Source organism: Sorex fumeus, unplaced genomic scaffold (genome assembly GCF_029834395.1).
Source record: "Sorex fumeus unplaced genomic scaffold, SorFum_2.1 ptg000033l, whole genome shotgun sequence".
Classification (NCBI taxonomy): domain Eukaryota; kingdom Metazoa; phylum Chordata; class Mammalia; order Eulipotyphla; family Soricidae; genus Sorex; species Sorex fumeus.
Window position 1 is genome coordinate 13,266,582 of NW_026606090.1, and position 72,089 is coordinate 13,338,670.

Below are 72,089 nucleotides of genomic sequence, written 5' to 3' on the forward strand. Positions count from 1 at the left end.
ACCTGCATATTCAGCTGTCACACAGATGTTGTTCATAATGCAACAGCTGGAAACCCACCTTCTTGATATAATTACAGCAACTGCAGTCTCAAGGCTGAGTAGATGAGTGACAGCCAAGCCTGGGGAAGTCTGGCTTATAGATAGGTGGGGCAGTCACCAGTTCCTTCTCACTGAATCTCTGGGATTTAGTGTCTGCTGTCTGCTCATCAGGCAGGAGGTCTTCCCTCCCTCAAAAGTGACTGAACAGGAAATAGGAGATTTGCCTTGGCACTAAGGAAACCCATGGTCTTAGTGTAGCAAAGATGTACCAACATCCCTCATTCCTTGTCAGTCATGTCTCCTGAACATTCTCAAGTACAACAGAGTTTTCTCAGATTTGCACCATCCAGTTCGAACACATAAGGAAATGGGGTTACTACATTTGCTCTGTGAAATCTCTAGCTTTTCCTGGGATATATTTATTCCTGCCTGCCAGTACCTTTTCAATGATGACTCCAAGTTGAAACACAGGGATAGAATCAAGCAAAACATGAAATCCACCACTACTTTTAAAGGCAATGTGTGAGGTCGCAGTAGTTGACAATTTGCTTAGTGTGGCTTTGCATCTTCCAATATCTTTAACTGCTGTGCCAAAACATTTGCCATGGAAGTGCACAAGTCCCAGCCACTGAGAAGTATGGGAAGTCACATGTCTTCATTTCTGGGGTGAAGACAGAACCGGTTGTGTTCAGGACTAAGTTCTAGCTCTGTGTTAAGGCAGGGATCACATCTGAAGGTGCTCAGGACCATGTGTGGTGCTTGGATTGAACCGGGTTTGCCTAAATGCAAGGGAAGTGCACTGTACCCACTGTGTTATCTCTCTGGCCCCCACCGCATGCCTTCTTGAGTCTTGGAAAGCTTGGTCCTGCTTACATTTCACAAACAACCACTTCTGACACAGGATAAACTTTCTGGTCTTGAGTTATCGTTGTATTTTATTTATTTATTCGTGACCTGTTACTTCACGTTATGACTTGGTGTTGGCAAGGTGTTTCCACACGTGTGAATCTGGCAAGCACGTTTCCACAGCCTTTCCTCTTTGGTTTGCTTGTGGGCTAGGTTGAATAATGTATCCCCCAAACATACAGTACACACACACACACACACACACACACACACACACACACACACACCCTGATTGCCTACTTTGAATCCCTGACATCTGTGAGATGTTACAAGGCAAGGAGAATTAAAGTTGCAATTGGAATTAAGACTGCTAAAGAGCTGGCCTTAACAAAGCAAAAATCTTGGGTGTATGTGGAGATTCATCTAAAAGTGGAAAGGGGAGATAGAGGAGCAGGTCAGAGTGACTTGATGTACAATTGCAATCATTTCCTGTGTAAAGAAGCAGGAAGGGGCCAAGGATCCAGGAATACATGAGGCCTCTAGAAGCTGGGAAAGGTCAAGATACTGATCTCCCCTAGAGCCTCCAGAAGAGGACTGAGCACTATCACCTGGCTTTGTTTGGTGAGACCCATTTCAAACTTCAGTGATCTAGACCACTGTTGGTTGTCATTTGTCATGGCAGCCATAGTGTTGGGAGAGAAAAGGCCAAGACAGCTAGCTTCCAGCTTCTAGGTGCTGGGAAATAGCATTCGAAACACCAGATGTCTTCAGAGTCACAGCTCTTTGTTTATAATTCACAAGAGTTTGACAGTCGTCTCTGTCTGGGGGAAACCCCAGAACTTCTCTTCCAGTAATAATTTCTCTCCAATAGCATTTTTTGGAGACACTTGTTGCAACAGCTTCTTTCTTCTCCAGGACAGCCACCCCAGCAACTCTTGATTTGTGATCATATGCTTTATGTATGCCCACTCCTGTTATCTGATCGGTTAAGCCATTTGTAAAAGAGGGGCGGAAAACCTATCAGTCTAATTGGTTATGGGAAATAACCAGTCAGATTGGCTCTACAATGCCCAATGAGATCATACAGAGAGAAGTTGGCCTCCTTCATTTTCCCTGTAAGGGTAGGATGTGGGGCTGGAAAGGTGTACAGGGGTGTAGAGTCCTTGCCTTACATGCTGCAGATTGGGTTCAGTCTCTGGCAGCCCAAGTGGTCTTCTGAGCACTGTCAGGAGTGATTCCCGGGTGCAGAGCCAGAGTAACTCCTGAACATCACAGAAGTAATGAGCACGACTGGATGTGCCCCCGAAATCAAAATACAAAAACAAAAAAAAATAGGAAGTACTCACAGTATGTCTGCCACCTATTGTCACAATCCATATGTTAGCAGCTGGGTTGCTATGGCCAGTTCCAGAGGTAAATGCTGGACTCTCAGAACTGGGAAATGGGAGTGGGGAGGGGGAGGAGAAAGCCTCAGCAAATCATGCTGCTGCAGAGTCTGCTTGGAGGCCCTGAGCTGGTTCTCTCTGGGACCTTCTTCATCCTTCCCCACTCTCAGCTAATTCGGCCTGATGCTGGCCGGCTCACTTCCTGTTTGGTGTCTTGTATTTATCAGAAGGGTTTTGCTCTTTCTGGGAACGAGTCCACTTGACCGTGTAGAGAGGAAGCCTTTGAGGAAACACACACCAAGATTTCATTCTGTATATCTTCATGTGAGACTGAGGCTGGAAACCTCAAAGACCGCCCCCACCACACCGCACCGGCTAGGTTTAGAAAAATGGTTTGGAGAACTGCTAAGTGGGTGCTATCTCACAGTACACTCAGTTTTTGCAGTTGTTTCAAAAATTATTTTAAAATATCAGTCTCTTTTAAAAATATAGAGACTAAAAAAAGTATAGAGAGACTTGCTCCTAGATGGATGAGTAAATGCTGTCTTTTGCTTTTGCCTCATGAATGCCTAGGAACAGCCGGCACCAGGTCCAAACTATCCACCAGTCCTTTGATCATAGACTTCAAGTGTGTTGACACACTGAGCCATCTTTCCAAGAGTGAATCATTTTATTTATTTTTATTTATCTACTTTTAGCTTTATTTTTGGGCCACAACCAGTTGTGTTCAGGATTCTTCTCTCAGGGATCACTCCTGGGGCCTTGAGGAACCATACGTGGTGCCAGGGATTGAATCCTGGTCAGTTGTGTGGAAGGCGAGCTCCTTACTCACTGTTCTCTCTCACTGGCCCCGAGTAAATAATTTTTTAAAAGTTTCACTGTTGGGCCTGGAGCCTGCTAGTCACTCAAATGTTTCTCCTTGAGCTCACTTTCTTAGCACAGCACCTTTCTTTCTTTCTTTCTTTCTTTCTTTCTTTCTTTCTTTCTTTCTTCTTTAACAAGGTTGTGGGGATGATTTATTTATTTATTTTTAAGTTTTTATTAGTGAAACACCATGAGGCACAGTTGTAGACTTACAAATTTTTGTGCTTGGGTTTCAATTATACAATGTGCGAGTACCCATCCCTCCACCAGTGCCCATTCTCCACCACCACTGATCCCAGTATCCCTCCCACCCCCATCCCCCCATTCCACCCTGCCTCTTTGGCAGGGCATTCCCTTTCGTTCTCTCTCCTTTTGGGTGCTGTGGTTTGCAAAAGAGGCATTGAGTGGCAATCATGTTCGGTCTATAGTCTACTTTCAGCATGCATCTCCCATCCTGGGAGGATCCTCCCAACACCCTTTATTTGGTGCTCCCTTCTCTTTCTGAGCTGCCCTTTACCCTAGCATGTGCAGCTAGCCTTCAAGCCATGGAGTAAACCTCCTGGTACTTATCTCGGAGCACAGCACCTCTTTCTACCTAATATCTGGAGCTCCCCTGGGAGTACAATGCAATGCTCAAGGGGTCCAGAAGGGTGATGAGTCAGATGCTTGAGTCGGCTTTAAGTTATTAATTACAGGGTGGTGGTTCATGGTGCTACCAGGATTGAAGGAAAGTTGGCAGAGGGGATCTCCTTTTTCAAAGACAGATGGCCTGCCCATTTGTGGCTTGCCCTTGCCCAGTTCTCTCTGTCTGGTCCTCCCAGAAGCCCCCAGATACTCTTCTACAAGCACGGTCTGAGATTCCCTCCTTTTAGAGATTAGGAGCACCCTGAGTTGTGAAGACTGCCCTTGCAATAAAACTAATATATGAAAATCAAAGTGTACAAAAATGCTAGATCATGGGGTCCATATAGTGAGGGGAGGGAAAGTGTTCTACAAGCGATTATCTTACAATATGGTGAATGCCACAGTCTGAGAAACACGGGCTGCTCAGCCCCACCTCCAACCTCCACTTCTTCCTCGTTTTTCTTTTCTCTGCAGAGTCCAGAAGTTACTTGCCTTCCTCCCACCCCACTTCTGATCCACAGTCCCCTCCATCTTCCTCTCACCCACGTCTCACCTTTTAAATGTTCAGTTTACCTTTTTTTAAAAAGTCTTACTCTCAGTAGCCTTTTTTGATCTTTTGTATTTATATGTGGGCAGTCTGTGGGTGGGAGGAAGGCATGCATGAGGAGCAAACCCAGGGCTTCACATATGCAAGGCATATGCTCCATCACTTGAGTCCCATCCTTGACCTCTGTTTGAGTTTTAAAATATTTTAAGTTGTGGGGCTGGAGCAATAGCACAGCGGGTAGGGCATTTGCCTCGCATGCGGCTGACCCAGGTTCAATTCCCAGCATCCCATATCGTTCCCCGAGCACTGCCAGGAGTAATTCCTGAGTGCAGAGCCAGGAGTAATCCCTGAGCATCGCCGATGTGACCCCCCCAAAAAATACCAAAAAAAATTTTTAGGTTGACCAGAAATATGTCTCAGTGGTAGAGCACTTGTTTGCATGTGTGATGCTGTGTATCAATTCCAGAAAAGCAGGGGAATGGGGGGAGGAAGGAAGGAAGGAGGGATGGAGGAAGGAAGAATAAAAAGAAAAGGAAAGAGACGAGAAAAGAAAAAAATTAAAATAAAATATTTTTGGTTTTCTACTTTAGACTGTTTGTGGGGTGATTGATTTGGGTTCTCCCCAGTGGTGCTTACAAGGATATAACAGTTCAATGTGAGAATTGCAAGGTTCTGGGGACCATTCACTGCAGTGCTGCTCAGGACCTGCAATGCTGGGGTTCACCTTGGTCACCTTGACGCCCAGCAGGAGTTGGGGTGCCAAGTGGTATTGGAGATCAAACTTGTATTGATCACATGCTAGGTATGCACCCAAACTTCTGTCCTATCTCACTCAGTGATGTTTAAAAACTTATTTCATTCCCAGCTTTATTGAAACGCAATCCAAAAATCTGAATATATTTAAGTTGTACAATGCGATGAGATAATAAACTATAGATACATTGTGAAGTATTTATCACCATGAATTTAATAAACACATCCATCATCTCCCATAATTCCCTTTGGATGATTCTGTTGTAGAAAAACTCCTGGAAAATACTAGAACAAGCCTTTGACTGAGAACCATATGAAGTTCACCAGATGAAGGGCTAGTCTGGGAATCTCTTGAGACAGGACCTTAACCTGTTTACAAAACCTGCGAGAATAGTTCTCCAGGGTCTAAGAAGAATGAGTGTTCTGAAGAAAGCCCTTTCTGCAGTGCTTTATCTTTTCTTGCAAAAGCAGGAAGGCTCGGAAGTCGAGAAGTCTGTGGAAGTGGAAGACGTGCTTCTCCGAGCGTTGGGAATGGTAACAGGCATCGGCAGGCGGGCAGCGAACCTCCGGGAGCCTTTGGGATGAGGCAGGATGTAGGCATGCCAACTTCATGCAGGAAAGGAACAATGGCTGTTTAATTTGCTTTTTATAGCAGAGCCCATTTGGGAAGAACAAGACAGGAGGATCTCAGAACTTCCTTTCCCCGAGGGTTGGCCCATCTGCTTGGGGAGAGGAGCGTGCAATGCAGGAAACTGTGCCAGCCAGGCCCCTGCCGCTGCCCAGAGTGGGGTCCTAGCCAGGATATGGGCTGCCTGGCCAGAGCCAATGACAGTCCTGGGAGCAGGAGCTGACTTCTGTCCCTGGAGTATGGAGACATATGCTCCCTGAGACACAATAAGGCTCCGTTCTCTCCACAAAGCTTCTTTTGTCCAGCATTCGAGGTGGGTGGGGGTGGGGGTGGGGGTGGGTGGGGGTGGTGAGGACTGGTGAACGAGAACTACAGATGAGCAGGAAGCTCACTCCTGCAAGCTAATAAACATTTAAGAAGATGGCATCAAAAAATTTCTAGACATCTTATCTTTCTGCCTTTAAAGGCAGAAGACAGGGAAACACCGTGCATTCACACATGCCTTGAATCTTTCAAGTGAATATCAATTTCTAAATGAAGTGACAGTTTGCAGTTTCCCTTTGATTTGGGGGCTCGTGATGGCTTATCCTGAAACTGTGGAGGTCAACACAGAGGTCAGAGCAGCTCTCGGCTGCTTTTAGAATTTGAGAGTGTATTTTTTTTTTATCATCTTTTCCTTTCTTGCGGCTTTGACATATTTTTGGAGTCCGCCTGGAAGTATTTTCTACTTTATTTTTTTCTTCCCCCTCATTCCTGCTGAAACTAATAAATGGCTTTGATGTAGGCATATGTAAAGTCAGAACAAATAAGCTCTGGAATGGGTTTCCTATGAATGGAACTGATAGCCCAGACTGCTCCCAAGCCTGTTTGTATTTTTTTCTCCTATCAAAGTTCCTGTCTGTCCCTCAGTGACCTCCAGATAAGAAAAGTCTTGTAACTTCATGAGGGGCTGAGTCAGGGGTCTTTCTTGAAAGTGAGGTTGGAGGTTTAAAAGCACAGGCCAGCTCTGGGTCAGAAGAACTGTGGGGGTGGGGGTGGGAGAACTTAGGTCCAAAATCTCAATGACATTTGCCACATCAGATGCTGGTAGTGTCTTTCTATGTGGCCTTTTTCACCTCTAAAGTGAGACAAAATCCACTGAGAGGCTCTTTCCCTGTCTTAAACTTTCCCTTTGATGGTTTAAATATACCTAAAAATCAAATATATATATATTTGATTTTGGGGTTATATCTGGTGATGCTCAGGGTCTCTGCACTCAAGAACTACTTTTGGAGGTGCTCAGGGGACCATATGGTATGCAGGGGATGAAACCTGGGTCAGTTGCATGCAAGGCAAATGCCTCACCCACTGCGCTCCAGCTCCTGATGAGTATTTCTTAACCCTTTTCACACTGTGGTCCCCTTCTGACCTTGTCTCATTTATTTACTTACCTTTTCTGGGGGAGGAAGGTGTTTGGGCCATTCCAAGTGATGCTCAGTGGTTACTCTCTGCTCTGGCAGAGACTAAACCTGAATCAACCTCATGCAAGGCAAGCTCTTTAATGCCTTTACTATTTCTCTGCCTACCCAACCTTCCTGTGGCCCCTTGTCCTACAGGTGGGCCACTTAGTTGCTTGCCATGGCTCTCTACTGAAGTGCTATTCACCTGTGGCCCCCTTTAAAATATCCTGGGAACCTACATAGGGCCATATAGCCCCCCCTCCACCTCACCCCATTAAGAAACTCTGCCTAGATGACATCATTTGGAAATGAGTGAAGTGAGTAGACTGTGACTGATAGAGGAGATAAGCGTGCAAATGTACATCCCAGGAGACTTGCGTGTGTTCTTAGTCACACATGTTCCGATGTGGTAGCAAGCATGAAGAATGCTGTTATGACTCCTCCAGACCTCAGAAATAGAAACATCTTAGGTCATTCAGTTTACCCATCACAACTCACATAGGATTCTGACTTTCTCTTCACCCTTGGCTGACTTCCTCTCCAAAGGCTCCTGGCTTGGGTGGAATGGAATGATCACTGAAGAACTCAGTATCAGGAAGATGTTTTAAAGAACCATAGCTAATGCTGCCATTCATCTAAGGGGACTGTACTCCTTTCACGGCTGAGTTCTGTCCAGGCCGCCAGAGGGTGATCTTCTGACTCTCCACTGAACCTAGAACAGGGCAGATCAGTTCTTTATCATGGGAGACATGCTGCTGGGGATAAAACCCAAGGTCTTACATATGCATGATAGATACTTACTGAGGATACAGCCCCACATTGCTTCTGAAGGAGAAAATTGCATTTATTTTTCTTCTTTTGGTCATATTGAGGATCTAACTTGGGGCCATGTGTTCTACTACTGAGTCACCTCCCTGACACATTGAACAAGTGTATTGTGTAAGTATTTAGAAGCTGAATGGCTCTCTCCTCTAAAGTTTGACAGATACAGGTAGGGATACTTAGCGATGTTGAGAATAAATATGAAAGTATTTATTCCTTTCATAAGATGGAGATTCAGATACACTTCTAAAGACCCTTTGAGGAGCCATTGAGTTACAAGAGACCATGGAGTCAGTCCAAAGTTAGTTGAGGGCTCAGCTATGGGACAGGAAGTAATCCCATAGAATTAGTCAAACCAGCCTAGAAGGAGCATGTAAGACAATGAATATCTCATGAATAACCCATTCTGTTCTGAGAGATATTGTACAGATCACTCCAAAATATTTACCCTTGGGGTAATTAAGAAATTGTCTTAAAAGATGGTAGTTGAGCTGGTATTTAGAGATTGAGGGCTATTAAGAAAAATATGGAGAAAGGGTTTGTGCAACAAGTGCAAACAGGAACATCATGGCTTGCTTGGGAGTTGACAAATCTATTATCTTTCTAGTCTTGTCTAGCACAAAGGCTGCTGGGACCAGACAATGAGCGCTTTCCAGACAATGAGGCAGGACTTGTTAGCACGGAGACTTAGTGGAGAAATATTTCCCCTATGAATCTTCTGTCCTCTGTTCTGACTGTAAGGAACAAAGAGACCCTCATCAAACATCAGCATTTCTCAGCCTGGGGTCCATTAGCTCCTCTGTAGATCTCAAGGACGTTCCATGAAGGCCACAGGTATAAATCACATCAATGGTATGAGACTTGAAACAACAGGTAGGATGGCAGACCAGGGGAAGTAAACAAGGTCAGAAAGTGGCAAGGTTGGAGAAAGGTTGAGGAACATGCCTTTAAAGCACAGCTTAAGTTCCAGAAGCTGGAAGCCCAAGCCAGGGATCAGGCACTGCCAGTTTCTTTTGGTATCTCAGCTTGCAGACACTATTTTCTGGGCAACTGTGCTCCTGCTTTCTCTTCCTCTTACTAGCTCTGTGGCTTCACACTTCACTTTGATGGCTTCACTGGAACTCTGTTACCTCTTTAAAGACCCTTATTCCTACTTTCTTTCTTTCTTTTTTTTTCTTCGCTTTTTGGGTCATATCCAGCAATGCACAGGGGTTACTCCTGGCTCTGCACTCAGGAATTACTCCTGGCAGTGTTCGGGGGACCGTATGGGATGCTGGGAATTGAACCCGTGTCATCTGCATTGAAGGCAAACGCGCTACCCACTGTGCTATTGCTCCAGCTCCTGTTCCCTACTTGCTTACAGTATCTACTATCTGGCTTCTCTTAAGCAGTCCCATATCAGAAGTTCTCATATGAACACTGACGACCCCTCCTCTGTATGTGAGAAGTCTGCATGAGCTAAGCCTGAGGCTCTTGGTTTCCCCAATCAATTGTTCATGCATTTGAGTCCATGTAACAGTTTTTCATGGCAATGGGAAGTCACTGATACTTCTTGCCTCGGATCACTGAATTTGAACCTGTGTTGTGATGCTCCAACAGTCAGAGGATGCAATTTCCTTTACCTACCATTCTCCGGTTCTGAAAGTTGGGGGATGGTGCCTTCACCTCAATGTGAAGTTGAGTACTTGTTTGTAAAGTGCCTGGGGTGTTCCTGATGAGCAATAGGAAAATAGGTAACACTTTATCCCATCAGTGAGCAAAAATGGCCTTGAGACCGCAGGTGTGGAGGCCCTAGGTGGCAGTTTGAAGGAATAGCAACAGAGCTAGCTCCAGTCATGTTCATTCCCCCATACCTAAGTTTCTGCCATTTTACCTTGACTTTTTGAAATCTTCAGCTGCTGGGGCTCTGCCCAGGGTGGGGAGGGAAACTCAACCCACCTTCCTCCAAGGGGCCCTGGTGAGGCACGAAGGCAGGAGACTCTGTGCTGTTCTCTTCCAGGAGCTGGGTTTTATAGTCTCTGGGTCTTGGCCATTGATGGGATTACACAGAGCTTAGTGCAGTTGGTGGGTGTAATGCCTACATACTGGAAGATGGGGGATCTGGGTAGAGGAGGCCCAGTCCCAATCCTGGCAGGCTTGGAGATCTACGCCCCAGGTCCCACACACCTGGGTTCCTCTGCCGGTTCCTTCATGTGAGAGGCTCGTCCGAACGTGTGGAGAGTGGGAAGGACACTGACCACTGACCACAGGTGAGGACAACCATCAACGTGTAATCCCATCAATGGCCAAGACCCAGCTCCCGGAAGAGAACAGCACAGAGTCTCCTGCCTTCATGCCTGGCTGTCCTCACCAGGGCCCCTTGGAGGAGGGTGGGTTGAGTTTCTCTCCCCACCCCAAGCAGAGCCCCAGCACCTGAAGTTCTCTGGTTCCAGCAATAGCCATGCTTAAGGCCACTCTCCACACGTTCAGACGAGCCTCACGCATGAAGGAACCGGCAGAGGAACCCAGGCATGCGAGACTCGGGGTGTAGATCTCCAAGCTTGCTTGGATTGGGACTGGTCCTCCTCCACCCAGATCCCCCATCATCCAGTATGTGGGTTTTACACCCACCAACTGCCCTCTGCGCCGTGTAATCCCATTAATGGCCAAGACCCAGAGACTATAAAACCCAGCTCCTGGAAGCTGGGACATCTTATTATCTAGTTCTTACACTGGAGAACCTGGCAGGCTACCAAAAGTATCCTGCCCACATGGCAGAGTCTGGCAAACTCCCCGTGTTGTATTCAATATGCCCAAAACAAGTAACAATGATGGGTCTCATTCTCCTGACCCTGAAAGAGTCTCGAATGTGGCTCTTTCTAAATCTCAGGGCTAGGATGAAGGAGACATTACTGGTGCCTGCTTGAGGAAATCATTGAACAACAGGATGACAGTGATACAGTGGTTTTGGAATCTTTAAAAATTCAGAAAGAAAGAAAGAGATAGAAAGAGAGAAAGAAAGAGAAAGAAAGAGAACGAAAGAATAAAAGAGAGAGAACGAGAGAGAGCAAGAAAGCAAGCTATTCTCTCTGTTGGAAGGGAGAGTTGAATACATTTTCTAGAATGGGCCAGTGTTTATTCATTCATCAAGGATTTCATAAATCTCGAATGAGGTGAAGTGACATCTTGCTCCAACTCAAATCTCAGAAGGAAGACATGGGGAACTTGTTTGTAACAAGGGAGGTTTGGGGATTTGAGGAATTGCATTCCCCATTCCCACCCCTACACACACACACACACACACACACACACACACACACACACACACACATGCATGCGCCTCTACATATAGGGTGGCCTCAAGTGGTTGCATTCCTGCCTGGAAGGGCTTTCCACTGCTACTCCAGTCTTCCCCTCAGGCTTTCTTAGGGTGTTCTGGGAACCTGTTTTAACTAGATGGGTTGAAATCCAATTCTTTCCAGTGGGAGCAACCACTGCCTTCTTGGTTACATTAAGTAGTAAAAGAGAAGCGTGCTGGGGTCCTGAAAGAAGCAATTATGGCCAGAGCCAGGACCTGGGTACCGGCTGCATGAATAACCCAGGGCCCCAGCTGCTGTGAATGGTTTCCATTCCCTCCAGAACCCCTGCGCATCTGAGAAGTGCTTAGTGAGACTATAAAGTCTCAAGTATCTTGGGGTTGCAACTGACGTGGCTACCAGTAACTGGCTGAAGAGTTTCCACTCACACCCCTCAGTGCACAGGCTCTGAATATATTTCTTTCTAGGTCTCAAGTGAGTTAGGTAACAGAAAGAAGAAGCCTGCACCCAGCACCCAGCACCCAGCACCCAGCACCCCCAGCAGTCACACCTTCATTAGAAGCAGCACTTCGTGCCCAGGCTTCCCTACTGGGCCCAGCACAGATCTGGTCGCTGACATTTGTTGCCCAGGTTTTTTCCAGCAGCATCTGGATCAGACTCTGGGGAGGGTCTAAACCAACCACAGAGTGGGGGGGTGGGTGGAAAGAGCCTCAGGTCTCTCCGCTGTCAGCTGGAACAGCTCACTGTACCTGCCGCCAGTTAGTTGAATTCAGAGTTTGGGGCCCTTGTATGCTTCTCCTAAGCCAGAGGGAGTGCCGGAGGACGTAATGAGGTTCAGGAATGGGGGTGGTGTGTGTGTGTGTGTGTGTGTATGTGTGTGTGTGTGTGTGTGTGTGTGTGTGTGTGTTAATAACCCTAACCCCTTGTAACTATTAACCCATCAGTGGGACTTCAACTATCCTCTCCTCATGGCACTGTCCAATCAGCTCCGACTCTCTCGAAGCACCAAACCACAGGACAGCTGCTCCTAATACTGGAACACAGAAAGAACTCTGCCAGCCAGCTGTAGGTTGGGTGCGAGTATATGAAAAGGGCAGGAACGAGGGACAATGGATGGGGCCCTTTGGGTTTTGACTGGTGAGACTGAGTCACCTTGTCTTTGAGAACTTTCTTAATTCTGCCCTTTTTCCTTCCTGAAGGATGTGAAATGTTATAAACTTATGTTACGGTGGAAGTAGATGGGTGAGGCACCAGGTAATCTAGTTAATTTAATTGACCCTTTAACTATCACTGCAGAAAACGTAGTCAGTCAAAATGGATCATGGAACTGTCTGGGGGCTGGAAATAGTAAGATAGAAAAGAAGGCCAGGCCCCGTAACTTTCTCTTCAATGCCTCACCAGTGCCATGGACTGGCTGGAAAATAGCAGTTCTTAACCTTAAACTTGAAAACAAAACAAACAAACCAAAGCCAAAGGGACAGAGTTTCAAGGTTAAAGGCTGAGAGAGGTAGGCAGTGGAGCCCGGTGACAAACCTGAGACCAAGACAGAACTTGAGTGGTGGACCGAGCCAGAATTGTGAGCCAAGGACCACGTAGATAGGACCAGCATAAAACAGTAAGGATAGAACAGTGAGGATCCATAACCAACTTCTCAAAGCTGTTGTTTAAGGAACTAAAGAGACAATACAGTCTGCCTTGCACAAGGGTGACCTGGATTTGATTCCTGGTACCACAGTATGCACCCCTGAGTCCCGCTAGGAGTGATCCCTGAACACAGAGTGAGGAATAAGAAATGTGTATCTCCACCCTCACAGCCCCCCATAAAAAGAAAATCTTTGAATAAATAACTATAGCTTCATAAACATCTGGAGTTTTGAATGCAAATATTTCGTGCAATACTCAAGAACTCTTATACATAGGAACAAAACTAGTTTTGTGATGGAAATGAAGAGTTATCCACAAAGAGAATTTCAGTGATGGACATGAACTCCAGGCCTGGAGGCCCTGATTGTGGTATTGAGAGGTCATTATGGAGTGCAGGCAGGGCTGACCCCTGCCCTCACTAGCTTACAGAATCTCTAAGGAATTCAGGAATTAAATGAGGTCATAATGCCTGGGCTCTGATTGGGTGGGAGGTATTAGGGTTTCCAGGAGAAGAGACACAGACTCACCTCTCTGACTAGAGAGTGGACGGTGGTCATCTGCAACTCAAAGGGAGATCCTGCCCCACATGCCAGCCAAGCCACTTTAAGCCTGGACTTGAGCCTTCAGAACAGTAAGGTAGGAGGTGCGCTGAGCAGAACAACGGAGCAGGGCAGGGAGAGGAGTTGATTGGGTAATGGAGACATCCCTCCTTCCCCCACTAGATCCCCTACCTGCTCCTCCCTCCCCGCCCCCAGCTGCAGCTGCCACTTGCCAGACAATTTGTATAAACGTCACTTAAATTCCATCCTGGAAGTGGGCCCCTGGAGCAAGACACCTTGTTAACAAAAACAGCTGGAGCATATTCTACAAATTAGAGGGATGGTGGATCATAAGTCCCCTCCAGACCTCCCCACCCAGCACTAAATCCCAAGGAACAATCCCCTCCTCTCCCTGCCTTACTTCACCCAGCTTCAGGTAGTGCTGGATGGGAGCTCCAGAACGAAGAGCAAAAGAGGTGTTGCAGTGTGTGGCAGTGAGACTGAGTATGATGACAGTGTGGGGGCACTCACCTCTGTTGGCTTGGGCAAGAAAAGGCCAAGGGGTAACCTGCCCAAGGAATCAGTACAGTCTCCAAGTCTGGCTGTATGAACACTGATACACTGCCTATCCCTCAGAACCAGATGAAGCATCCTTGTCTCAACATCCCAAAGATGTGTGTCTCAACACACCTGTCTGCACTACAGGTCAGTAACTGACTCATCAACACTCCCTGAAGATTAACCTCAGACATGCTGAGAAAGGATGGCAGAGATCCAAAGCAGTTCACGTTTTTGTGAGGTGGGGCCAAGACTTCTAAAGCAAACTCTTAAGCTCTTTGTAGTCAGTAATGAGCATCAGAAACTTGATGTGTGCTCTAGAGGAGAGCTCATTTCATTCCTGTACACATAGACTCAGCCCGTGGAGGTGGAAGAGCATTGTCCCCTAAACCATTGTCACCATATCAATTCAGTTTGGGCACATACATGAGTGATCTGCCATAGCATTTGTGGCTACATTGTGAGAAAGATGTGCCTTTCTCTCCCTGACAGCCAATAGGTATAGGGCAGAACACAGAGATACAGCAGGTAGTAGCCAAGAATTTTACAGAGTCCTCCCTCAGGTATCTGAATGACACATGTACATTTGGACCAAGTACAGGTCTACAAAGTGGGCTTTTCAACACTCCTCATCCAACTCCACCAGACTTCAATCAAGATTTTAGTGGCTTTCAGTTTCTAGTGGATGTTGTCCTTAAATGGGCTGCAGAGATAAAGCTTCAGGCCAAACTTTACAGCTTAATCCTTTTTCAAGCAAAAACAGTTATCAAATATGATTTCCGGGGTGTTGGCAAGAGATGTTGCATCATTTTATATTTTTAATTAATATTTGCACATGTGATTGCTAAAGTGAAGCATCCTGTTATTACTGAAATGTCTTCAATGAAATACTCATTACAAAAAGCAATATATCTCAAAAGCTATTGTAGAAACAGGGTTTTCAATTTTTTAATGTTTCTTGATACATTATTCATAATGTGAGAAGGTTCCCAAGATCATGTGATCCCCACCCATTTTTGTTGGTGTTTTTTCAGACTGTGCAAAACCTATAGCATTTTCTTATTCCCATGTGGAACAGAATACCAGTGTCTAATAAATTTTCTTTTTTTTTTTAAAAAAACTCAACCAAGTATGAATCTTGTTGATTTGTGATGTCTTTTTGTGTAACATAATAAGGTATTTTCTTTAAATATTAAAAAAAGAACTGTGAACTACTGATTTCAGTTGTTTGCAGAGCCACTTGGTGGCATTTTGTCACAGAGACTACAGGGGACTAAGACAGGAAGTAGCCCCGCTCCCTGGGTCCTTCCGAGCCATTCCACACTCACTCTTTCCCTCACATTTGGTCAGTCCTGTTTGGTTCCTAATTGTCCCTGTCAGTTCACTTCTGACCCAGAGTCTCTCAGGCACTTGCTTCTCATACCATTATTGTCCCCTGTCCCCAGGCAGGGAGAGTAAAAGGCAAACCGTGTGGAGATGGATATTTCTGTGACATCTCAATCTGAAGCAATGATATCTACATCTGGGTTATTCTGTTGGTTTTCCCAAGATCTGACCTGTCCAGACAAAAGGGAGCATCTTCCCAACCAATCATCTATCTTTAACTGCAGTGAGGACCACAATTTTTCCCTCTTTATGTTAAAGAAGATTTTAGATACATACAATTGAAACGATGGTGGCACGAATGTCCACCTATCCTTTACCTAGACTGAAAAATTGCTAACATTTGTGATATGTGACTGGATCACTTAAAAAGTAAAGTGTACATGAGACTGGGGAGATGGCTCAAGTGGAAGAATGCACGCCTAGCACATGCAGGGTCTTGAGTTTGATTCCTGAGCACCACATGATCCCCTGAGCACTGCCAGGTATGGCTCCCATGGCCTCCAAGCACCGGTCAGCCAGAACCATGAATTTCAACCACTAGGCAAAAAATAAAATTGCATACCCCGCTGTAACTCTGGACCCTGCAATAACCATGCCAATAATATTTCAGCTTCCACCCTCAGAGACATTTTACAAATTACTCCATACACAAAATAACATGAACAGTATCTCTGTAATATTCATTGTTTTTCAAAACAGCCCTTTTTGCTGTTGTTTCTGTTATTTTGCCCTTCATTTTGGGACCATGAAATAATATTTTATTTGTCCTTAAGATAGGCAGTGGATGTCCAGTCTAAACTGGGAAATAGAGTTACCACATGTTCAGCCCTTTTGGAAAACAGTATGGATGATTCTCAAAAAATTAGAAATTGAGCTCCCAATTGACCCAGCAATACCACTCCTGGGAATATATCCCAGAGAGGCAAAAAAAAGTATAGTCAAAGTGACATCTACACTTGTTTGTTCATTGCAGCACTGTTTGCAATAGCCAGAATCTGGAAAAACCTGAGTGCCTGATAACAGATGATTGGTTAGAGAAACTTTGGTACATCTACACAATGAAGTACTATGTAGCTGTTAGAAAATATAGAGTCATGAAATTTACATACAAGTGGTACTACATGGAAAATATCATGCTAAGTGAAATGAGTCAGAAAGAGAGGGATAGACATAGAAAGATTGCATTCATCTGGGGAACATAAAGTAACAAAATAGGAGACTAACACCCAAGAATAGCCGAGATAAGTACCAGGAGGTTCACTCCATGGCTTTGAGGCCAGCTGCACATGCTAGGGGAAAAGGCAGCTCAGATAGAGAAGGGAGCACCAAGTAAAGGGTATTGTGGGGATCCTCCCAAGATGGGAGATGCATGCTGAAAGTAGACTATAGACTGAACATGATTGCCACTCAGTGCCTCTTTTGCAAACCACAGCACACAGAAGGAGAGAGAACAAAATGGAATGCTCTGCCAAAGAGGCAGGGTGGGATGGGGAGGATGGGGGGCAGGAGGGATACTGGGATCAGTGGTGATGGAAAATGGACACTGGTGGAGGGATGGGTACTCACACATTGTATAATTGAAACCCAAGCACAAAAATTTTTAAGTCTACAACTGTACCTCATGGTGTTTCACTAATAAAAATTTAAAAAGAAAAGTTACCACATCTTAAATATTGGATTCATGTGTGATCAGGATAGAGACAAGCTAGGCTGTTTAGAAAATGGAAAGGCTGTCAATCTCTAATACAAGCCCAAGTACAGATTAAATATATGGTTGCATCTAAAGAAAACCCTTTGAATTTGGGAAAGGGAGGGGGAGCTGAGACCCAGAACTATCGGGTCTGTTCATCAGGCACAGGGAAAATGTTTGTTTTCCTGGATTGGATCGCACACTGAGTCTATTAACTTTCTTATAGATTAACCCATATGTGTGTCTTTCAAAGGAAACCTGAGTACATATAGCATTGTCAGGAGGCTCAAAAGGGGCTCTGTGTGGCCTGATCCCTAGGAGGAGAGAAAGGACAGCATGGATATTTCAAGCGTGATGTTGCAAATAATTCTCCTAAGTCACCCAAGATAGAAGTGACGTTTTGATTGCAGGGCACAGTCTGTTTCTGCTGTGCTTTGTCTATCACAGTGTCAAAACAGGGGTCACCTAGGGGAAAAGAGTTGTACATCTGGTTGTTGGTGAGCCACATAAGTACAAATATTTTATATTTAATTATTTTTGTTTGCTTTGGCCATTACAAGTGTCACAATGGACATGTTACTGTGCTCGCTCGAGCAAATCAATGAACAACGGGATGACAGTGACAGTGACAGTGACAATTTTGGTCACCTGCTGGTGCTCAGCGCTTATTCCTGCCTCTGTGCTCAGGGATCACTCCTGGCATTTCTCAAGAAACCATGTGCTAACCAATATACAACTCATAAAAAATGTCTCCCAAATTGTTCTGTTTATTTGAGGGGGAGTAGTGGGGAGGGTGGCTGGCAGTACTCAGTGACTGCTCCTGGCTCAGTGCTCAGGGTCCACACCTGGTATAGAAGACCTGGTGATCCTTGGGGAGTCATATGGTGTTGGGGACCGGACCAAAATGGAGCATTCTGCATGCAAAAGAGTGGTCTCCAACCATTAACTTATATCTCTGGCCCTGATTGCCATGTTTGAAAGGGAACTACTTAGTTTATTAGTAGTTTATCGATTTCTAAAAGACTCTTTAAGATCCAGTGCATAAAATCTGTAGAAATGTAGTGCAGGAAGCTTTCCCTACAACGCTTGTCAATTTTAAGCACTCTCAGAATATACATTATATTTCCAAAAAGAGGGAAAGGAAAGATCACTGGGCAGCAAACTATTCACAGGAAGGATTGTACTAGATCCTACTTGACCTATTTGCTACTTAGAATTAAGGACATGTGCCTCTGGGATATCTATTAAGCATGAAATTTTACCCTAGCAGCCCCGCTTAATCCTGTATTTCCCAGGTACAAGCAACTGAGCAGGTCTTAGCTTAATGGGCTTCACTCAAATATTCCAGTTGCATTAAAAAGCCTTCACTCTCTAAAAGAAAGCTGAGCTGATCTCACAGCTTGGGTGCCTGTAAACACGGCAATTTCCTCAATTTCCTTCAGAGTCCAGACTGGGAAAGTAAGGGTTTTAGTTCTGTAGAACTGCCAAGTAGTACCACAGACTGGTGACTTACAGCCATAGGTGTCTGAATGGGAGAAAGAGCTAAAGGGGCTGGAGCACATGCTTCTGTGAGAAGCCCAGTCTCCATCCCTGGCACCACATGTTCCCCTCCAGCACCACACTGGAAATATTTTCTGAGAATTGCCCATTGGGAACACAAACCAAAAACAATAGACATTTATTTTTTTCACAGTTCTGAAGGTTAAGAGTCTGAAATCCAGATGTTTACAAAGCTATGTTTCCTCTGAATCATCCTTGGGATGATCATCCCTTGCTTCTTCTAGCTTCTGATGTTGGCAGACAATCTTTGGCATTCTTTGACTGGCAGACACATCTTTCTCTTAGACAGTGCATAGCTGTCATCTCTTCTTTATATATCAAAGGAGGGTTTGGGCCATACTTAGAAGTTCTTGGGAATTATTCTGGGCTTTGTGCTTAGAGATCACTCCTAGTTGTACTTGGGAGACCATTTGTGGTGCCAGGATTGAACTCTATTGGCCTTTCTTACATTTAGACAGTACCCAATAAGGGCTTTCAATTGGATCTGTACTCAGGGATCACTCCTACCAGTGTTAAAAGGACCATACACATTACCAGGACTATATCCTGGACTGAACATATACAAGGCAAATGCCTTACCAGCTGTGCTATCTCTGTGACCCTGTACATCTGCTCTTATAAGGACACCGGAGATATTGGACTACCCTCCCTCCTATGCCCAATGACTACATCTTAATGCCATTAGATTTGTAAGGTTATAGCCATGTGTGCAAGTCAAGGGGGTTAAGAGCTACATATTACTTTTGTGCAGACACAAGTAAGCCCACAACTGTAGCCCTTATATCCTTATATTGCTGTCCATAGAGGTTTCCTTATTAGAAAGGATGTCTTTTAAGAGTTCTGATTTCTGTGTTGGCAATTCCATATTGCAAAACAAATTAGAGGATTGTTTGGTTCTCCCTGGAGTCATACTCTAAGAAATTTCTCTCTAAGCTAATGAATTGGGTTTTTGGTTTGATTTCTGGGTCTCATGACCCATCTCGGCTCTGAGAGGACCAGCCTCCATCTCTCTGACCACAAAACCATGTTTCTGATCATCAAAGACTAAGAGACAGAGATTGTGATATTTACCAAGATAATGGCCATCATTAGAAGGAGTCTGTTAGAAGGGATAGCTGAATCTTCTGAGCATTCCCCAGACTCCCAGCCCAGAGTGACAGTCACAGGAACACATGCAAAGATTCTTACTTTTGTTATTTCACATTTTTCATTTACATTTTTGTTCTACATAGATATATATATATTCCAAAGAGAACTTGGAACCTTTGATAAAGCAAAATAAAACTCCTAACCACAGACAATTAAAGGAATTAAATTAAAACCAAGGACCCTTTAGATCTTCTCTCAAGATTTTAACTGAGTAAGAAAAGAGGATTTTAAAAAGAAAATTGGTAAGATTGTTGTCATAATGGATGACTCCAATATCTCTGTCAAGAGAATCCTGCTCATGCCAGTGTCTTGCATCCTTGAAGAGGAGATAGCATTGGAGTAGAGTCTCTCAAGAATGCAACAGAGGCATTTTATTGTGATTTAAACCAGTCATCCTTTAAGAAAAACAACACGACTTCCTTTTCATGGCAGTGAATCTGGTAGTTTCTGTATGAAGCACAGAAGGAACCCTTTGTTGAGGTGAGGTATAAGAAATCATGAAGTGACTGGTAGCTTTTTTTTTTTTTATCAAGGGGAGGACAAACAAGTGGTGGAGCTATTTCCTAGGGTGGGCTTCAGATAGGAGCTTATTGGAGAGGTTGGAGGAAAGGAACTCAATTAACTGGAGTTCAGCAAGCAGGCAGCATGGACTGAAGGCTAGTCCTGTAGGTTCAGCTGGGAAGAAAGGCAGCATTTGATCTTGGAAGAGTCTCCAGACAATGTCGCTCAAACTTCCCTATGCCCAAGTCATTGGGAGAGTTCATTCAAACACAGATTCTGATTGAGTAGGTGTGCTGTGGTCAGATGAGGTGCTTGCCATGTTCAGGGCACCATCCTCATTAGGTGTCTGTAGGAATAAGGTATTGTTCTAGGTTGTTTGTGGAATCCCAGCATAACATGTTAATATCTCTCAGCAGAGTGAATATAAGATTACAATTTTGAACCAAACCAGTACTTTCAATATTTAAATGACTATGCATTTATTATAGCATAAAAGGCAGTATTTTCTGTAAATTTTAAATGGTAACCAATTTTGAGTTTCCAAGGAACCGTGTTTGGTCTTGATTTTTATACCTCTATTTATAAATTCCTTTACTCTTCACTCTTTTGTTCCTCTTAGTGGTACTAGATGGTATTAGTGCTACTAGTGAACTTCACATGTTCAAAGCAAGGCCACTGGCAATTGTATGGGTCAAATGGTTTTGTGGCAATTCTTGGGCACATTCTTTTGGTCTGTTGCAGAATTCACCATGATTCCATGTATTGTGCTCTTAAAATTGGCATTTAGAGTAGGTGTTGGCCTCAAAATCATCTTTATGCCTTTCAATCTGTTAGGTTGACTTCTCTTGCCCAAACTATTAACTACTGGTAGTCATCCCACTATGTTTTTCCTATTTTTGATGTCATAGAGGTGTTCTGATTTCCAAGAATATTCTTTTAAAAGTAACTACTTCTTGGAGGAGACTTATTAATTATGAGATAATGTTCAGGGTCCCCTGAAGCAACAAGAATAAGCTAAGTAAGTCAGTGAGGAATTCTTGGGATACCCAGTATCTGTGTTGTGGGAGACTTCAGAGTCAACGAGTGGAATGAGAATTAATTCTCATTATTTGGGATGAGAACGTTAAGCTGAAGCAAAGAAAGAGAAATAGGCTCTATCACTTGCCAAATCTCTTCTTAGATCATTTTGTCTCCTTGCCAATGTGCCTAAACAACAACAACAACAACAATGTCTCTAAACAACATTATAATAGCAGCCTCAAGGTCGAGACTCTTTATGCCTCAATCACTATCCCACCTAATTGTCACTGGAAGAGTGAAAGTAGCCAATGTTTGGATTGAGCCAAAAGTCAGTGGCAAAAGGTCATTTTGAATAACAGCATGTTATAAATGTAACTGAGACAGAACTGGGTCATTTTGAGCAACGTTCTTCTATATATATATATATATATATATATATATATATATATATATAGCTCAGTCAAAGAACTTGAAAGAGTCAATATGGCTGGACACAGAGATGTATGTCATCTTTGGTCTCCCTGTGAAACCATAAGCTTCTAGACTTCCATTTGGGGATGTAATCTAAAGGAGTTAGGGTACCATGGGAATATGGAGACCCATAGGACCTATTAGAGAAGTATGACCCCAGGAAGGGAGTAAGACAGACAAATCCCAATCCTCATCGCTTGCCTCTTACTGTTGAACAAGCAGCACTTCCTGCTTCACTGACTGCCTAGAAGAAACTTTTCATCCTTTTGGTCAAAACTTAAATGCAGCATCCTCTTTAAAGTCTTTCTTAGGGTTTCCATAAGATTTCCTGCGTCTAACCATTCCCATTGTGTCACTAAAAGGACAGTATTGTAGTTGCTTGTGTGTTTAGGTGTGTCTCCTTACCAGAGTGGAAACCCCCTGAACTCAGAGACTGCTTTGCCATTGTTACATCCTTATGACTAAACAGAGGACTGGCCTGCACTTAGAACTCAATAAAGATGTTACCTGATACCAATTCAGGTAATCCTGGGAGACTGGAAGTGGAAAAGGAGGGTAAATCAGGTGATGCAGGTAAGCAAAACAACACAGGAAAGTGAACACATACTTGGGGGAGCTGGGAATTGAGGAACATAGCAGGTGGTGTGTTTCTGGAGTTACTGATGGTCAGTGGGTGTTGTTGGCAAGGTGATTCCAGATAGTAGAGCCCAATGGAAAATGATGAGAGCAGAGTGATGTGAGTTTAGAAAAAGGGAAATCATAGCCAAGGTGGCAATAGAGCCCCACATAAAACCAGCAACTGAGTCTCTAGAAATTGTTTTTATATATCATCTTACTTTCCTGAATCTGCAAGCTACCGAGAGTATTCGATAAGCCAGACACAGTAACAACCAAGTCTCCAATGGAGACGTTACTGGGCCCGCTCGAGCAAATCGACGATCAACGGGAGGGCCTTTACCTTTACCTTTACCTTTCCTGAATCTGTATGGGTAAGGTAGATTGTATTTTCCAGAGATGATGTATTTAATTTATCTAGCCATTTATCCAACCATCCATCCATCCATCCATCATCCCATCATCCATCCCTCTATGCATTCATCCTATCTCACATGCTCTTCTTACTATGTGAAGTTGATACTCTTGAAAAAATTGGGAGGGGGGGAAAGATTTCTGGGTCTCATCGGACAGTACTCTGGCAGGAGTCAAGACATCCTATGATCTCCTCCCTACACTACTCATCTTTTAAGAGAAGGATCCCGGAGCAGGTGCCCAACTGCACAGAAGTGGAATGGGTTTGGGAACCAGGAGGCAGAACAGGGAGTAGTTGTGTTCTGTATGTCTCAAGAGTAAGCAGCTCTTCTGAGGATCTGTAGGCCATTTTCTCCCCAAAATGGAATTAAGTTAAAAAAGGAAGTCTGCTTGAATTCACTTGAAATAAAGCTGCAGGAGTGAAGTCAATGTAAAAACAAGACTTGAGAAATGGTACCCGTGGAGGGAAAAGATCAATCTTGAGGAGAGGCTTGTGTTGCAACGTGGAAAAAGTGTTGTAATCGGAGGAACAATGGTGATCCTAACTAGATGTCAACATGCTCTGTGGAGACAGCACGAGACTGGGCTAGTCCCCAGTCGGGGGGGGGGGGGCTGCTGAAATACAGAGTGGTGGGCGGGAAAGTCTGTTGGCCAGGGAAAGCATTCCCCCAGGCAGGGCAGAGAGATGGTGTGGGAGGCATGTTTGTCCTGTGACTGGGCACTGGGGAAGACAGCCACTTGCATGAGACAGGTGAGCCTCCCCTTGGTGACCAACGGAGCTGAAATTCAGTCCCAGCAATCCAAAGACTTTACTCTTTTAAGTGGCCACATCTTAAAGTATGTTCAAATGTCAGAGGGCCAGGGTGTAGTTCAAGTATTGAGAGATGGACGGACCTGATGGAGGTGCTCAGCCTGGGCAAAGCAGGATGAAGTGAGGTGCACCCAACACCACCTTGGAGGTATACCAACACCACCTTGGAGGAACTTTTTTTTTAACCTCTGGTTTTCCCAGCTTTCAAATAAAGGGGGTGACCTCTGTAGCCCAAGTACTATTTTTAGCTCTAAAATGTCCTGACCTCATGCTGACATTTGGAGGTTTTCTGCTGTCATTTGGAGGCCATCGTATTTGGAGGGTATGCCTTGCATCTGGGAGGCCTTGAGTTCGATTTCCAGCATGATATTAAAATCAATCTAATCTATGAAGTCAAAACCTTAGAGGTAGCAAAAAAAATGAGACTGGAGCAATAGCACAGCGGATAGGGCGTTTGCCTTGCACGTAGCCAACATGGCCGACCAGCACTGTGGAGGCTCAATTCCCAGCATCCCATATGGTCCCCCGAGCACCGCCAGGAGAAATTCCTGAGTGCATGAGCCAGGAGTAACCCCTGAACATCGCCGGGTGTGACCCAAAAAGCAAAAAAAAAAAACCTTAGAGGTGTCCTCCCCCTCTGGTGCCATTTTCAGGTGCCCTTCTGGTGAAGACAGAGGCCAAAGAGGTTGCCTGGATGCTACTTACTCTTCCTGAGTCCCCTGGAGACACAGGAGACTATTTCAGCCAGGCTGGGACTGAATGTCAAGGGGCCATGCCCAGCTCCCAAAGGCACAGGACACTCCCCAGAGGGTAACAGGATGTGCGACTGTGACTTCAGGCAGTGTTGTGTGCCATGAGGTCAAGGGTGTTTGGTTTCAGGAAATCTAAGGCCTTGCTGATGGTCTTCTAAGTCAGCAAGTTTGCCTGGTCTGTTCAGGTTCCCTGACCCAGCTTTTAGGGAAACTGGAGTGGAACAGGAGTCAGTGTAGGAACCCACTTTGCAACCCTAACTGAAGCATAGAAGTAACTGGATCTCAGTGTCAATATAACACATTCCAAATCCTCCTGGGGTCACCCCGACCCCCTTTTCTGCTTTGCAGCCCAGGCACCATTGAGTACTGAAGGCTGTGAAGGTATGAGTTGGGTAGGGTAGGCACCTCCAACCACCTGTCAGGGGCTGTCTGCTCCAACCAAGTCAGACTCCTTTGGTTACCTAAGACTCATCGACAGGAGGAAACCTCCAAATGTCAGCATGAAGGGCAGAACATTTTCAAGCTTAAAAAAGCATTTGGGCCATAGAGGTCAGCGCTGCTATTTGATAGCTGGAAAAAACCCCACTAACAGTGAGGTGCAAGAACTCCTCCCAGGCTGTGGTGGTGGTACAGCTGTGAGGGTGCCTTTCTCTGTGCTGCTCTGTACTGCAGTCCCCACTCTGCAGGCAGAGCCCCTCTCTCAGTGCCCCACATCAGCTGTTGACAAGGGGCCTCCTCCTTGGAATGAAGAGGGTTTTCTACCCTCTTCACCCCTTTTGAATGTGATCAGCCATTGAGATTCTCTTAAGGGTTACCATGCAAAAGACCAAGGGGAAAAAAATAAAAGGTGATGCAGGCTGAATTGCAGGGGTAGAGGGTCCACATAAAAAACAGACTTAGTGCTAAACCCCAGTGCCAGAGAAGGTGACCAGATCTGTTTTTTGGAAATGTAATTATGATGGAAGTTAATAGGTCTGATGATGTATGTGGGGGATTTAATTCAATCTGCTGGGTGTTTTTTATTAGAAGAGTGATAGAGACCTTAGGGATGAACCTCATGCAGAGGGAAGCTGAGATGGGAATTGTTCTGGCACTAACCAAGCCTTCCCTGGGCCCCTCTAGTGCAGTTGCAGTGGCAGAGTAAGCCACTTCCTTGAGGCATGCCCTGCCTACCCAGCTTCCCTTCCTATCGCCCAGCACTGTGGAACTTGTTTGAATAGTAAGGATCAGTTCTTTTGTTGTGTTGCCTTTGGCCCTTTGTTGGTACCTTTCTGTGTATCTTTAAGTCCCACATATGAGAGAGGTCAATCGGTTTCTCCCCCTCTCCTTCTGACTGACATCATTCAGTGTAACACCATCTAGTTCCATCCCTATTGCAGCAAATTCCATGATTTTGTTGCACACAATTGAGTTGGTAGAGGGGTGGTGGCTTAAAGGGAGGGGGTCCTTGCCGGGGAAGGTGGGTAAACTGGTGATGGGTGTAGTGTTGGAATTATGTGCATGAGAAATCATGATTTGTAGCATTGTAAATCACAAAATCTCAATCAATAAAAGAGTTAAACCCATTGCCTTAAACTACTGGTTGGTGGCACTTGGTTGCAGTAGTTCTAGGAAAGGAACATGAGGACAAATGGAAACCAGAAGTCCAGGTGGACAGCAGTGATGTATGGGGACACAGAGAGAGTAGGCAGGAGGGAGGAGAAGCAGGAATAAGATCACTTGGGAGCCTGGAAGCTTACCTGGCTCGATCTACAGGAGAGCAGGGAGAATCGCCATGGTAGGTGAGGGATGTTTTGGAGAGAAGGGTCAGCTGAGCCCTTGGGCTTTCCCTGCGATGCATCCTGGAAGTGGGGCACAGAGTGAAAGCCAGAAATGACCGTTCCTGGTGGGTGGGGCCTCCTCCAGTGGCAGCTCCTCATTCATCAGATTGCCAGCCATCAGGAAGCGTCCCTCTCATTTCACTTACATAGAGACCCAAATCCCTAAAGAAATAGACCTTGGCTGCAGGGGACCTTTCCAGGTTTGGACAGTATGCTTGGTCTGCCCAGGTGTCTAACCATTTGGCATCCCAGAAGGAGCACCTTGGCTGGCTTTGGTTGGTTTAATTGTAAAAACTCATGGAAAATCTGTTTCCACCTCAGAAGCAGCTTTATACTCCAGGGTAACAGGTGAGTTGGGAGTCAAGCAGTTTGCACCTGTTCACTGTCCTTGCCTTGTGGGTAATGTGGTGCCTGAGTTGCAGAACCTTCAAGTATGGGGTTTCATCGGTACTTTCAAGGGGTTTCTGGTGCGACAAAAGGCTCTGTGGATTTATTCCTGAGCTTGTGGGTCCTTAAGAATTGCATGAAAGATTAGCATACAAAACTCAGAAGCTAAAGAAGTGACGGCTTATTGTACAGTTTAAGTAGATGGTCAGGCCTCTCCCCAATGCCTAGACCTCTTCTTTCACCCATGTACAACATTGTTCATTCTGTCCCTTGATGCCTGATCCAGATCACAATATCCTACACATGTCCCTTGTGTGCAAATGCTCGGTCTTGTCCCCATGTCATTCTCTGTCCAGTGTGCGCTTTCCTATTCTAAAATCGGGAGCTGAAATACTATCACTTGTGCTCCTTTATAGGGCCTTGCTGTTCAATAACTTGTTGCTGGGCCACTCTAGGACTATACCCCAGTGACTTGCTTTCCCCTTCCAGAAAGCTTGTGTCCTGGTAAACTAGTCATAAACACATGGAATAGGTGAATTTCACTATTAATGCCAATATATATGTGATTTTTTGTGGTGACAAAAAATTAAGGTGAAACATAGTATTTGCTGGCAAGACCCAGTGGCTCTGTTGAGGAAGTGCCCCTTAGTGGGATACGATGGGCAGTGATGGGAGGGCAACAAAGATCTGGAAAGGACTTGTCGGAAGGAGAATTGAAGGATGTGGAGTGAATGCAGAATCAAAATATCTGAAGCCTTAAAAACTTTCACATGACTCGGGAGTGAATTGGAAGAATTCCTGCCCTGCAGTTGTGAGGCTGCCAATTGGATCCCTGATGCCTCCCCACATGCTGAGTGAAATCTCCATGCACTGCAATTTGGGATTCCCCCTGTGCAGTGAAGAATGGGTTTTGTAGTGCATTGCAGCCAATTGTGTGATTCCCCAAGCCCTTGGTCACTGCAAGAACAGAGGGAAGGAAAAGGGAAGTGGAGGAAAAGGGAAGTTAGGGAGACAAACTCAAGTTGACTTAGAAAATTCATAGGTGAACAGGCATCCTGTCTAATGAACCATTTTACCAATTGCTGAATTTTCCCAAACCAAGATACTTATCTTGCAAGAATCTCCCCCAAATTAGCTGCAAGGCAAGAGGAGGAGTGCAGACCAGGATGCCACATACCCTCCAAAGATGTGATTGCAGAGAGCCCCATGGAGAGCCCATGTGGAGAGATGGAAGAGCTTTCAAGCACAGCAACAAGGAGCAGTGATGTGCAGGAACAGCATAAGCAGGAAGTTGCCCCCATGATGAGGGGGCCTGGAAGGGCTTGGAAGCAAGATCAGCCGGAGGGTATGCTGAGCATTGGGTCATGCCAAGCATCCCTTCCTCACTCTCCCTGGAGTCTCTGGTCACCTGCTTCATTCTGCCTACGGGTCCAAACCTACATGAAACCAGAGGTCACTGGAACCATGCGGGGATGGATTTGGAGGGACAGATAGAAAATATCCTTTTAAAACCTGTGCTGGGGAGAGGGGAGGCTTTTCTGAACAGTGCATCAAAGGAGCTATTCCAGGTGTCCTAGAATCTTGGGGTTTTCAGTTCACTCCCTTTTGTAATCCCCCAGCTTGCCTTGGATCTTATCAGCAGCTCTATAAACCAGGACCTTATTATTGTAGTATTATTGTGTCATTTCCTGCAGAACCCAGATACAAGTGCCAGCTGTTGAGCCCTTGGGAAGAGGCGGTAATGGGGCTATTCTTAGTGATCACATTGTGATGGGTTAGCGACTTGCAGTTCAAGGTAGTGGGTGCCGGGTGCCGGAGAACTCGGAATCATAGTGCAGCTTATTGGTTTGAAAGCAGTCCTCCTCATTAGCTCATTATCTTGCTGGAGAGGGAGTTACATTTTGGCTTCAGCTTTTAAATGATAGTGGCTCCATTTCCGATTTGCTTGGAAACTATTATTAACTATTATTCTAAACAATACTATTGCATATTTGACAATCCGGAAACCAAATTTAGCAGTGCAAATTATAGACAACTGCTCTCTTATAATGTCACTGTGATGTCCCAATTTTTAAGAAATGGAAGACGAACAAAGCCAGCTTTAAGTGTTTAAAACAATATTTTATGTAAGAAACCACTTTGCCCACAAAGATGCATGGCTCTCCATGATGTTCCCAAAGCTCTCTGGAAGATAACTAATGTTTCTTTCAAAGGAAAGGGAAGTTATAGAACATCAAATATATGCAAAAGCCCTGCAAAACTGGAAGTGCCATCAACTTACTGACGAATTATGTTAAAACTAAGGAAAACGTAAAAGGTAATTTTAATGATTTAAACACCAGCCTATCCTTTCTCCTTCTCAACCCCCAAGTGCTCATAATGTTGGACTGCCCTTTAGCCTGGGGGATTTTAATGAAAGGCAGGAAATTTTTCTGGTCCTGAATACATCTTAACCCATTCTTTAAAGTAATGATTTCTTGTCAAGTCACCTTCTTATAAAGAAGGGATATCTGACCTTTGAAAACTATGCCCCAACTCTAAACCATCGACTGTCATAGCTTTAATCTCACAGATAAACCAAGAACAGTGTGAAAAATTAAGAAATATGATAATAGAACTGGCTCTGAATGCCATTTTCTTACGATCCCACTGTGTTTTTAAGCAAGCTACTAAATCTCTCTGAACTTGTTTTATCTTTAGAATAGAAATAATACTACTATTCTTCATACTTTATTGTAAAGGTAAAAGGTAAAGGCCCTCCCGTTGATCGTCGATTTGCTCGAGCGGGCCCAGTAACGTCTCCATTGGAGACTATGTTGTTACTGTGTCTGGCATATCGAATACTCTCGGTAGCTTGCCGGGCTCTCCGAGAGGGGCGGAGGAATCGAACTCGGGTCGGCCATGTTGGCCGCTTGTAAGGCGAACGCCCTACCCGCTGTGCTATTGTAAAGGGTAAAAGAATTTTTTTGGTTTATTTTAAAGAGGCCTTCCCAGCAGTTCTGGTGGCCACCAGAACTATACCCTGGGGGATTTGGGAGGTCAGGTGGTGCCAGGTACAAGCTTGGGGTCCTGTGCATACATTTAAGACCCTTCGGCTAACTCCCTGACCCACACAAAGATGATTTTGTGTGTGAGCAGAGTTTGATATATGACCATAAGCATTTTTCTCCTATGGGTTCTAGTTAGGGCTGGAGTGATAGCACAGCGGGTAGGGCGTTTGCCTTGCATGTGGCCGACCCAGGTTCGATTTTTCATCCCTCTCGGAGAGCCCAGCAAGCTACCAAGAGTATCCCGCCCACACGGCAGAGCCTGGAAAGTTCCCCATGGCATATTTGATTTGCCAAAAACTAGCAGCAAGTCTCATGATGGAGATGTTACTAGCACCTGCTCAAGCAAATAGATGATCAAGGGGAGGGCAGTGCTACAGTGCTACAGTGGGTTCTAGTTAAAGCCTCCCAGACTTCAAGTTTCCTACCGGGAATGCAATGTTGGAAGATACCAGGGAGAGAAAAATGAACATTGTCATGCATCTATAGACTGAAAAATTGCTATGGTTACCAAGAAACCAAAGTAGAGCATGCCAACATGGAACTGCTGTGCACCTATTTAAAAAACTTATCTCTTGGGGTGCTGTAACCAGCCTATCTTACATGAAATGATCTAGCCAGGGAACTGAGGAGCCATGGTAATGGGGACAGTGAAGGCTTATATGACTTTTTATACTGAACAATTAGGATAAATGGGGGGAAGAGATACTCTTAGAAACAGGAAGGATATAGATAAGAAATTGTGATCTTGTTCTGGTGGGGATATTTCAAGATTTAAATAGCTTCAAACTTAAACAAATCCCAGAAGAAAAGAAGCTCTAGAAGAAACCCATGATTTCAAACTGTCTCAAACCTATTCCAGAAATCTGTTAAAGTTGAAACTTTGAGAGGAGTCACATGTTGTTTATAGTTTCTTGCTTTCTTTTTTTTTTTTTTGCAAAGTATATAAAACGGTCACGGTCACGGTCCTCCCATTGTTAATCAATTTGCTCGAGCGGGCCCAGTAACGTCTCCATCATGAGACTTGTTGTTACTGTGTTTGGCATACTGAATACGTCATGGGTAGCTTGCCAGGCTCTGCCGTGTGGGCGAGATACTCTCAGTAGCTTGCCGGGCTCTCCGAGAGGGACGGAGGAATCGAACTCGGGTCGGATTTATTTGTACAGCTTAGAGTTATCAGAAATTGCTTATTTTGGGGTTTGGGGGCCACACCAGGTGATGCTCAGGACTCTTTACTGGCTCTGCACTCAAAGATCACTCCTGGCAGGGCTCAGAGAACTGTATGTGGTGCCAGGGATTGAACCTGGGTCAATTGCATGCAAGACTAATGCTGGTTGTACTATTTAACTGCCCCACAAATGTTTAATTTTAATTTTTATAAATTTTGGGATAGTTTAAAAAAGTGTGATTCATTTTAATGTATTTCATGTTCATTGCTGGATCTAAGTAGAGTAAAAAACAGAAGGGATGGGAGGAGAGTTCTTAGCTTTCACTATTGTTCTGGCTCTCAGTCTTGCTCTAGAATATTCCTATGGTAACAGTTTGACCTCCGTCCTATTATTTTTAAAAAAAAAATTATTTCAAACTAATTTTATTTTTACCAGAAGTTAATATAAATAGTCAATAAAATTGTATTGAAAAGTTTCAGTATAAAACAATATTTCCATTTCTACAACTAGTCCATGATCCTGCTGTCTGAAGGTAGTCACTTCTATTCTTTTAGCTGATTATTTTAGTGTTTACTTCCTCAGTTCTAAAAAACATACGTGTATTTCTATTTCTTGAGTTGACATTTTTATAACTTATCTCTTTCTTTCTATTGTATCAGACAAGTTTTGCTTTGGCCTCCTCTCTGTTTTGGTTTCTTGAATTCAGTCCTGAAATTAGGATGAAATCATATTTGGTGTTTAGTCTTTTGTTTGTTGCATATATTGTTCCCCTCTGAGCCAAATGGCATTTTGTTTGTTTTAGAAATTTTCTATGTGGTGTTGGAAATCACACACTTGGTTGTAGTGTGCCCATAACGCTTGGGATTCTACTTGGCATGTGGGGTGGTTCCGGGAATCAAACTCAAGGTTTCACACATGCTAGGTAGGTGCTCTGCCACTGATCCACATTCCTGAGTCCCCTAGGAATTTTTGTTTTCATTGAAGATGATTAATTCTTAAGTTCTCATTTCCTTACATTTCTTTTAATTCTCCCCACTTCTGTCAAACGCCTCTTGCTTTATTCTCAAATATCTTTGACATCAGTCACTGCATTGTGCTTCAGAAGACATCCCTCCCTGAGCCCCTGATCCACCTCTTCAGGTTCTGAGTTAGTTGTAGTATAGGCCTATTAATTGCCTTATGTTTTTTCTCTGCTTCATGTCTTCATCTTGTTCCAATCCCTTAATTTTTGAAGCACATTTTCTAGAAGTTTACGAAGCAGAGTGCATTAAAGGTCAAAAAGTTAAAAAAAGGTAAAGGCCCTCCCGTTGTTCATCGATTTGCTCGAGCGGGCCCGGTAACGTCTCCATTGGAGACTTTGTTGTTACTGTGTCTGGCATATCGAATACGTCACGGGGAGCTTGCCAGGCTCTGCCGTGCAGGCGAGATACTCTCGGTAGCTTGCTGGGCTCTCCAGGAGGGCCGGAGGAATCGAACTCGGGTTGGCCATGTTGGCTGTGTGCAAGGCAAATGCCCTACCACTGTGCTCTAGCCCCATTAAAGGTCAAATTCTTGATTTTCTATGATTTTGAAAATATTTACTTTGTGTTCATACCTGATTGATAACTTAATAAGTAATAGAATTTTAAGTAGAAAATAATTTATTTAAAAAATTTGAAGAATGAGGGGTGGGAGGGATACTGGGCACTGGTGGAGGGATGGGTATTTGATAATTGTATAATTGAAAACCAAGTACAAAACTTGTAAGTCTACAACTGTAACTCATAGTGTCTCACTAATAAAAAAAAAGATAAAAAGAGATTAAAAAAATTTGAAGGTAGTGGCTGGAGAAACAATATAGAGGGTAAGGTGCTTGCCTTGCATATGCCTGACCTGGGTTTAATCCCCTGCACCCCATATTGTCACTTGAGCTCACCAGGAATGGTTCTTGAATGTAGAGTTGGTAGTAAGCCCTTAGTATAGCTGGCCCAAAACAAAAAAAAAATTGAAGCTCTCATGAGTTATTTATTTAGTTTATTGAATACACTTGACATGGCACATTGTATACATCTAAGCTGTAGAACATGTTACTTTGATCTATTTATATACCCTAGTTGATTGTTTTTATATTTTTAAATCATGGTATATTGTCGGAGAGCCCAGCAAGCTACCGAGAGTACCTCGCCTGCACGGCAAAGCCTGGCAATATGCCAAACACAGTAACAAGTCTCACAATGTTACTGAGCCCGCTCGAGCAAATCGATGAGCAACGGGAGGACAGTGACAGTGACAGTGACAGTATATTGTCATTATGCTATGAATTACTATACTGTATTTACTGCTTATGATAAGCTTACTTTCTTAAACACCATCTCTTTTATTCTCCATAAATTACTCTTTTACCACCATCTCATGGTAACCACCACATTACTCTGTGTTTCTACAGGATTAGTCTTTTTAGATAGATTTATATTTATTTAGATATAAATAAGATCATACAGTAGTTGTCTTTTTCTGTCTTAGTTGTCTCACTTAACATGGCCTCAAGGCCTGTCCTTGGTGGCATATATTCTCCTTTCTCAAAACTGAATAATATCCTATTATTTATCCACTCATCCACTGATAGCCATTTGGATTGTTTCCATATTTGACTAGTGAGAATAATGCTGTAATAAACGCAGAGTGAATATGACTCATTGTAATCCTCATTTCTTTTGGGTACATCCACAGGAGAAGTTTGTATTACATTCATGTCTGCTAGCTCCCCATGTAGCTGTTGAGCATGTGGATGCATTTTGATTTCATATGACTTTTTTTTTTCTAAATGCTATTTGTATCTTCCTTTTCGCTCTCAACATTAGTGCTTAGTCATTGCTTATTCATTGTGCTGAACACTGTGATTATGTTCAAGCTGTAGATATATATTCTTTAGTTCCAGGAAGTTTTTTGTTATTTCAACAATTCCTCTCTTTCATTTTCTTCATTGTTTTCCTAGAACCACTATTAGTGTTAGATTTTTGAATGAACTCTCCAAATTTCTTGCTTCTATTCTCTTTTCCTTTTGTTGTAATTTTGGGATATTTCCTCAAATTTATTTGCCAATTCCTTTACTCAGGACTTAAAACTTAATGTGTTTTTTTTTTCAGTAATATAGGCTTATGTCAAAAATCCAAAACTTAAGAAATAGGATGTGGATAGCAGTAAGCTCATTCTAACCAAAATTACTCAGCTATTATACCTACCTCCTTGGTACAGCTGAGTGTGAGAAGAGAATCTGGGGTTAAGAAACAGAGGTATTTCTTTGAAGTTTGCTTACTGAATAATGAGAATTCCAAGTCCTTTTCCTCTCTGTGCTCCTATAATGTAATCACTCAGGCATATCTGCTCCTAGATGCAAAGCAGTGAGCAAAGTTGCTGGAATATGGAACCTTGTTTGTTAGTATCTTTAGGTTACTGATTAGGTAGCATTCCCCAATGCAAAGCATTCCAATATCCTGTTTGGAGGATATAAATTTAACTGCTATCGGTTTAGAAAATTGTTGAGAGCTGGAAGTAAAGGTGTTGGGGAAAGTTACCTCCCTACTCAGTAAAAAATTTCTACTTGATCTTTCTGTTTTCAATATGAAAACTGGTAGTGTCCCTCAGCAAGCTTGATCTTCCAAGACAGATAGCTTTGTTTAAAACGGTGTTTAACCCTTTCTAGAGAATAAGCCTTTACTTAGTCTTCTGCTGGACTGAGGAAGGGGATGCCAGGTGGCTGAGTAGAATAAAGGAAGACATCTGTTGTTTCTGTTCTTTTGGTTAGTTAATTTTTCTTCATTTATTTACTTATTTACTGAGTCTTTTCTTTGTTTTTTTTTCCCATCCAGTTCTTATCTAGTTTAACTAGTGTGTACTTTATTTCAAATGTTCTAATTAGTTTCAGAATTTTTTTGCTATTTTCTTTAAAAATAAATTGTGTTTTAATTGAGCTTACTGCATTAGTATTATAATTTTCAATTGATGTGTGCATATATCACCACAATATGTCTAGTTAGTATATATCATCTTATGTATAGTCATAATCTATATTCACATAATGAAAACTTTACAATATATAGTGTACAATACAGCATTTCTAACTACAGTCACCTTGAAGCAAATTCTTTAATCCAGGACTTAGTTATCTTACAGCTGGAATCTTGTACCTTTTGTGTCTCTTCACCCATTTCACGCACTCTATCCCATTCCCACCTCTGGATAACCCATCTATTCTCCATGTCTCTGTCTTTTTTCCCTTTTTTTGGGTCACACCCGGCGATGCTCAGGGCTTACTCCTGGCTCATGCACTCAGGAATTACTCCTGGCGCTGCTCAGGGGACCATATGGGATGCTGGGAATCGAACCTGGGTCGGCCACGTGCAAGGCAAATGCCTTACCCTCTCTACTATTGCTCCAGTTCTTCTCCATATCTCTGAAATTGATTTCTTTGGGCGTTTTTTTTATCTGTGAGATCATTTGTTTTGCACTAACTTATTTAATTTAGCAATGCATTTAAGGTTTAATCATATTGTCACAAATAGCATTCTTTTCTTCTTTACTGCTGAATAATATTTCACTGTATATTTTAAAATCCATTCTTCTGCTGATGGAAATTTAGGTTATTTCCATGTGTTGACTCCTGAGAGATATGTTGCAATGAATAGGAGTGGTGAGGTGTGGATCTTTTTTTTTTTTTGCAGTATAAGAAATTTTTAAAAATTTAAAAATTTTATTTTCATAAAGTTGTTTACAATAATTGATTACATCCAATATTTTGACAGCTCCGCCTTTTTCCCCCCTGGCAGCAAGGTTGCCGCTGCCTCAGAGCTTATAGAAAAGCCAGGTATGAGCCGGCGGCAGGTGTGGATCTTTTCAAGAGTGATTTTATTTCCTTTTGATAAGGTAATAAATACTCAGAAGCCTTAGATTGAATTGTTCTAAAAAATAATTTCTATGTTTCTGCTGAAACTTTCTACCATTTTATTTATCATGTCTAAGTTTCCTTTACAGAACATAACTATAATGGTCACTTTCAGATCTTTATCTGCTCCTTTAACTATCCAGGTCATGTAAAGGTCAGTATCTTTTCTTTTGCAAGTGACTCATGTTTTCTTGTTTCTTCGTATGTTGAAATAATTTTGGATTATATTCTGGGCGGGTGCTCTGACTATTTTGTTGTGGATACTCTCTAAGAGCGTTGTGCCTTTTTTTCTTATTTGTTTAGTTTTTAATGACTTTGGTGGCATTCAAAACAAACATTCAGATTTAGGCTGACAGTTCATAGCTTTTAACTTGTGCATTTTTTGCAAGCTGAGTCTTTTACCTTCTTTACCATTCACAAGTAGCTGGAGAACAAAGAGAAACTTGGTTAGAGTTGATCCACACATCTAGACTATGACTGTGCTCTCCAGTGGCTCCTGTTGCTCTGGTGGCCCTGAACTCTTGTCCTCTGGTTTTTGAGCCAGAAAAGTGAAATATTTTGATTGAGTTTTCAGCCATGCTACCTGGTGATCTTGCTTCTGTCTAAAATCAAAAGAACATAAGGTGTGGGATCCTCAATCTGCCTCACTGTGCCATTTCCTTCTGTCAAAAATTGACTCTTCCCAGTGAATCTTCCTATACTTTTGTTCAATCTCAGGAGCCACCCTATAGTTTGTTTTCTGAGAGTTTTTGTTCTGAAATCACCGCCGTTGGTAGTAGGGGTAGGTTAGGAAGGAGCTGAAGTGTACTGTTTATATCCAAATGGCTTCTGAAATGATCCTTTGGGGAGCCAGAGAGGGAGACTATAGTGGGTAGGGCACTTGCCTCGCATGTAGCTAAGCAAGGGTTGATTCCCAGCCTCACACACATGGTCCTCTGAGGCCCTATCCCCATCCTTCTTGATAGGGTTAGGGAGTGATTCTGAGCTCAGAGTCAGAAGTAAGCCCTGAGGATAGCAACTATGCCCTCATACAACCCAAATAATAATAATAATCACTTCACTTGTATTGCTTGTCATCCCGTTGCTCATCGATTTGCTTAAGTGGGCACCAGTAACATCTCCATTTGTTCCTGTCGCATGCTAGCTTAACCCAATGGCATCTGCTCTCTCCAGGAACATGAAGAACATCAAAACGTTCATTCAGGGTCTAGATGAAGAAGTTCAACCATCTCGTAGATGGGTGGCCAGTCATTCTTTTGACGTCCCGTGGAGTCCAGTCAGTAACAGCTCTAGTAGAGTGGTCATCTCCAAATCTCATTACGTGTCCAGCCCATCTTATTTTCTATGCCTTGGCAAATGAGGCAGCATCCCTGATCCTCCATCATCGACAGAGGTCAGAACTCTAGATTCCTTCTCTCACTTGAGTGAAGCATGAAACTCCAAGCATAGCTCTTTCAATTTCTCTTTGGGAGAACTGAAGAGTGTTCTCATCCTGTTTTCGTAGGCCCAGGTCTCTGAGGTGTATGTTAGTGCAGGAAGAATGGTGGGGTCGAAAAGATGTGCCCTGAGCTGGAGGTTCTATGTACTCTTAACAACTTCTTCGAGGCTCTTGAAGACCTTCCACGCCACTCTCTTCCTCCTGTCAATTCTGGCGCCAAGTTGTTCATCAAGTTGAGTTCTAGACCCAAGTATACATAACTGCTGCATTCAGAGATGTTCATTCCATTGATAGCAAATGGAACGTCAGGAACTAGTTCATTTCTCATGAACATTGTTTTCATGAAATTCAGCTGCAGTCCGACCTTTCCACTCTCACGGTCAAAGTCGGCCAGCATTTATGCCGCTTGGCTGAAGTTTGGTGTTATTAGAACAATGTCATCAGTGAAGTGGAGGTGGTGAAGTTGCTCACCGTCTATCTTCATTCTCATTCCTTCACTTTCCAGTCGTCACATGACATTCTCGAGGGTGGCACTGAAGAGTTTCAGTGAAATGTTATCACTCTGCCGAACCCCTCTCTTTACATCTATGGTCACTTCCTTGTAGAACGGTGAGATCCTGGTGGTGAATCCATAATACAGCTTGTGGAGGATCCTGATGTACTGAGTTTGAATGCCCTGTCTGGCTAAGGCTTCAATGACCGCTTCAGTCTCAACAGAATCAAAGGCCTTCTTTAAATCGATGAACATTAGACAGAGCGGCATCTTGAACTCTTGTGAAACTTCAATGTGTTTGGTCACTGTGTGGATATGATCAATCGTGCCGAATCCTTTTCAGAACCCGGCTTGCTCACATGGTTGTCTTTCATCTAGTGTTTTGCCAATCCTATTCAGGATGACTCGAGTGAACAACTTGTAGATGACGGACAACAGGCAGATCAGGCAATAGTTGCCAATGTTGTGGATGTCTCCCTTCTTCTACAACAGGATAGTCCTGCTGGTTTTCCATTGGGACAGAAATTGCATTCAGACAGGTAGCATGTGAAGAGCCAAGCCAGTGTATTGAGGACTACTGGTGGTAGATTCTTTAGGTGTTCAGGTCTGACATTGTCTAGACCGGGTGCTGTTCGCTTCTTTACCGATGAAATGGTGTGTCAGATTTCAGAAGGGAGAATGCTGGAAATGACATATCCATCCTGCAGAATTTGGTATGTGGGCAGGTGGATGTGGCTATCGAAAAGATCTGAGTAGAAGTCATGGATAACCTTCTCCATTGCCCTTTTGGAAGATGTGATATATATCCATGAGGACCTTGGACAATAATAAAAGTAAAGTGACCTTTTTTAGAAATTCCTCTTTTCTTCTTCTTTTTTTTTATTTTGATGACTGAAGGCTTCACACTTGGGTTTACTCCTCGCATATACTGGGTGTTCTTGAAGAGCACTTTTTTTTAGGGGGAGGCATACCCAGAGGTGCTCAAAGTCTTACACTTGGCTCTATACTAAAGGATTCTCTCCTGGTGGACTTGGGGGGGCATATGGGATGCTGGGGATTGAACCTGAAGGTTGATACAAGACAAGCACCCTACCTACTGTACTACTGATTTGGCCCCCAAGAATTCACACTTTTTTGTGTGTAATGTTGCTTAGATAGTGTGTGAACATGGTGCAGGGATGTCAAAGCAGGGAGTTTGGACCACTGAGTCATCCCAGATCCCTAAGAAACCTTGTGGAGGAAGGGCTTGGCAACCACCCAATGTACTTGTGGATTACTTGTGATTCAGCACCTGGGGTTACTCCCAGTGGTGCTTGGAGGGGGGAGGGGGCATATGGCACTATAAATCAAAACAGGAGCCCCTGTGTGCAAGGCATGTGTTCTAGCTCTTTGAATCATCTCCTTTATTCCTAAATAAACTTTAAAAATTTTACTGTTATTAAGATAACATGGTTTGCAATAGAGTTAATGTTTATGCTTCTGATAAATGAAGTTACTTACCTCCACCACCACAAAGTTTCATAGGTCTTCCACCTTTGCCCTTATGCCAGTTGTAGTACACCCCATCCCTCCCCACTAAACAATCTTTAAACATTTCTATTTTCAGTCATTACCTCTACTTTTAAAGTAACTTGGTGGGCTCCATTTCTGAGTTTGGGGAAGATTCTGAACTACAAAGGACAAGGTACCACTGCTACTATAATCACCCTTAATACATTTTCTACCTTAATATTAAATAGTATATGAATGAAAGGGAAAGAATGAAAATTATGTTATTGGACATAGACAATTAAAAGAGTCGTTTCATTCTTCCAGTTAGTCCCAAGGTGGCCCTAATTAGGTTTTATCAACCTCAGGTGGACCCAAAGAAGGTATTTTAGAAATAGTGGCTAAGAACTACCAGCAGAATTGCCTGGGGTGTTGATCAAAAGGCAGATTTCTGGATCTTTACTCAGTCTTCCTGAAATGGAGTAAAGGCTTAAGAATTTGCAGCCTTGAACACTCTGAGGGGCCTATTGTTAGGTTGTCTGAGCTGGGTAATCAGCAAATGGGACTCTGCAGGGTGCACACAGCCTGGGACAGGCTGCAGGAAGACAAGTTGCTAACCAGACTTGGTCTGAAACTCCTATTGCCAGTCTTGCAGCACCTGCTTTTGAAGTCAGTAAACAGAGCTCAGCATGACAAATACAAAGAATCTGGAAGCATACAGTAGGAAAGGAATTGGCTTTGTTTCTTCCCCCAGGGTCAGTATAAAATAGGGGCTTTTGTTTAGTGCTGAAATTTGGAGGGGCCATGACCATCCAAATTCCTAGCAGAAGTCACTCCAATGAACAACAAAAAGGGGTCCCTTGTCTTGAAGGAGATGATCCTGTCACCATCCTCTCTGGATTTCACTCTTGCATTTCAGTGAAGCAAGATGGATAATCTTTCTCTGGATGATAAGAATCTCAGAGTCCTAGTCACTTCAGAGTCCTAGTCCAGTGTCCCACAGGTACACTGGAAAACTTTGAAAAGTTCCTCTCTATTTCTGGATTTTGTTTTGTTTTGTTTTGGGGCCACACAAGTGCTACTCCTGGCTCTGCACTCAGAAATTATTCATGGTGATGTTCTGGGGATCATATGGGATGTGGAGGATCGAACCAGGCTTGCCTGTGTAAAAGGAAGCTGCCCTACCCACTGTACTATCTCTTCTCCATCTCCCTCTCTATTTTTGGAAACTACATTTAAATATTGCATGGTCACGTGCTCTAGAGCACCAGGAGTTATCTTTGATCTGTTAGATCCATTGAATCAGGAATAACTTCATTTTTAACTCATGCCTCTTAGGTCCCAATATTTTTTTTTTCTGGACAAGTTAGTGTTCTTTGTAGAGGATCCTTTTAGCTATTAGAATACAAGGTTTTGGTAATAAACTCCCAACTGCTATGAGGCAAATGTCTACAGAAGATGTGGACATTGTTCAAACGTTTGGTTTCTAATGAAAAAGATTTGAATCTCCTTAGGGTTTGAGTCCAAACTTTGGCTTCATTCACTGGTCTGGCATTCAAAATAATTTGTCTCTTGTTTTGTTCTCTTCTCCAACAGATTATTGACTCTAAAGCAATTTAAATGGTGCTAATCTGATCTAGCTAAATTTTTGGAATTTATTAAATCCTCAAAGAGACTGAATTCATCTGGGACTCAGGAGAGGTCTTTTTGTGCAGCTTTTCTCAGTGTTCAAAGCATACATTCCCCTCCCCCAAACTCTGAATTGTTGCTCGGCCCTGAGGTATTTCACTTCTTTCTTTTCTCTCATTAAACATGAGTTAGTTCTGCTTTTCAGATGGGGTGCTGAAAATGAAAAGATGAAACTGGGTGCTAGTGTGTTCATCACACATACCTTTTGAAGGAAGATGAACTCTAATTCAGGATTATGCAGCTCCTGTTGCTGTTGGCTTCCACTCCTTGGAGTACCAGAACACTTAGTTGGTCTTTGTAGGGAGCAAGAGACATTTTTAGTTTTGTTTCTAATTTTTATTTAGACACTATAATTCAAAAGTTGTTGACAATTAGAGTTTTGAACATACAAAGCTTGAACTACAATCCAAACTTCATTGTCTATAGCAAGATAAATTTTTTAATTATTTTCATTATTCCCAAAGTCCAAGAAAAACTGTAAATTTCCCAAAATAAAATCTTGTGAATTAACCAGAATATCAAGGTATTTTTGCTTTTGACTAGAGTTAAATTAATTTGGATTTAACTAGAGTTAAATTTAATTTGGATAACATTGATTATCCTACCAGTATGAAGTTGAAATACATGTCTCAGATGATTAAAATGTGAAAATACATAATTATGTCTTAATACATGCAACCTGATAGCCAGAATCTTATAAAACCTAAGACTAATAAGAATAAAGTGACAAATTTATATATAGACCTGTAAAAATATATAAGACCTGAAAATATATTTAGAACAGGAGAGGGCTGAGGAAACAAAATCTCTGAAAGTATCTAGATCAAGATTTTTCAGGGATCAAAGAATCAATATATCTTTATCTTCTTAAGGGTCTTTCAATTGTCTTAAGGAGTAAAACATAAATTGCAGTTTATTTTATCCTTTACTTTTGACATAAATTTTGACTACGAGCCAATTACTAGTTAAATGTTCACCACCATTACTTAGTACAAACGATGATGTGTTCCCTTTTCTAATTCAATTAATGATTTTATTTCTGTGGACACTAGTAGACATTCAAAAGAAAGCATTTGAAAGCAACACCATCATCATACAGAGAGACAAAGAGGAATGATAAGTTTGATTTATCGGTCTGCGAAAACTCAGTAAATCTTTTCCCCAGGAACTAACAACACAATAAAGGCAGTTAAACTGGCTTAAAAAGTGTTGGTCGAAGAATAACTTCTTTTCTGCTCATTTATGAATCATGGATTGAAAGACACTTCTTTGAGGAAGTACTCCACTCACTTCCCAGTTGGGGTTTTTATAATTAAGTTCCAACCACTGTGACTTTGAGTTTCACTTTCAAACTCACTTGACTCCTGCTACTTTCTTTTTCCTTTTTTTTTTTATTATTATGTAGGAGTACTGCTATTTATTCAGCCACTGATTAGCTGATTGAATTGGGCATGAACACCACCTTACTTTTTTTTTTCATTTTTTCATAATTTTATTTATTGAATCACCGTGAGAGCAGTTACAAAGCTTTTGGATTTAAGTCTTGGTCATACAATGAAACACCCATACCTTCACCAGTGCCCATTCTCCACCCCCCAAAGCCCCAGGATACCCCCATTCCATACTCTCCCCCTACCTGTGGGGCAGATGATTTCCACATTTCTCTCTACTTTGATCACATTCAATATTTTGACACCAGACCCACCATTATTATTTGGGATTTTACCCCAACACTCAGATCTGCTGAAAAGGCAACAGTAGACAATTTGTTTTCTATTGCTGGTTATGAATAACCTATGATGTTGTGTGGTTGCAGTATTGGCTGCGCGATTTTGAAAATCTAAAAATTTAACAATTAAATCTGGAGGGATTTCTACCAAAACCTGCTGGGTTCTGAGATATGTTTCTGAGTCTCTGGTATCATGGCCATTAAGCAGCTTGATCAGGAGCCAGAAAGGCCGTTTGTGGGAGGCGACTCAGGGTCTCATTGGGATGGGGAAGAAAGGGCCAGCTCCACCCCTATCCCATAACGCCCCATGTGTCTCATCACTGAGGGCCCAAACCTGACTGTCCAATGGCTTCTGGTGAATGGCGGGCACCAAGCTGCCAAGGGGGAGCAGGCGGTGGGACAGCACCCTTTCCCCCCTGGGGTGGCCTGGCAACAGTAACCTACTGCATGGTATGGACACATTTCTGCCAAAAGCCACTGGGTTTCGAGATTTGTTTCTGAGTCTCTGGGATCATGGCCATTAAGCAGCTTGATCAGGAGCCAGAGAGGCCATTCGTGGGCGACAACTTGAGGTCTTGTTGGGACAAGGGGGTGGGGAGGACTGTCTCCACCCCCATTCCGTGAGGCCCCATGTGTCTCATCACTGTGGGCCCAAACTGACTGTCCAGTGGCCTCTGGAGGATGGCGGCCACTGGGCTGCCAGGGGGAACAGACCATGTCATGAAACACATTCCCACCTGGGGTGGCCCAGTGCAAGTAACAAACTGCAGGGACTGGGCACATTTCTGCCAAAAGCCATTGGGTTTTGAGATTTGTTTCTGATTCTCTGGGATCATGATTATCCTCCCATAATCATTAAGCAGTTTGATCAGGAACGAGAGAGGCCATGCCTCCAGGTATATAGCTGAGCCAGAGGTGGTTTGTGGGTGTGTCTCCCACATATCTAACTTTTGGCCATTTACTTTCTTGGTAAACTTTTCCCCAAGTTTTTGGGGTCTGCCCAAAGGCACAGCAGCAATTTTGGGTATCTGGAAGTCTGAAGGTGCCATGAGCCTGCTGATGTACTCTCCTCCCAGGTACAGATTCACTTGTTGGTGGCACCATATCCCCTTGCTTTCAATGTCAGCTGTACAGTTTGCATTGCTGAAGGTCAGTGACTGAGATGATTGTTTCCCTAGGGCATGGCCTTCTGTGGTTACCCAGTTGGGGGACTGGGACAGGGTCTCGGGGCTCAGAAAACTGTGACATGCTAAGTTTAGATCACATTCTTCTCAAGTCTATTCTGATTCCAGTGATCATTGTGGAATGGTTCTTCATACCACCTCTATCCCCCATGGGAAGGTAAGGCATCACCTTTGCACTGTTGTGTCTATGTTGTTGTCCTCATGGAGGTTGTCTATGAATGTCAAGGTAAGGTCAGATATACCGGCACTCAACGACAGGCTTTATTGGAATGACTGTGCATGTTCACTGGAGCCTGTGACAGAAAAACATATCCTCTTGCCAGGAGCTTAATTTGCTCCATTTCCTATTGTAAAGTCCCGGGAGGATAATATGGTCTCTAAGGCTCTTCCATGAGCTGCCCGCCTTTCTATCCCTCTGAACTTCCTGGAATAGTAAATCCCTGGATAAAGATTGCTCTGCTATCACACTCTTGACCAAGCTGATACCAGACAAGGGAGTATTCACTTTTGTGTGAGACTCAGACAGATTTAGGAGTAGAGGGGAACAAGAGAGGTTGAGATAAAACACATGCTTCGAAATACATTTTTTTCACTTAACAAAAGCAAAAGTTGATCCACAGCTACAGAAGGAGAATAGTTTTCTTTTTTATCTACTTGCATAGAAAAAACAACCAGTATGGTCACTTGTCATCGTCTGTTCTCTGGAACCTTTTCTCCCAAAGACTTAAAAGGTCAATGATTACAAGATTTTAATTGTGCAACTTCCCATGTTCTCATGTGTCTTTATGGTTCTTAGCTTTCTTTTTGTCTTTCTTGTGGCTCTGTCCCATGCATGATATGTGTGGGGGTTGGCATTATTCGTGAGCACCCTGAGAAGCTTTTATTAATAATTTAGCTGCTGTTTCTTTAGATTTTATGCCAGTCTCAATTGGTCTAAGCCTGTTTCATTTAATCCTCATAACAACTTCCTCCTTTATTCTTGTCCTTATTTTACAGATGAAGAAATAAAGATTTGTTGAGAGACTGATTAATGTGCCCAAAGTCAAAGTAGGCGTGGAAAAACCAAGATTGAGGTTAAAGTGCATTTTGGCTGGAGAGTTTGTATTTTTCATCACCATTCTCCACTGTTTTCTTTCTTTTGCTGAAAAGATGAATACTGTGTGTTCTGCCACATTAGGAGACCATCTTTGGAACAAATCTTCCTGCTTGTAGACATCCTTCTTAATGAAGAGTTGAGAGGCTTAGAGGTGGGGAATTTTTGGTCAACTTCACCAACAAAGTGAACACACACAACTCAATGCCACTTAGAGATATTGAAAAGTGTATGCGCAGAAAGCAAATATCACACATACAAGAACATATTAAAGCAACATGAAACTTAGTCCAACCATTAGAATGCTCTTGAGGTTGGGGAATAGGAGTAGGAAGGTAGGACTAAAGTAAAATAAATAAGTGCCTGACATAGTAAACAAGAAGAAGGCCTTACGAGGGTCCATTGATAGGAATGTTGCCTGAACTGAGAATGAGCATGGCCTTCTGCAAGGGGTCTCCCTCTCCACAACAAAAGAATGAGTCAAGATGGAGGTTGCATGATTTGGAATGGCAAGGATGGCAGGAGTGAAAGTCTCCTAGTTCTCATTCAAATCAAGACCTAGAATAGAGGAAATATAAACATCAACTATGGGGCCAAAGCAATAGTACAGTGGGTAGGGTATTTGCCTTGCATGCAGTGAACCCAAGTTTAATTCCTGACATCCCATATGGTCCCTCAAGCACCAGCAGGAGTAATACCTGAGCATTGCTGGATGTGGCCCAAAAAGAAGAAAAAAACACATCAACTACACAGAAGCAGGAGGTTCTCCAGAGACTTTATTTTTGTTATTGGCCAAAGGTTATATGTCTTATCATTCATGCACTAAAGGAGAAACTGTCTCAGAATGTGCCAGCTGGAAGTTATATAGAGAGAAGAAAACCAAGTTCATAGTGAAATTCAAGATGGCGCCATTGATTTGGGATAGATCCAAAATGGCAAATCCATTTTTTTCACACCTGCCCATGCTTCTTATCTAGGTTAATCACACTTAGTTGTACCACAAGGGTAACTCTCTGTTTCTCTTGTTGAACTACCGGTGGAGTTCTTGACGAATTTTTCACCTTCATTACTTTGTATCCACAGACATTTTAAAAGGTACTCAGTGAATATGTGAGAGTCACCAATGATCACTACTATTCAAGAAGATGCATTTTGAATCTTCAAATGTTTAGTGAGGAAAATAGTTTTGTGCTACTCATTTTGGTTTGTTGTAGCTTTTCATTTCATTCTAAATCTAGCTCTACTGTTAACTAGCTGTACAGCTCCTAGTCGACACCCTATTGTAGTTTTTGGGGTCCTCATTTGTGCAAAGGGGAGAGGGCTATAATTTTCAAAGAGCCTTCTAGTTTAGACTTCTATGGTAAAAGTTCTTCTGGGGTTCCAGAACATTCCTTGCTGGGAGAGACATAGGCAAGTGCATTCTCACAATGTGCATTTCAGCTCAGCTTTGCAGTACTGCTGTGCCATTTCACACATGAGTGGACTGTGTGGCACTTACCAGCTAAGTGCCATGTAGAGACTGACCTTAACTTTCAGTGCTCTCATCTGATTGGAGGAAGAATAAAAGAGATTAGGTAGTCACATACTGCCTAATTTCCCAGCTTTAGGAAATTTCAGGACTGTAGTTGTTATAGCTATGTGTAGTCAGGGAATTCTCAGAGAGGGATTTATGCTGGGTGTTAAAGGGGAATAGAATTTTAACAGCAAGATTGGAGTGATAGTACAGAAGGTAAGGCACTTGCTTTGCCTGGGGCTGACCCTGGTTCAATCCCCAGCACCACATACATCCCTAACAAGAGCTGAGTATAGTCAGGAGTAAGCCATGAGCACTACCAGGTTTGCCTACCCCACCCCCACCACCACCACCAAATAATAGCACTGCACTGTCCTCCTGTTGTTCATCAATTTGCTCAAGCGGGCCCAATAACATCTCCATTATGAGACTTGTTGTTACTGTGTTTGGCATATCAAATACATCATGGGTAGCTTGCCAGGCTCTGCTATGCAGGCAAGATACTCTTGGTAGCTTGCCGGGCTCTCCAAGAGGGGTGGAGGAATCGAACTCGGGTGGGCCCAGTAGGCCTCATGCAAGGCAAATGCCCTACCCCTGTGCTATTGCTTCAGCCCAACCGTGGCCGCTTGCAACCAAATAATAATGATTATAATAGCAAAGGTAACAATGGCAAAAATATACGTGAAATTCACAGCAAACCAACAGTCAAAGGTCCCCTGTTTTGCTGGTATTTGCAAGGAAATTCTCTAATAGGAGCAGAAAATTTTGGTGCTTAGATCTAATTGGTGCTTAGGTCTCAGTTTCAAAATGAAAGTAAACTGTGATGGTGTCCCATTTATAGCATAGTTTAAAACAATTTAATGAGTGCCTTGAATATGACTCTGAGATGGGAAGTTTAAGAATGTTAGTTAATGAAGGAAGTTATGGTAGACACAAAGACAGCGAGTAACTGTGACTGAGACTCCACACACCTAGGCCCTCTGGAAAAGGATCTTACAGATTTCAGCCATTTGTATGTTGACACAAACTCACCAGGATTTAAAACAGAGAAGGAGGTCATACAACTTGTGACAGGTAACAAGTTTGTGTGCTGGGTGCTGGAGAATTAGGAGGCCAGCAAAGGTCATGCAAGCTAGAGTGATTTTAAAAAGAAGCTCAAAATTTGACTTTGACTTTCTTTCTTTAACTTCTTGGGTCATACCCAGTGCTGCTCAGGGGTTACTCCTGGCTTTGCACGCGGGAATTACTCCTGGTGGTTTTCAGAGAACCATATGGGATGCCAGGGATCAAACCCAGGTTGGCTGCAAGCAAGGCAAACACCCTACCCTCTGTACTATCACTCTGCACCCCAGCCCTCAATTTGACTTTCTTAACATGAAATAGTAACTGTATAAGAAGGTGATACTGCCAAATGCTTTTTTGGCCCACATTTAAAAGACTTAAGTGTAATGTCTAAAAATCAATAGTTTGGTTCTGAATTAAGTTTTCGAGTAAAATATTTGAATAAAAATACTATTTAAGCTACAGTTTATGTTAATATCTCTGGAAGTTGGACTAATCCTACTCTGTTTATTTAAATTCATACGTTGTGTGTGTGTGTGTGTGTGTGTGTGTGTGTGTGTGTGTAGGTGATGGGTGAATAGAAAGAGACAGAGAGACACATGAATAGAAATACATTGGTATATGAATGTAACTGAACATGAGACTGAAAAGCCACATTAGGAGAAAATTGTGAGGGACCTTGCCTCCATGGCAAAGGTGTTGAAGGCTTCTTTGTTTAGTAGAAAGTCATGGTTCTGACATTTGGATGAGGATTTTGGAAATTGGGCTCCTGTTTGCAGTTTGGAATCTAGGGTGATTTATTAACCACAACATACAATGCCTACTGTTGCTGCAGGCAATTCTGCAAGGTCTCAGAGATGTGTTCTTATAGAAGCTATAAGCTTTGAGGGGTCATGCCTTCTTGTGTCCATGAGACTAAAGGGGTTTGTAGCAGCTGTTTCTAAGTGGTGACTAGTCACTAGTATGCAAGGAACTGAGAACAGTGCTTCAATTTTGCCAACATATGTTCACCCCAAAAACTCTTGAGAAGAAACAATGGCTTTGTGAGTTTTTGGAATCCTGAGATAGAACATAGCTTTGGGCTTCTGTCCATGGTCTCCCAAAGCCTGACTCCTGAAGGTTCTTAGGTTTGGGAAAGAAGAAACATCATACACGAAGTGTTATTTTAGCAGCATACTTAATAAAAGCTGGCATTTATAAAACACTCTGCAGCGACCGTAGATGAAAGCAAACAGGTAGACTCTTAATGGGTATCACAAAAAATTGCCTATTAGTCAGATATGCCTTCTATTCAGCAGGGAGCTTTTGCAAAAGGGCATGATGATGAGAGGCAAATAACTATCAGAAATCGTTATTCTTCACCCTCAAAATTTTTCAAACTCAGTCAGAACTCTATTTTGTACTTAAGTTTTTGAGATAAAGGAGACCAGTAGGTTAAAACCATGGTAGTGATAAAACAAAGAAATGCTCGACTGATGATCAGAGGCAAATAAAATCACAAATATTGTCCTGGAGTTTCTTCTTTCTTTCTTTCTTTCTTTCTTTCTTTCTTTCTTTCTTTCTTTCTTTTGCTTTTTGGGTCACACCAGCGATGCTCAGGGGTTATTCCTGGCTATGCACTCAGGAAATACTCCTGGTGGTGCTAAGGGGACCATATGGGATGCTGGGAATCGAGCCCCAGGTTGCCACATGCAAGGCAAATGTCCTACCCGCTGTGCTATCACTCTAACCCCAGTCCTGGAGTTTCTTAAATGCATTCCTGACTACTACTCTGGCACTAGTAATGACAATGTCTTATAGCAAAGTTTCAAATTTATTCTGTCTTTAGAAACTCACCATATTTCTTTGGAATAATTAGTACTGGTGGTGTTGGTTCTTTCTCTCTCCCATTTAAAGATAGGAAAAAAACAGAAGGATAGAGCGCTTCCATGATTTGTCTGGAAATTCATGTCCATCAAGTTATGTAACTACAATTTGAAAGCAAATAGTCTGACCCTAGTACTATGTTCTTGATTTCCTATCCTATAAAAAACACACTTAATTTTGACTGTGTATTAGCAAAGTTCTTTCTAAATAGCTGTCTTCTCCTGGGTTTTGAGAGGCTGCTGGCCTACTGCTAAACTGGTCAAAGGCTAAGGCATGACCCAACTCCCATGAAAAAAAGGTTTTGGTCTAGGGCACATTGCCCCATGCACACATACTATTTGCATGGATAGGATTGGATTACAGGGTCATCTTTGTTTCAACTGGGCTTCCGTGTTCATTTGTATACAGAGAAAACTGTGTCTGGGTTTTGCAGAGATCAGTTGAGCATTTCCTTGTTTCATCACCAGCATATTTTTAACCCACTAGTCTCCTTTATCTAAAAAACTTAAGTACAAAAATAGTTTTGACTGAGTTTGAAAAATTTTGAGGGTAAAGAATAACTATTTCTGATAGGGATCCCGCATTATGCTAGTGTTTGGGCCTTGTCTTTCACCAGCACTTGGACTGGTGCTGTTCCTAGCTAGCAGTACACTATTCCCTATGTGAATGATTAAGGACCCCAGTAACAGTGTGCTTGATCTTTTCTACTAGATTCCATTCTGATCCATGGTTCAGATCATGAATAGGTTGGAATAATTCCTGTGGTCTGATTTTAGATTTGTCATTGCAAATAAAGTATCACATTAGAATGGGATCATCTCAGAACTATAACCCTAAGGGTGACACAAAGAATAGTTCTATTTAGGAACAGTGCTACTAATTGTTGCTTCATTTTCTTCAAAGGCTTTTATGCTCATAATGAAAGAGGATTTCAAATATTTATCATTTTATGCTCCCTATGTAGGGTTTTGTCTTTTGTACCTTTCTTGTTCTGCAACATAACAATAGTGGTCTTTCCCAATGATATATCTGAAGTGAACCAAGGTCAATAGTGTGCAAGATATGAGGACAGTTGCCTCCTTGTGCCAATGTATATTCATTCCAAAAACCCTTGAGAAGAGACAATGGCTCTGTGAGTTTCTGGAGTCCTGACTCCTTGATTTGTAATAGTGCTTTTGGAAGTATAATCCCCAATGTAACAAAAGCTTTACTTGATAATCAAAACTTTGGTTTTTGTATCTGTAAACATGGCTGATTGAAATGAATTAATATTGAAAAGTAATGGAAGTAACACGTGTGAAAAGAACATGTTCAATGCTAGGCTCTCAGAAACTCATGTTTCCCACAGTTTTCCATTCTTCTTCTCCCCCTTATTGACCAGATATACACAAGTTCTTGAATACTAGTAATATCTTTCCATGTCTTTTTCTACCAACTTGGCTCCTTCATTTTAAAAGTCCTATTCAAGCCCCACCTTTGTGAGTCTTCTTTAAGATGTGAAGTTTTAACATTTTTCTTGTGAAATTTTCTGGGTTTTCTACACAGACTCAATTTTCTGGGTCCTGGCTTAAATGAGAATAGCATGTTGGGCCTCTTTATGTCCTTAGGTGAAAGACTTTGTGTAGGAGGAGTCAGTCCCCAGTGTGGCCAGTCTTGGGGAACAGAGGAAAGAGATGGCTTAGAGCATACAATCTGAAATGCAGTACTTAAGAAGGGATGATTGGGGATATGGGAGAACAGGTTGACAGAATGACAGCTTTTTCCATGAAAGCCAGGCAAACACCTAGTACAACCTGATTGGGAAGGAAAACCAAAATTATCATTATTGTTGTTATTATTGTTGTTGTTGTCGTTGTTCTACCTCAAACTCCCAAGCCCACATTGTTCAAAAGCATGAAGTTCTGAGAAATCCTTCAGGAGTGGGGGTGGGAGGCTGCTGAGAGTATTTTGTAGAGACAAAAGAGATGATGAGGCAGCAGAATGTATGACTTCTTTCACACTTACCAGCTAATCACACCTCTAAAGAATGTCAGCCTCCCAGCACATGACACCAACTCACTGGGTGACAAAGGAAATTCCATACAGGCATGTAAGTGCTCCTGGATGAATAGGGGGACAACCTCCCACAGCTTGGGCCATCTGAAACCTTCATGACCTTTCAGAGTATCAACTATTCTCATTTGACAGCCAATGAACTAAGGGAGAAGAGAGTCATTTAGCATTTAGCAGCATTCAGTCTATACTAACATCTCCTATTCTGCCATTCTATTGTCCCATCCCACCATCGATGCAGATCTCCATTCCTGCCCTACTTAATGCTCCTAAGAAATAGACTGCTGAGACACCCAATAATTTCATGACCCCAATGAACCTGGGAGAGGTTTAAGCTCTTGCTTGTGTATCATTAAATAGAACTAGAATGAATTGGACAGCTATTATCAAAGAGTATTCATTTTAGCCATATGTGCACTTGACTTTTTTAAATAATCAAAACATTTGGGTTATTCAAGCAGTTACTGCTCACAAGAGAGAAATGATCTGAGCTTTGTGGACTTTCTGAATGATGTTTTGAAGGTGTGTGTGTGTGTGTGTGTGTGTGTGTGTGTTGTATTGGGTGATGGTTAAGGAGGAAGTTCATTTCCAGAGTTAAATCATTGAACTTAGAAGTTTGTTTAGCTGCCTTTCTGAGGATTAAACTGACCAACGCATCAGGGGTGAAGTCTGATGGAACCTTCTGGAGGGAGCATGATATCTTCTAGCTTTTTCTGGTGGCCAGGACAACAAGCAGGTTGATCCCAGAGAATGGGCTGTATATCACCAGAGTTGGGACCTCCCAGGATAGACAGTGACCTGACCCTTGTCCACCTCTGGTTTCAAAGCAAATAACTAGTCTTGCCTTTCCTTTACCCTAAGCTCAGGGGCAGCTGTCTCTTTGGTTATAATTCCATGGTGCGGCTCATCCCCCACCACCAGCCAAACCCATTCATCTTCAAACGTGTCCAGTGTAAACAATAGGGAAGACACGAGGGCCCTGGGGACAGAACTTTCTGCCTGTGATTTGGCAGCTCTGTGCTCCAGGTGCACCACTCAGATTTCATTCAGTGCCTCATGTTCTTGGCACAGGAAAAGACTAACTGAGGTTTGCTGGGCTGAGAAGACTTCCTGCTTGGGTCAGTGTGATGTTGGCAAGATATTTCTACTGCTAGGGAGGCAGCAATGGTCCCAGGCTTGGGCCTGAGATGCCCTTTTGTTCCTTAACATTTGGCTCAGGAAACAATTGTCTTCTGCGAGCTTTCTCAGGCAGTGTGTTCTCATGGCTCCATTGCTCTTGTCAGAGAAACAAGACTGACCAGTCCTTCTCTGAAATCTCTGAACTCACAGGGGCAATCAGTACCTGTTTGTGGAGTAAACTGAATGCGTAAAGCAACTGCTAGACCTACAACACATCCTCTATAAGATGGCAAGTCCGACTGATGAATAAGCATTACTAATGGAAGGTGGGAGCTGGGTTTTATAGTAGGAATGAGATGATAAGATAGACAAACTGGTAGGCTACCGAATGTAACCTGCCCACCCGGCAGAGTCTGGCAAACTCCCCATGGCGTACCCAATATGCCAAATACCAGTAACAATGAAGGGTCTCATTCTCCTAACTCTGAAAGAGCCTTGAATATGGCACTTTCTAAAAAATAATCTCAGGGCTAGGATGAAGAGACGTTACTGGGGCCTGCTCGAGGCAATCGACGAATAACAGGATGGTTGTGATTGTGATTGAATGGAAGGTGGAGACACTGGATCCTTGACTGCAACCTTAGTAGAATGGAGGGTTGCTTGCAGATCAGGTGGAATCCAACTCTGCAACAGGGCATGTCAGGTTACCTCCCTTGTGCCAGGCATGAAAAGAGACCTGTTATATGCATTAAACTTCCCTTCATTGGCACAGCAGTCCCCGATTGAGGGAAAAGTGGCCTGTTACAATAATGAGGAAACAGGCTCAAAGAGCGCAACTTGTCTGCTTGAGGGGTCACACAGGATCAAGGGAAGAGATGAAGTTATTGTCTCCCAACCTCTGTCCTTGATTTGAACTCACAGATGATCTGAACTTCAGGATGAGCTGAGCCTCTGGGGTTCCTCACTTGGAAGGCTTCTGAGAAAGATTCAAATGATAAGAAGCAGAGGGTCTTGTATTTGTGTGATGCTATAATATTAGCAAAAAGCTATTAAATCCATGATTTCATTTGCTCCTCCTAGTAATGAGTGAGTTACTAGCTACATAAGACCAAAGAGAAACTGAGGGTTGAAAAGAAAAAAAAATTTCTCTACAACTCAGGGTGACTAATGCCAACTATAGAGCTCTTTCCATGGGTTTTAGAGGAAAGAGAATCTTTTACTAAGTTTCATAAAAAGATTTAAAAAAAATATATAAGCCTGGCAGTTGAGATAAGAAACTATGCAATTTACCTTTGTACCCCAGGCACTGTGCCTGGCATGGGCTCATTGTAGATAATCAAATAGATGGAAGGAACCAATGCCCAAGGGTAGGTGTAATTCATTCCTTGATAGGGCAAGAGACTGGCTTCACAGTTATTTTGTAACCATGTCTGTGTGGTTCACTTAGAGTGTGAGTGTGAGGACAAACTCACTTTTAGTGTAGGATTTAGTCATTGGGTCAGTGGCTTAAAAATATTTAGTAGTAGGATTTTTTCTTCCTTCCTTCCTTCCTTCCTTCCTTCCTTCCTTCCTTCCTTCCTTCCTTTCTTTCTAAATTGGATCACCGTGAGATACAGTTGCAAGCTTTCATATTTGACCTACAGTCATACGATGATCAAACACCCATTCCTCCACCAATGCACATTCTCCACCACCAGTCTCCCCAGTATACCCCTCCTTTCCCATCCTTCCCCTTCCTCCATGGCAGACAATTTCACCCATACCTCTCTCTCTCCTTTTGGGCATTCTGGTTTGTAATACAGATGCTGAAAGGTTATCATCCTTGGTACTTATCTGCTTTCACCACACATCTCCTATCCTGACTGATCCCTCCAACCATCATTTCGTTAGTGGTCCATTCTCTATTCCAGCTGCCTTCTCCCCCCGCTCATGAGGCGGGCTTCCAACTATGGAACAACCTTCCTGGCCCTTGTGTCTACTACCCTTGGGTGTCAGTCTCATGTTATGTTATTTTATACTCCACAAATGAGTGCAGTACTTCTATGTCTGTCCCTCTTTTTCTAACTCATTTTACTTATCATGATACTCTCCAGTAGGACTCTTCTTCAAAAAAAAATCTTTGCAGAATGTGGACGCAGAAAATAGTTTTTAATGAATGGTTTATTGGGGGATTTATGTTTTTATGTTACAATGGAAGTGCTCATGGCCTATTCCTGGCTCTGCTCAGGAGTGCTGGGGATCAAACTCAAGAAATGGCCAAAGTATTCTAATGTAAGACATGTGGCTTGCCTGATGTGCAATCTGTCCAGTCCCTATGTCTTTATCTTTGGTGGAAATGTCTGAATGGGTAGGAAACTCCCATAAAGATAACTGGGCTCTCCAGAGGTTTCCAGATGCAGTCTAAAATTCTCTGGATGAAATAGAGAGATCAGAATATTTTTTCTCCTCTCCAGCATTAGAGTGCTTGGTGGGGATAAAAGACAAAGAAATGAATTGCTAAAGAAGAACAATGGGAGACCTTCTAAATGTCATAGTCTCATAGATTGTGGATGAAAGGAATTGGGGACTAGGGATCAGAGCTCAAGGCTGAGGGAGAAGATACCCTGAATATTAGGATTCTTAGTTGCAAACAGACACCACTTTCGCTCCTTTAACACTGACACTTTTATTAGATTGTGTATATGGTTCATAGGATCATTGGATTCTAGAGCTGGAGAACATATTTTGTTCAGACAAGACTGCCAAGAACCACTCCCCAAACCACACTGTGGAACAGAGGTGTGAATATGATAGCTATTATGGTTCTCACTTTTGTAAATGGTCAAGCAATTATAGTTAATATTTATAGTTTATGCCATCTACTGCTAATTACTTTACCTTTGGCTAATATGTCAATTAAATGGGATTCTTGTCTTAGTAGCATACCCAGACAGTTATTCAGGGGGCTTAGCTCATGATGACCCATGGATACTATAGGCTTTCCTCATTGTTGTCAGAAATATGATTATCTTAAGAAGTAAGTCAACAAAAAAGGAAGTACACCAATTATTTATTCGTTCCAGACATATTTATACGTGCCCTTATTATATAGTACATATAGTACCAACATGCTTTTTATCATCTTGGATAAAAATCATTCCAACACAAAATAACTCCTTCTTTGGCCTTCTGGCTTTTTGCAGGACCAAGAGTCCCAAGTAGCTAGGTAGCAGTCTCTGTCTCTCCTTCAAAGGAATAATATTGCATTCATAATGCATGGTGAGATCTCAAGTTGCAGAGTTCCAAATCTCAGGAGCAGAAAACAAACACTTCTCATGTGGGTGATCATGTGTAAGCGAGAAGAGAAGAGAAGAGAAGAGAAGAGAAGAGATATTAATCACTTTCTATAGCCCTGCATTTTCATTCCTGATTTGGAGCAATACCATAGCCCACCATAGCAATACCATAGGGCTGGAGCGATAGCACACTGGGTAGGGCATTTGTCTTGCACGTGGCTGACCTGCTTTAGATTCCTCCATCCCTCTTGGAGAGCCCGGCAAGTTACCAAGAGTATCCTGCCCGCACAGCAGAGCCTGGCAAGCTCCCTCTGGCATATTGGATATGCCCAAAACAGTAACAACAAGTCTCACAATGAGATTTTACTGGTGTCCGCTTGAGCAAATCGATGAACAACGGGAGAATAGTGTGACAGTGCTACCATGCTCGCAAGCTTGATACTCATTGTCTCCCAGCTAGCCCTGTAACTGGAGTGTAACAGTTCCATGGGATGGAGGTGGTGGGAGCATTCTCAATTCCATGATGCCATCTATGCCTGAATGAAGGACGCATGACAGTACCAGTGAATTCCATGACCTTCCTTTTTTCCCTATAAAAGATTCCTTTGGAGAGTCAATATTACCTGGGATTCAGTGATTAAGAACAAGCACCGAGTAAGTCTGTAGAGCAAACCTATCAGTAGAGGACGCATGGCAGGCAGGCAGGCAGGCAGGAAAGACAAACCCATGTTGAGCACCAGTTCTGTTCAATGATTCGATAAGTGAAAGATCAAATGAAGTCAACTTTATAATGCTCATGGCTCCTAAACATGGTGTAGTAACTCCTCACTCAAGATGGCCATGAATTTAGGGCACAAGTGGGAGACAGTCTCATCTGGGCCTTGAATAGTGGTTCCACCTTTGTTCTCAGTCAACCCTTTTTCTACTTGCTTATGTTTTTCACCATCACCATGTACCCAGACTCAAGACCCAGTTCTTCTCTTCTCAAAAGATATTTTTTTCCTCCTCCTCCGGGCATCCTTGAGTCAGAATTTCACATACCAAGCAACTCTGGTGAGTTCTCTTCAAAACCCAGGGAAACAAGTTTAAACCTAAAAACTACTGTAGTTCTTTTTTTTTTTCTTTTTGGGTAATACCAGCTATGTTCCGGGGTTTCTGGCTCCGCACTCAGGCATTATTCTTGGTGGTGCTTAAAGGACCATTATGGGACACTGGAAATCAAGGCAAATGCGCTTTCCGCTGTACTATGGCTCAGGCACCTCCACTAAAGTTCTTGATTCTCACCTCTTCCTGATTGTCAAACATCTCTGATGGAGTTCTTAAACTTGGCCTGTTTATAGAACTCTGGTTTTCATATTATTAGGTGCTCAGATCCTAGTCAACTTAAGATCATCATATGCTTGCTAAAATTTCTTTCCACTTCTGAGCTTCTGTAATTAGGTGCTTGACTCTTCCTTAAACTGCTTAGTTCACAGACTCAAGACCAACAGCATGGTAGCCACAAGTAATAGCCACCTTCATCTTTATCTGTTATCAAAGCTGGGGTGGACAGTGTTGGTTCCTGCTCCTCTTTCCTACCTCTCATGCGGACTGTAGCTCCCGTTGCTTCTCTGTAGGAATAGATTTAAGAGGAGGTAAAGCTATTCCAGTCGTTTCCTCCTCTTCCTCTTTCAAGTACTCTGGGAGTTCCCTCCATCCATCCTAGGCTAACTATTGCATTTAAAATTCTTTTAATTCCAAACTTTTGTTTGAAAGCTATATCCAGAAGTGCTCAGTGCTAACTCCTGCCTCAGTGCTCAGGGATCACTGTTGGTGGTGCTTGAGGGATCATATGGAGTGTCAGTGATTGAACTCAGGTTGGCTGCTTACAAGGCAAGCACCCTATTCACTGTGCTCTTTATCCCAGGTAATTTTTTTTTAATGGTCCTACATGTGAATTTCTCTCAGATGTATGTTTTTGGCACTGACTTCACTTTTTTTTTTTCATTGTGTAATTTTTTTTATTAGTAAAACACCATGAGGTACAGTTATAGACTTACAAATTTTTGTGCTTGGGTTTCAGTTATACAATGATCAAGTACCCATCCCTCCAACAGTCCTCATTTTTGAACCTCAGATCTACTTACCCAATTGCTTTTAAATCACACCAGTACCTCTGAGGCACTCCAAATCAACAGGGCCCAAAGTGAAATCATTCTCTTATGCATGCTTCTCACTCAATGAATGAAAAGTGATACTGTTAAGGAAAAGGAAGTTGCCACTTATAAGGAGGTGAAAGTGTGAAGGAGGTGAAATAAAATGAGGGTGGTGTGATTTAAAGAGGACGCAGTCTATACCACTAAAAATTCATTGGAGAATTGTAAGACAAGAAGCATTTTTTGGAGGAAGTTAGGCCTTGTCTGATTATAAGCAGGGCAAAGCTTCATGCAGTGATTGTTTATTTAAGGATAGAAAGGCCACATTCAGTAGATTGCCCAGCAGAAGGACACATGGAATGTTTGGGTGCTTGGGGTGAGGGTGGAGAACTGACCATATGGAATGCAGAATTAGTGAAGCTTAGTAAGTCCATGACTGTGCAAAATTAACCAGTGATGGGGGTCTGGCGAGATTCATCAAAGACTCAGGTTGCTGGGCCCTTTTTACTGAATATTGTAAATATTAGTCTGGACTAATGAGAAGGACTGCTTACTCTGTTTCTGTGTAGGATTCTTGATGTTTCAGTGAGTGTATGGATTCTTGAAGGTGTTTATCTCTTGAAAATTTTATGGTATTTTTAGGAGGTAGGTTGGAGCATACCTGGATGTGCTCACACACAGAATTAAAAAAAAAACAGACAGTTCCCCTTAGCTTGAGTTAGAGAAACCAGAGATGTGATGTTTGCTGAGCAAGGGAGGAGAATAATTGTAAGTGGAATCATGGCATGGTGAAAGCAGTCCTGGTTCTACTCATGAGTGACATCTAGCAGTGCTCAGGACCCATACGTGGTGCAAGGCAAGTGTCTTGCCTCTTCTCAGTCCCTTCATTTGAATATTTTTGAAACTAACAATATGGATCTGGACACACAGGTCAATAATATTTGAAGAGGTGTCAGGATAATGGTGTCTGTGGTCTCCCTAACACTCTTTCACATCCTTTTTTTTTCTTCTCACTGAATTAGCTAAATTTTCCATCAGAATTGGTGAATGGCTGTGGTAACAAGACGGCAAAAAGAAGAAAATATTGTACCAAATACTTGAATTTTGGGGGGCCAATATCAGTGGTAAGGTATTGGTTTAGAGTGGACTCTCATTGGAAAGTCAATACAGAAAAAAAGGGAAACCTTGCATAGCTTCTCCAGAGCTTTATTTGTTACTAGTGCTGTCTCTTATCAAACATATCAAGGGAAATTCCAGCACCGTCTTTTACTAGCAGTTATCAGTCTACACCCTGTGAATGGTGCCTCCTGCCTTCACTGAGTGCCCATTTTTGTCCTCGTTTGAATGATACAGTCACCTAAATGGGGCCCCAGTGGCATTGGCCTCTCATCTTACTGGTGAGGCAACCTACTCTTGTCCTTCCCAAAGCCACCAGCTTTATTTGTCAAAGGGGAGATAGATTTCTAATTTTTGTCTCTAGATTGGGCAAGGAGTGTTGGCATGAGGGAGCCCTGAGTCCCTAAAGGGTAAATCTGTGTTGAATGCACTACAAAATGAGAAATGCCTTAACTTTATAACATGCAGGGCAGTTGATGTGTACAATTGCACTGGTGAATAGATGGCAACTGAATTGGAAGTAAACTGCTATGTTTAGGGCTCACAGTCCCCCTTATACTCTCCTTAGACAACTAGCTTCCTTTAAAGAGTTCCTGGATAAAGCATACTTGCTCCTGGGCTGCTTCTGGGAACCATGGTATTAACCCTAATAGCCTGAACAGATCAAGGGGTGGGCGTAGAAGGTATTCAGGTCCCCTGGAGATGGGCGGCTCCTTTCCCATGAGAGGTGCTGTAGTCTAAACCTTGCCTAAAGATATCAACTTCTTCTGTACAATTTCCTGCCCTTATCAGAGGCTAAGAATAAATCGAGGGACCTGGCACCAAGAGGCCCAGACAACACTGTATCCTCATGACCTTGCACTAAACCTCCTTTCCCTGGTTGTGGAAGACTACTGGTAGCTCTCTAAAGGCAAAATCACCCAGCTTCCCAAAGTCACCCTATGTAATTATGACCTTATTGATTCCGGTGTCTACTTGTAAAATCTCTTCATTTCAGATCAATAAGTACTGAAAAAAAGTTTAGACGTAATTTTTTTTAATCATATACTAGACAGGCCAAGCCGGGTTTGATTCCTCCGCCCCTCTCGGAGAGCCCGGCAAGCTACCGAGAGTATCTGACCCGCACGGCAAAGCCTGGCAAGCTACCCGTGACGTATTCCATATGCCAAACACAGTAACAAGTCTCAAAAATGGAGACGTTACTGGACCCGCTCAAGCAAATCGATGAACTAGACAGAAAGCTAGGGATATACAGATGAAAGATAATAGATTTGGGAGGGAGGTTGTGAGGCCACTCTGATTAGTGCCAGCCTGAGAGACTGGCTCAGATGGCAAAGTGGCTAGCACAGAGCAATGGCATGTAGGAAGTGAGTACAATTTTCTTAAGTAAACAATAAGGTGGGTGGGGGGAGCTGTCAGTTAAACAAAGCAATGACAAAACAACAAAGCATCTATGTAAGAATAGTTCATCCACACACACACACACACACACACACACAGCACAGCACAAACACAGCATACACACAATTTCAAAAAATAGACTGACCTCATTAGCTTAGAATAGAGAGCCCAGAGATATGATGTTTGCTGAGCAGGGGAGGAGGGTAATTGTAAGTAGCATCATGGTACAGTGAAAGCAGGATTTGTTGCTAAGGATAAAGCAGAGTTTGCCCTCTTGACACCCCCCCCCCCCCGACTCCCTTCAACCATTCAGTGACCTGCATTCTCTCACTTATCTTGCCTCCCACTGGTTGCCTGAGTTGCCAATATTCATGAAGAACTTTCTCTAAGAGGGGCTGGAAGCAGGATGGTCACTTGCTCACCATTAGGCTGACCAGCAGTTGTTCCTGGTACCTCATATGCACTCCCTGATCACTGCTAGCTAGGATCCAGAATTAAACCAAAAATCTTTCTCTGAGGGTGCTGGAAGGTAGCTCAGTGGCTAAACACCTTGAGTTTGACCCAGAGCACTGCCTGCATGTTCCTAGCAAGGTTCTGTGAGATCTTGAAATTCTTAGTTCACTGCAAGTGATTTCTGGTCACACAGCAGCCAGGTGTCTGGGCATACCAGATGTTCAATCAGTATGACAATGTGTGTGTGTGTGTGTGTGTGTGTGTGTGTTTGTGTGTTTCCCCAGTAATGAGTAAAGGTCACAAAAACATCAGTAGAGGGACAGGAAGGAAAATAAGAGAAGTCTCTGACACAAATTCCCCGATGTTAAGATGGTAAGTCGGGACTCTGGAGTAAACAGAAAAACCCATGGTCATTTATATACCAACAAAGAATCTCAAGAGGAGGACTTTTTAATGGGAAGCCTTAAATGAGTAGTGTAGGGAAATTCAGATAATCTTTTGGAGTGTGTGGACTGGGTCTGACCAGTGTTCTCAAGTACCAAATGTATCTTGTGGATTATGAGTATACAAAAGATATACCCCATTCTGAAGAAGTTGGCTCAAAGTTGAAGGTGTAAATACAGGGAGTGGGGGGCGGGGAAGCTCTACAAAAACTAATGCTATGAATGAAATATTTGAATCATCTCTAGGTTCATAACCTGAAAGCAGCTTCCTGAGTATGATGGTATTGGGAGGGGCGGAGCAAAGTGAGTGAGTCAAGGCTCATGAATGGGATTAGTGCCCTAGTAGCACTGTGGCACTGTCTCCCACTGTTCATCGATTTTCTTGAGCAGGCCTAATAACGTCTCCATCGTGAGACTTGTTGTTACTGTGTTTGGCATATCGAATACTTCACGGGTAGCTTGCCAGGGTTTGCCGTGCGGACGAGATACTCTTGGTAGCTTGCTGGGCTCTCCAAGAGGACCGGAGAAATCGAACTTAGGTCGGCCGCATGGGCCGCGTGCAAGGCAAATGCCTTACCCACTGTGCTATTGCTCTAGCCCAGTGCCCTAGTAAAGAAGCCAAAGAGAGTCCTTGAGCTTTGTTTAATTTTTTGTTGTTTGGGGGCCACTCTTGGCAGTGCTCAGGGCTTATTCCTTCTTCTGCACTCAGTGATTACTCCTGGCAGTACTTGGAGGACCAAATATGGTCCCAGGGACCAAACCCAAGCTGGAAATATGCAAAGTAAGTTCCTTACCTGCTGTAATATTTATCTGGCCCCTAGGTCCTTGAGCTTTTACCCTGTGAGGACACTACAGGAAGTTGGTCACCTGTGAAACATACCCCCAATCTTCTAGCCTTATTACCTGGAACTGAGGAGGAAATGTCTGCTGCTTATAAGCAGCCCAGTCTAGGGATTCTTTTTTCAATAAAGCCTGGAACAGATTGAGACAACTAAGAGCTCCAGAGAATATAGGACTAAAGATTGTGTGATCAGTAGAATCACCTCTGAAAGAGAAGCTGGGAAGCAGCAGTGAGTTTGGTTCAAGGATTTCCTTCATTTCCTTCTGAACTATCTCAGAGGCATCACTGAATGACTCTGAGTACTTTGAAGCTTTCAAGTCAGGGTTTTACCACCCACATTGGTTTCACTAACATTATAAAAGAATTCAAAAGAACAATGGAAAAGACCAGTGCTCTGCATGATAGCTATTTTGTATTATCTGTTTCTTACATACCTCCAGGTCTCATTCCCCTAATCCTGAAAGAGCCTCCAATCATTGGGAAAGACAGTAAGGAAAGGCTGCTAAAATCTCAGGGCTGGGACAAATAGAGATGTTACTGGCACCTGCTCAAGTCACTCGACAAACAACCGGATGACAGTGATACAGTGATATTTTCCCATCCCTTCCCTTTGTTGTTACCCTTGTTGTGGTTCCAGAGATTTCACACTTGGTTGTGGTGCTCTTCTGGGATGTACATTTATGAGGCAACAGAGTTCACAGCAGCCATGCTGGGACCACACTCTGTCATTTGGGGTATCGTCAGGTGTATAATCTCCAGGGTGGCTAGGGAGAGCCCCGATGACTCTCCCTCTTGCCTCCAGTGTTCAGTGGTCTCAGGCTGCTCTCCCACCAGGGCTGCCGAGGCCATGAGCAGACGAAAGAAGAAACAAGGGCCCAGCTCGTTGATGATCAGTTCCTGTTTATTCCATTCTCTCCATGTGCCTGTTCTAATCTCCCTGAGCGCCTCATTCTACTTTCACACTGCCCCTCATTCTTGTCTCATCCCGCCTCTCCCGCTTATCCTCCACGCTCCCTCTCACAGCCTGGTATCTCTCCACACACTTTCTCCTGCATTCTTCCCTACGTTCTACTACCTCTGTCCCCCTTGCTAGTCTCTCTGAGCTCCATCTTGCTGCCCTGGTCTCTCTCTCATCTTTCTTCAACTCCTCGAATTGGGGGTAGCCACCACACCCTAGTAGCAAAATCAACATAAGAAAGTCCTTCTTTTGCTCTTGGGCAAATTACCATTTAAGGTGTCTTTTTTCCTTTCCTTAGTCCAATAACTTAATTAACATCTGAACATCTTAATTCTACTTAATATTATTCATTTTGTATGGACACATGGGGCTGGAGAGATAGCACAGTGGGTAGGGCGTTTGCCTTGCACACAGCTAACATGGCCGACCCGAGTTCGATTCTTCCACCCCTCTTGGAGAGCCCGGTAAACTACCGAGAGTATCTCGCCCGCACGGCAAAGCCTGGCAAACTACCTGTGAGGTATATGCCAAACACAGTAACAAGTGCCAAACACAGTAACAAGTCTCACAATGTTACAATGGGCCCACTTTAGCAAAATCAATGAACAACAGAGGACAGTGACAGTGTATGGACACAGTTAAGAGATACATTGAGGTTTGTAGGACGACTCCCTGGGGACATCTTACCACAGACTCAGATTACAGTGCTCAGACTGGATTAATCATTTCAAACTCTAGCAGGGTCCAAATCTAATTGTTGATTTTTGGATCATGACAGCATTTGTCCATAACCAAACTCTTAACTTATAGTTAAGTATTATGGCACTTTGGCCAGGCCCATGTGTAGGGTATCACACAGCTCACAGCTTGCCTTGGGTCCATCCAGTCCCTCAAAGGGACCCTGCTTTTGTTTTGTTAGGAAGTAAGGGCAACTGAGGCTTAACTGTTGAGAGAACATATGCCTAGGAGGTAAATATCATTGAGAGTCAATTAACTCCCATGTTACATAAGCATAGTATTAATTGTCTTCTTGTGCCCATACAAAAAAGGACATTGCTCTGAATTAACTATGCAAAGGACTTAAGGAGAAGAGAAAAACAATATTTACAAGTCAACAGAGCACAAAGAAAGAAGTCACAAGTAAACACAGAGGAATAGGAGCACTGTGATGGGAGTAACCCAATAAACCTAAGCTCCCAGTGGCAAGTCAGAAAAGACAAACCAATGTTATCCTACAGTCAGGAACTGAACACAATACCTCCCAAAGGCAAGGCAGAGCTCTTCCACTGAACCACATACCTGGGTCCATAGAATTAAAATGTTTAGGTGAACAAGCAGTGTTAACTTGAAGGTGTCTGTTACACAGCATATCTTCAGAATGCCTTCATCTCTGCCAGACTGAAACTTTCAGTCTGGTCAGCGAACGATTGCTCCTTCTCAGTGTCTACAACCCCCAATTTCACTTTGAAGTTTATTCTTAGATCTAGGCTGCCTGCAATTCAGAGTAGCTACAAGCATGCAATTTGTGACATTTTCTCACCACTTTCAATATTTGCTTTCATATCATTTTGTGTCTTTCCTACCTAGGACTACTAATACTCATCAAATAGTTTATCAACAATGATACTGTTTGCAAAATTCTTCAACAAGCAATAAGTCTTCCACTTTCCAGGGACAGAGATCAAAGAGAAGAATTGGTTGTGGAATATTATTTGCCTTTATAGAATATCTATAACTCTATGTGTAAGACTCAGAAGAGACAGGGAGATTCAGTGCTTGGAGTCATTTAAGATACTCAGAATGAGTTCTAAGTTGGGCAATTAGAACTTTGGCTTCTTAAGATATTCTATTCCATATTTTTTGGGTTCTGGAGTATCTACCACTTCCTACCTTTATATATAGCCTTAACTCTTCCTGAAGCAAATATATGTATATATATGATATATATATATGACTGCCCCTGGCTCCATGTGGTCTTGTTGGTGGCCAAGTTCCAGAGACCTTAGAGCAGAGCTCCTGGAGGAGAGTGATGCAGTTTTTCTTGGAGTGTGAGGCCACATTTGCGGCCGCACGACCTCTTACACTTTAGCCCAATGATGTACCTCTTCTTGGAGAGCCCAGCAAGCTATCAAGAGTATCCCACCTGCACAGCAGAGCCTGGAAAGCTACCTGTGGCATATTCAATATGTCAAAAACAGTAACAATAGTGGGCCTCGTTCCCCTGACCCTGAAAGAGCCCCCAATATGCCACTGGGTTACACTAGCATGCATCTGGGACAAATGGCACCAGCTTGAGCAAATCAATGATCAAAGGGATGACAAATGACAAGTCACACACACACATACACACACACACATATATACATATACATATACATATACAAATACATATACATATATATAGCTTTAAAACCAATATACCTACCTGGAGTCTCATAGGACTCTCCTGATAAAGTAAAGTAAGTAAAGTAAAGGCCCTCCCGTTGATCGTCGATTTGCTCGAGCGGGCCCAGTAACGTCTCCATTGGAGACTTTGTTGTTACTGTGTCTGGCATATCGAATACTCTCGGTAGCTTGCCGGGCTCTCCGAGAGGGGCGGAGGAATCGAACTCGGGTCGGCCATGTTGGCCGCGTGTAAGGCGAACGCCCTACCCGCTGTGCTATCGCTCCAGCCCAAAACACGAGTGGAGGAGCCGGAGTGGAGGACTCTCCTGATACTCCTTGCTTTTTTTCATTTCAGTGATCTGGAGATACTCTGGTTTACCCCTTATATCACACCCCCCTCCCATCATCTCTTAGCTTCTGTGTACCTACTATTCTCTCATTCCCTCTTTTCCTTTCCTAGTCCTGAACCTCTTCTGCTGGTTCCCTACCTGAGCTATCAGCAGCAGCCTCCTACTCATCCTTCATTTCTTCTTCTGAATTTCAGTGAAGATGGTGCATTCCCTGCAGCCTCTCCAGAGGGTTTATATTGGTATTGTCTTTGAGCCTTGAACCTGGAGGACAGCTGAGTGATCTCTGTGAGTCTCATTATCTCTTTTGCTTTTGTTTTGGGGTCACACTGCTTTGTCAACCAGACTGGCAGTTCAATGCAAAGGCCTTAGGATGTGGTGCTATTCAAGGCCACCCCAGTGCTGTTTGGGGTCTCCAGGGTTGCAGGGATGAAAGTGGGGTCCACTGCATGCAAGACATGTACCTTAATTCCCGTGCTACTTCCAGCTCCCTTCCACCACTCACTATTGCTCCTTAAAGCTCTTCCTTTAGTCTTTTCCTCCAAACATCTCTCACGTCAGATTCTCTCATATTGCACTGTAAAACACCCTTCTCTTATTCTACCTTGTGCTAAAGCATTAGCATATTTATTTCTTAGAGATTTTTAGCTCCTGGTTTTCTGTATTTGGGAACTTCAGGATCCTTGTACAAGGTCTTACCAGTGCTCTGCTCATTCACTCCCTGGATTTCCTTTTGAAGCAGGGAGATAGATTGGGTATATAGTGAGAAGGGAAAAGAGAGGCTGGCATTGAATTTTGGGGAAGTAAAGAAACCAAGATGTCATGCAAAGAGGTTATTCTGTTACCAGCTCTAAAGTATTGATAAAGCATGAAGGCAAGACACATTTTGTGGACAAAAGATCATATTGTAAATAACCCCAGACCTCCCAGACAAGGCTGGACCCTTACAGAAAGGAGCCACTCTAAAGGAACAAAATTTTGTAATAATAACATGAAGTAATATGAAGGTGGGCCACCAAAAATTCAAAGCTCTTTGAGAATGCCCTGGCAACATAGTCATCTATATGGAAAGTGGAGCTTTGGGAGAAAGAATATAAAATCAAATTTGCAAAGGAAATTTGATAAATTTTAATTGTCCATCTTGAACATTTGCCCACATCTAAACCTGAATTGTGTACACTTGGCTCACCCCCTCTGGAGATTCTGACGAACTGTCTTGAACATCTCTCTCTCTCTCTCTCTCTCTCTCCCCACCTCTCTCTGTCTCCTTCTTTCTCATAATCTCTAAATAAAACATTTATATCACGATTTAATCTCTTCCTGAAATTCTTTTCTCTGAATAAAAGTGACCTGTAAAGACACTAGAGTGAGGGTTAGGACAATTTTCTTTTTCTTATAGTGAGCAATTCCATCACCCCAGCCTAAGTTCCAGAGTGCCCAGAGAAATCTGGTGGCATGAATAATTTCCCATGCCACATAGATAAAATGGAACTCAGGTATATGTTGATTACTCCAACATGGAGCTGGTGACACATCAGGTTTTCTAAGCATACTTTCATCAGTCATACACTTCTAAGCACTTCCCTGTGTGACCTAGATTTATAGATAGGAAAGCAGTAAACCCCCCTTCTAGAAGTTGCTACCTCACTTTTTATTTTACATAAGGAAATGTAATACTTTTCTCGTGGCTTGTTGTCCTACACTCCCCCTTCCTTCCTTTATTATGCTCAAACATTGGCCATCCCAAACAGCCACACTTTTTTCCTATATCAAGTTCATGCATTCCAAAATCAGATCAACACTCCCTATCTGTCTAGTTCAGTCTCTGTAGTTGCCTGACACCAAGAGTTTTCACCCTGCAGTGAATTCCCAACACCTTGTCCTATGGCTTGTCCATATTTCTGCTTCTCCTTGGGATCCTTTTCTTTTCTTATCCCCAGGTTATGTACCTCCCTAAATAATGATCACCAGTGATTCCCTGAAAAAATCTTCAGCTCCTTGACCTCTTATACAAAGTGCTAGTCTGGCAAACCTGCTGTACTGATCAAACCTGTTCTCCCTGTTCCCCACATCTACACCTGTGCCACTGAACAGATCTCAGGAGTAACCTTCCACTGCACCAGGCAAACCTGAAAGGCATGAGGGAGCTCTGGTCAGGTCATCAGTGCTGCCAGGACAGAGGGCAATAGGTCCATGTTTTCTACTAATACCCTAAACAGTTCATCTATGAATTCTCTTTGCTCTGCAAAGTATCCTATCTCATCTCAATCTCAGCTTCTCATTTCCCATGAAGACTGAAGCACTGGTTAGAGGATGACTGGAAATCCAGCTCCCAACCTCCCGCCATGACCCTCCACATCCATACCAGGGTATTATACTGCTTCTCATCTCCTGCAGAGACACTCCATGCTTCCATCTGAAGGCACATTTCCATGGGTGAACTGGATCTTACCATACCCACCATCCTAATCTTAAGGTCATAATACTAGAACATTTCCCCTTTTTCTATTTTTTTATCCAGAAAAGAAAAAATATTTTGTGACAGAATTTCTTTTCTTTATTTTGTTTTTATTGGGCCACACCTGGCAGGTCTCAGGGGTTACTCCTTGACTCTGTGTTCAGGAATCACTCTGGGAAGACTCTGGGGACCATATAGGATGCTGGGGATCAAACCTAGGTCAGCCACATGCAAGAGTAGTATCCTATCCTCAGTATTATCTCTCCAGCTCCTTGTGACAGAATTTCTTGAAAGAACTTGACTTGTATCCAATCTGTCTCTTGTTTTGATCTCTAACTTTCATGTGTAGTGTTCATCAATAAGTGCTCTTATGGATTACAGTGATAGTACAGAAGATAGTACATATGCCTTCCATGTCCCCAACCCCAGCTCATTTCCCAGCTCTCTATTTGATGTCTTCCTACATCATTGGATGTGCTTCTCAGTCTTCTCTCCTGTCAATGTCTCCCTGGCTTCCTCATACTCAGTTGCTTCTGACTCATTGTTTCTGTGCCTTCCCCTGTTTCCCCATTTCCTCTCATCAGAGTTTTATTCATCATTTCTATGTCCAGCATTCCCAGGCACTGCTCCAGGACTCCAAACTCAAAAGCCCAGCTACCTCCTTAACACCTATTTGGGGACGTGCAGGTCATGTTCCAAATGTCCTCTTGACTCTTTCTGTTGTTAGCTTATTTTTCTTAGGCTCCTGGTTTCATCTCCAGGCTCTCCAATTCTATCTTTCTGCTGGTTCAGATCCAAACCCTTCAAGTTTCTCAGGGGCCTATCTTGATGAGACTATTCAAAACACATTGCCACATTCCACTGGCTTCCCTCATTCTTCCTACATGTTCTATTTTTCCTAGTCCTCATGTCCTAGCATACATACTAAATACTTTTAGTTATCATTTCATTAGTTACCTGTCTTCCCATCCTCACCTTTCACCCTCTGCCTAAATCATAATCCCCAAAGCACAGGGATTATTTACTTCACACTTGTCTATTTATTGATGTTACCTAGTCATCTAGATTAATTTCCAGCCTACAGTGCCATGAACTTTAGCTCTAGTGTAAGTGCCATGAACCTAGGTTGAACAAGTGAAAATAAGCCAAATAAGTCACAGTGACCTAAGTTAAAAGTACAGACAATCATTTTTGTTTTTCTGCGTTTTGGCAGCCTATTTCTGCCTTGGTATTTTATCAGCCTCTCCTTCCATATCCTTCTCGACCCATGGCCTGGAATGGAACGAACAGGGTGACAGACTGTCTGAGTTCATCATGTCAACCAAAACCTTCCATGGTAACTCACAGTTCCAAAAGGCTGAATCTAAACGTTGGACATGGGAGTCTCCCGATGGACAGTTCCACAATGAAATAGACCACATCATATTCAATCGGCGGTTTTGCCTAACCAATGTTGCTGTTGTCCCAAAATTCCAAAGGGGATCAGACCACCGTCTTCTTCGTGCAAAATTCTACCTCACAGAACGAGGAGAAAAGAATGCAAGGTTTAAGAAGAGGACTCCCAGAACAACCACCAACTGGGAGCTCTTTGGCTCTGTTGCCGCAACATGGGAAGATGCCGTCATTGACAACATTGATGAGGCATACGATCGAATGATTCAGCACCTCCATGATTGTGCAAGGAATGCCAAGAGAGAGATAACCACAAAAAACCGCCTTTCTTCGAACACTCTTGAACTTATTCGCCAACATGGCTTGGCACATGCCTCAGGCAACCACAAGCGAACATCCGAACTGGCAAAACAGTGCAGAGAAGCCATCAAGGATGACCTCAAAAACAGGAGAGCAGTAGTACTGGTAGATGCGGCAGAAGCTGGGAAAAGCATTCATAATGCCCGCCTGTCCTTCACCAACTACAAAACCAAGATGACTGCCCTCTGACATCAAGATGGATCTATCACATCTTCCAGAATGGCAATGGAGAAGATTATTCATGACTTCTACTCAGATCTCTTTAATAGCCACATCCACTTGCCCACATACCACATACCACATGATGGATATGTCGTTCCCAATGTTCTCCCTTCCGAAATCCAACATGCCATCTCGTCAGTAAAGAAACAAAGAGTACCTGGCCCAGACAAGATCAGACCTGAACACCTGAAGAACTTACCATCAGTACTCATCAATACATTGGCTCGACTCTTCACACGCTACCTGTCTGAATGCAAGGTTCCATCCCAATGGAAAACCAGTAGGACTGTACTACTATACAAGAAAGGAGACATCCACGACATTGGCAACTATCGCCCAATCTGCCTATTGTCTGTCACCTACAAACTATTCACTCGAGTCATCCTGAATAGGATTAGCAGAACACTAGATGAAGGACAACCATGTGAACAAGCTGGATTCCGAAAAGGATTCAGTACCATCGACCATATCCACACGATTACTAAGCTCATTGAAGTTTCTCGGGAGTTCAAGATGCCGCTCTGTCTAACGTTCATTGATTTAAAGAAGGCCTTTTATTCTGTTGACATGGAAGCGGTCATGGAAGCCCTAGCCAATCAGGGCGTACAAACTCAATACATCAGGATCCTTCGTGAGCTCTATTGCGGATTCACTACCAAGATCTCACCATTCTACAAAGAAGTAATCATCCATATCAAGAGAGGGGTTCGGCAGGGTGATACCATTTCACCAAAACTCTTCAGTGCCACCCTCGAGAACATCATGCGACGACTGGAATGGGAAAGCATGGGAGTGAAGATAGATGGTCGGCAACTACACCACCTCCGCTTTGCTGATGACATCGTTCTAATAACACCAAACATCAGCCAAGCAGCACAAATGCTGAACGACTTTGACCGTGAATGTGGAAAGGTCGGACTACAGCTGAATCTTACGAAGACAATGTTCATAAGAAACAGCCTTGTTCCTGACGCTCCATTCGTTCTCAACGGAACCACCATCTCCGAATGCAACAGTTATATATACCTAGGTAGAGAAATCAACATGATGAATGACCTGGCACCTAAGTTGCGCAGGAGGAAGAAAGCGGCTTGGAATGCCTTCAAGAACATTGAAGAAATAACTAAAAGGACAAAGAACCTCCAGCTACGAGCACATCTCTTTGATTCCACTGTTCTTCCTGCATTAACATATGCCTCAGAGACCTGGACCCTACGAAAACGGGATGAGAACGCTATTCGGGTCTCTCAAAGAGGAATCGAAAGAACTATGCTTGGAATATCACGATTCACTCAAATGAGAGATAGAATCCGGAGTTCTGATCTTCGTCAACGCTCAAGAATCAGGGACACTGTCTCATTTGCCAAGACATCAAAAATCAGATGGGCTGGACATGTAATGAGGTTTACAGACAACCGCTGGACTAGAGCCATTACTGATTGGATTCCACGGGACATCAAAAGATCACGTGGATGCCCACCTACAAGATGGTCAGACTTCTTCGTTAAGACCCTAAATGATCGGTTTGAGGCTCTGCATGTTCCTAGAACGAACAGATACCATTGGGCTAAGCTAGCATGCAACCGGGATGAATGGAGACATTACTGGCACTCGCTCGAATAAATCGATGAATAACGGGGATTAAGTGATTAAGTGATTAAGTGACCTAAGTTAATGGCAGAGTATGGAATAATCTTCCAAGATCATTGATGCTGTCCATTGGTAGCACGTGGTGAAACAATGCATTGTTACATGTGATGCTTTGTCTATGAGAGTTTGAATGTTGAAGATTGTAAATAGGGGAGCTTCTGTGATCCCTCTGCCTTGCCTTATTTTTATTGAAAGGAATGAGCAAGAAGTGTTTTTTGGGTCTTTTAGCC

The 72,089-nt window shown here is 43.0% G+C and overlaps 1 pseudogene; it reads left to right on the forward strand.

The window, feature by feature from the left end:
* Nucleotides 1-5,472: 5,472 nt before the first annotated feature.
* Nucleotides 5,473-14,806, forward strand: LOC130025987 (homeobox protein TGIF1-like; annotated as a pseudogene).
* The last annotated feature ends 57,283 nt before the right edge of the window (nucleotides 14,807-72,089 follow it).